General features: G+C 40.4%; 1 protein-coding gene and 1 long non-coding RNA gene across 2 annotated transcripts; one reads left to right on the forward strand and one right to left on the reverse strand.

Annotated features, from left to right (window-relative positions):
- Nucleotides 1-3,982: 3,982 nt before the first annotated feature.
- Nucleotides 3,983-36,426, reverse strand: LOC103891414 (uncharacterized). Its single transcript, XR_655657.1, has 3 exons — nt 36,400-36,426; nt 32,272-32,395; nt 3,983-6,681 (listed from the first exon to the last, which is right to left on the reverse strand). It is a non-coding gene; the product is annotated as an uncharacterized LOC103891414 (long non-coding RNA).
- An 11,823-nt stretch (nt 36,427-48,249) lies between these two features.
- Nucleotides 48,250-69,949, forward strand: FLG (filaggrin). Its single transcript, XM_024252077.3, has 3 exons — nt 48,250-48,294; nt 58,151-58,309; nt 58,883-69,949. The coding sequence occupies exons 2-3, from the start codon at nt 58,172-58,174 to the stop codon at nt 69,947-69,949; spliced, it is 11,205 nt and encodes a 3,734-aa protein (XP_024107845.1). The 5' UTR covers nt 48,250-48,294; nt 58,151-58,171.
- The last annotated feature ends 2,140 nt before the right edge of the window (nt 69,950-72,089 follow it).

Genomic DNA, 72,089 nt, shown 5'->3' on the forward strand with positions numbered 1-72,089 from the left:
GACTCCGTGGGCGCTGGACCCTCAGAGCCAGGTGTGGGATATAATCTCCTGGTGCGCCATTTTTTAAGCCCGTCAGAAAAGCGCAGTATTAGGGTGGGAGTGACCTGATTTTCCAGGTGCCATCTGTCACCCCTTTCTTTGACTAGGAAAGGGAACTCCCTGACCACTTGCACTTCCTGAGTGAGGCAATGCCTCACTCTGCTTCAGCTCACATACGGTGCACTGCACCCACTGTCCTGCGCCCACTGTCTGGCACTCCCTAGTGAGATGAACCCAGTACCTCAAATGGAAATGCAGAAATCACCCATCTTCTGCATCACTCACGCTGGGAGCTGTGGACTGGAGCTGTTCCTATTTGGCCATCTTGGCTGCCCTCGTTTTTCATACATTGTTCAATGTGGTTTGCTAAATTTTTTAAAGAATTTTGGTATCTATTTTCACACGGAATATTGGTCCATAGTTTTCTTAGAATCTCTTTGATTTTAGTATCAGGGTAATGTTGATCTCATAGAATGAGTTGGGAAGTATTCCCTCCTCTTCAGTTTTCTGGAAGAGTTTCTGTATAATTGGTATCATTTCTTCCTTAAATGTTCAGTAAAATTCACCAGTGAAGCCATCTGGGCCTAGAGTTTTCTTTGTGAGAAAGTTTTTAATTACACATTTAATTTATTTATTTAATTTATTTATACATTTAATTAATTTATTTATTTATTAGATATAAGCCTATTCAGCTTATATAACAGCTATTAGCTGTTTCTTTTTCATTAAGCTTTACTAGTTGGTGTCTTTCATGGAATTTGTTCATTTCATCTAAATTGTTGAAATTACTGGCCTAAAGTTATTCACAATATTCCCTCATTATCCTTTTAATCTGCAGACTGTGATTTTTCCTCTCTCATTCCTGATATTGGAAACTTGTATCATCTCTCTCTCTACCTAAATGTTTTTCAATTTTATGGATCTTCTCCAAGAACCACATTCTGCCTTAATTGGTTTTCTATTATTTTTCTGTTTCCTATTTCACTGATTTATTCTGTTATCTTTATTATCTCTTTTCTTCTTACTTTTGACAAAATTTGCTCATATTTATTTCTGGTTTTTATGACAGGAGCTTAGGTCATTGATTTAAGACTTTTCTTCTTTTCTAATATAGACATTTTAGTGCTATAAATTTTCCTCTAAGTATTGCTGTAGCTGCAACTCACAAATTTTGATAGGTTCATTTTTTCATTTCTGTTCAGTCAAAATACTTTCTAATTTCCTCTTTCATTTGTTCTTTGGCCCATAAGTCATTTTTAGGTGTGTTTTGGTTTCCAAATATTTGAGCTTCCACATTCCCTTCTATTGTTTCTAATATAATTTCATTGTGATCAGAGAACATATTTTGTAGGATTGAAAAATTTTAATTTATTGATACTTGTTTTATGGTTCAGAATTTTTCTATCTTGATAAATCTTCCATGTACACTTGAAAGGAAGTATATTCCACTGCTGTTGAGTGGAGTGTTCTATAAATATCAATTAAGTCAAATTAGTTGATAGTGTTCTTCATGCTTCTATATAATTACTGATTTTCTGTCTCTGTTTTATCAATTACTGAGAAATGGGTTTTAAAATCTCTGATGATAATTGACTATTTCTTCTTGCAGTTCTATCAGTTTTTCTTAGAATTGTAATGTCCTCTTGATAAGGTGACCTTGCCTGGGTTCCCTCTACTGTGCTGTGACCTGGAAACTTTCTCCAGGCTTTAAGTTGGGAAAATTGTATTGCTTCCTTCATTTATCTTTCCTGTAGTGCAGTGGGTGGAAACTTTTTTTTATTTATTTTAATTGACAAAAGTGGGAGGGTAAATCCAATCCACGTTACTCCATCTTGGCCAGAGAATCATGAAGGCAATAACTGAGTGTAGACTTAAAAGAGATAAGGGGGCAATATCTGGGATAGTGCACTCCACAGAGAGGAAACTCAGATGAGTATGTACCTGGCAAGCTTGTGGAACATCAAGGAAGCCAGTGTGGCTAGAGCAGAGAGAGTGAGGGGAATAGCAAGAGATGAGATCAGAGATCATTTTGTCCCTGTCTGGCCTGTGGCTTACTCTGAGAAAGATGGGAGCCACTATAGGGTGTTAAGCAGAGGAGTGACATGCTCAGAATCAGACTCCTGTTTTAAAATGTTCACTGTCTACTGAGTTGACAATGGACTGAACAAGCTTGTCCAACCTGCAGCCCATAGGCCACACGCAGCCCAGGATGGCTTTGAATGCAGCCCAACACAAATTCGTAAACTTTCTTAAAACCATACAAGATTTTTTTTTTTTTGCTATTTTTTTTTTTTTAGCTCATCAGCTATCTTTAGGGTTAGTGTATTTGATGTATGGCCCAAGACAATTCTTCTTCAAATGTGGCCCAGGGAAACCAAAAGATTAGACACCCTGCTGTGGGGTATTAAGAGTGGAAGCAGTTGTGTCAGTCAGGAGGCTAGTACTACCAGCAACAAATGATGGCAGTTTGACCAGGATAGTAGCAGTGGAGATGATAAAGTATGCAGGCTCTGATTATAATCTGAAGATAAATTTGGTAGGATTTACTAACAGTTTGCCTGTGAGGATGAGAGGAAAAAAAGAAGTTAAGAAAGATCTAGTGTCCTTTGCATTATACCATACTATTTATCTTTTGTGTTTGGCAAAAAGGTCTGGGGGGTTAGCTCTCCTATTATTGCTGCTACAGAATGAGCACTTGTATATTTAATGCTTTTTCTCCTACTCCTTTCCCAATGATCCAACACATATTAGGTCCTGTGAAAACTTATTGGGTATAAGAATTAAAGCATATGAGACTCCCTTTTCAAGTTGAAAAGTGGGTTTGGTGGAGATGTGGATCAAACAGCCAATCTCTGTGTTTCTTAGGATAGGGGCCACAGAATCTATATTTAAATTAACATCTAATCTACCATTCTCAAAATAGAGATCCAGCCTGCCTTATGACTCAGAACCCCATTTGACAAGCGGCTCAGCCTAGACTCCAGATTGCTGGGTTGTGGAACTAATAGGTGAGGGAACCAGTCCTACAGCAAGCAAGTTCTAAACTTGGCTGGTATGTACCCGCCTCAACTTGCCTCTGGCTTTACACAAAGACCTAATTTGGTTGGGCTTTGCTTTAGCTGAACTGCAGCTTCTAGTAGCCTTGAGAAGCTGGCTGGAGAAAGAAGCAACTGAAATTACTATGTCAGTTTTACATTTAGGCAGAGGAAGGCTTTAAAGCTGCAGAATATACACTCACAGAAGACCTTCAGTCAACAAATGTCTCCCTGCTACTTAGACCAAGCTGAACCATTTATTACTCCCTGTTGGAATTCTATAGGATAGGAAGGCAAGAGCCAGGAAGTAGAGAAGTCAGGAGATCTATAATCCATTAAAAACTACCAGGAATCTGGCTACTTATAAAAGAGAAGGAACAGAAAATTTATTCTATCTATAAAACTCCAAAAGATTCCATAGATTTAAGATCTGAAACAAGTAAGTCTTCCTAGTGAGGATCAAGTGACTAAGAACCACAGACAACCAAGAAGAGGCTTACAGGGGCTAGAGTGCAACCAGAGCAAATAAGATTATTGATTGCAGAACCGGATAAATATACTATAAATCCCCTGCTCCCAGAGAATCAGTCATAGACTAAGTGGACTAGAAAGAAAGAGAGAATCTATGTATCCCACAGGCAAATTCAGGGCCTATGCTTTGACCTGCTGCCCTAAAAGTAAGTGGGTGTGATCTGAGGATTCTATCTTCATCATAGGCAGAGTTTGCATCATTATCATTAGCATCATAAACAATATCAAGATTATTGGCATTGTAATCATCTTTAATCAATGTAGCCCACTAGCCAACTGAGCCAGAACCAAGATCCACTTCCAAGCAGACCAATCACAGGCCACGTTTTTACAGTATTAGATGCCCAGAGATGTTGATTAATCCCAACACAATGTGATTGGGATTAATATATGATTTTAATTCTCAAAACAAAACTTGTAACAGTGATTTTTATGATGATGATGTTATTCACTAAACAGAAAATATAGTCTTTCTAACAAATGCAAAAATATTACTTTTTAAAAATTTGTGTAAAAACAAAAATTTCTACCATTTATTGAATGGCTGTTCTGTTCCAGGCACTTAACTTAACTCTTTTAAGCTTTGTAACAACCCTGCAAATAAAATTTCCCCCATTCTCAGAGATGTGAAGTTACATAATTAGTAAATGGCTGAAGCAGTATTCCAACCGAGATCTGTCAGATTCCAATGTCTATACTCTTAGTCACTGGGCTAAACTGCTTTGCTATGAATGTTTTTGTTTTAGTTTTTAGGAAAAAGCCAAGAAACATACTCCTTTAAGAGTCCTGCCCTGTGTGTTCCCTGATTTCTTCTATGTGGACCAGATCTAGGAAACAGGTATGAGAAAGTCCCTCTTAGAAAAGTCTAGGCTAATAGTTCCTCCGCTTGCAGCAAAGATCCCAAGCCCTGCTCTCCATGAATGTACCTGCCTTTCAAACCATACCCATCTCAGAAAGGAGTGGGATGTCATCAATGACCACTTAAAAGGCTAAGTATTAGTTTCCCTAGGCCAAGGCCCTGGAGCCTCAGGTAGCATATTCTGCTCCAAGCATCTTTGGCTTGTATAAAACTCGGGGTATTGAGTGGGGCAAGTGGATTACAGAACACAGTCATTCCCTGAGTTCTTAGTCACCCTATAACAGCTATGTAAAATACTCTATTTGCCTTTTGTAATTATCTTGCTAAATGGTGATCTAGCATCACTTTTTCAAGACAAGAGTCTCCAAGGAAGAAAACTTACCCCTGAAGAAAAAAATGAGACATTTGCAGATGTGTTTTTCCACAGATTCCACTTTACTGTCTTTCCTCTCAGAGTTCAATGTTCAGGAGTTACTTAAACTGAGCAGTCCCAGGAAATCCAGGCAATGAAGAATAATTAGTGCCAGAGTCAAGAAATAAGCACATGGGAGGAGTGACTTTATTCACAATAGGTAAAATAAACATAATTTTTAAAAGGAGAACAAATGAAATTAACATAGATAATTGCAATAATCAATAATATTTTTGGTTTAATTCATAAATTAAAGTTCAAGCCTGATGCCATAACTCATAGGTCTTATATTTATTTTTCCCTTATCCTGTTAAAAGATGTGTGAGGCAGCCCGAGATATAATTTTTGCCAATTCTTTTCTCATCCATGAGGCATGAAATATCAGCCCTACTGAGTATTGTGGAGCAAATCTATTCCAGTTAAAACTTACAGTGATTTAAGGACAGAGAGATGTATATTCACAATATTTGTGCACAATACACCCTGGTCAATATCAAATGGCAAATCCTCAATATCTTTTCAAATAGGTGAGTGTCGCGATCATTTAAGCGTAGTGACAAATAATCCCAAACTCATAAATAATTCCAAACCAATATAATTTCACTAAGGACACTGCACTTAGCACTAGGCATTCCATGTTATAGATCTTCGACAATGTATAGTAATTATCTGTCACCAGGTATAGTAAATACTATACATTGTTGTGGGAGTACGGAAGAGAGAGAGAGAGAGTGTGTGTGTGTGTGTGTGTGTGTGTGTGTGTGTGTGAGATGTATACATAACCCTTCAACAGTTTTCCTCATGCTCAAATCCCACGCCAAGCTTCAATCTTGGTCTGGCTTCATTATACTGCTTCCCACATTCTCAGACTGCCTCACCACTGGAAGCACATTCCTACAAGAAGGGTCATCATATCATAGAACATCCTCAAAAAAAAAAAATGCCTGCTGAAGTAAATTACTGAGAGCCACTGGAAAAAAGGAAGTCTGGTTACTTTAAATTCATACTCAACAATGAACTCCCCCTTTTTTTGCCTTATCAATTACTCACTTGACTTACAAACTCTAAATGCATATTAATGTTTCAAAAAATCAAATGTATGACTTAAAAGCTGGTATTTTCATCTACCAATTGACATTCAAAAGAATGTAATGTTCCAAATGCTCTGAATGCCCCAAAATTTTAAGCATATACTTGCAGCCTTTTAGAGAAATTATTTTGATTACACAGATTCTAGATTGTTTGTTTTAAGGGAAAAAAAATCAGTTGCATTACTTAATAATCATAACGTGCAATTTGTCAAAATACAAATTCCAGCTCATCTAGTGAAACTAGAGTTCCAAAGCTATCCACATTCCTTCCCATTCAGTCAGGTTTAGCTAGCCAGTAAGTTTCCAAATCCATCATGGAGCAACCTTCTCTCCGTCATCACAGGCTGTTGATATCGTAGCTCCAAGGAACATCTGAGCTTCTGAGACCCAGCTTCTGAAATCCAGTAAAGTTCAACAAACATTAGTAGGTCCCAGATGACACATTTCAGCTGAACCTGGACAAGTCACTAAAGCCCCACAGTGCATTCTGAAAGCCTGGGTGTGTCAACAGTTATCCTCTTTGTGAGACCTCACTGCTCCAGTACATTGATCTTAAGATACCAACAATGATGTGGTCAAATAAAAATGAAATCCTGGGGTGAGGGCATTCTCAGCCAGTGTAGCTAGTGGATCCAGTTTCCTCAAGGACTCTACATAATGGAAATTTTAAGTTCTTTTGAAGGCTGAGTTCCAAAAGCTGGCCTTCAATTTCACCTAAGAAGAGAGACCACAAGGAGGGAATGGAGTTAAGAATCATCTCCATGAACCATCATGCCCAAAATTTATTGATAATTTTCTAAGTCAGATTAAACTTGACAGTATGAACAAAAGAAAGGAAAATATATTAAAGTCTTATTATGTGCTAAGCATTATCCTAATGTTACCGAATTCTAAGATGTCTGTAATTGTCCCTGTTTCACAGTGTGAAAACAGAGACAGACTTAGAAATGTTCCCAAGATATTACAGGTAGTGTATGTTGGAGCTATAATACAAATTAATCTATCTGTCTTACTGCAAAGTCAATGTTTCTTCTACCACATCATACTACAAGCCAAGAACATCTCCCTAAACTGCTCTTACAGAAAACAGACATTTAATACACATCAGTGTCCCTGAATCAATTCTCAGGTATCAGTTCTAAGTTGAGTTCATTGAAAACCCCCCAAATAGGAGTTCCAAATAGTTACAACATAGAGAAAATGTTTGGTTCTTATGATAGACAAAGACCCACTTGGGCCCTAAGGCAAGTTCTTAATTTGAACATGACAGGAAGTAAAACAGGCTATTTTAACTTGGAGAACCTCCACCACCTTAAATAGGATGAAAAAAAAATTAGCACGCATGGTGGCACGTATCTATAGTCCTACCTACTTGGGAGGCTGAGGCAGAAGGATCACTTGAGCCTGGGAAATCGAGGCTGTGTTGAGTCATGATCACACCACTGCACTCCAGCCTGGGTGACAAAGTGAGAGGCTGCCTCAAAATAAATAAATAAATTAATTAATTAATTAATTAAAAATTTTAAAAAATAAAATTAAAATTTAAAAAAAGGATGAGATATAGAAACAAAACTCATCTGGCATGCAGTGGAAAAGCCAAAATCTGGAATTTTCACAGGTCCAATTAAAGTTACTTTTAACATTCTAAGGTATAGCTTCCTCTTCAAGAATCCAGTGGCCAACAGTGCATAAGCTTCACCAAATGGGCCTAAAATCAAAGAGTCTGGTAGTGCCTAGAGCCTGAGCAATGTAGACATGGAATGAGCAGAAGGTGATGAGATGAGTAGAACAAGGCAGGAAGGAGGCCCAGACACAGAGAAATGGTGTAACTGACTGTGCCCTACCTCTGGACTTCAGGCCTCTGCTTTGTTGAACTAAATAATCTTTCAGAACCCAGGAGGGCAAAAGTTTCTGCAGGTATCAACTCAATTCTTAAACCTAGCACTTGGATTTCTTTCCAAAGAGTGCATACGCTTCTGTGAAATGGGGACAATAATTGTTCTCCAAAATTGCAGCTGAAACGACCTGCTATCTGTCCACTTGGACCCTGACACTAATAACAACTATGATTATTACAGAGGGAAAACTAAGACATTGAGAAGTGAGGAAGCTCACTTAAGGACACAGACATCATAAGAACAATAACTCAATTGCACATACTCTGTACACACACACACACACGCACACACACACACAATGAACTGTATACTTTAACCCATTTCCCAGTTAGGGAAAAAAAGTGCAGCTCACTGCCAGCACAGTATTCTGGGGGCAAACCGAAAACAGATTAAAAGTTGACATTTATGATATGTGAATTATATCCCAAAAAAGTGGTTTATTTTCAGAACCATGACGTACCTTCTAGGCAATGCTTTTGACAGAGACGTAGTATTTCTACCTTTAAAAGCCACAAGTAAGTGGCTTCTAACTCATTTTTATCAAACATTATCAAGTACTTTCTTTGTGTAAAATGCTGTGATAGACTGTATGAAATATTTATCAAAATAAGTTTGCGGTAATTATATAGTGTACTAAGAATGTATTATATGCCAGGCAGGTACTAAGCAATTTCATATGTTAAGTAATTGCCACCTGTTAGGTAAGTGTTATTGTCCCCATTCTATAATTTGGGAGACTGAGGCTGAGAAGATTAGATAATTGTACAAGAAACGCAGTAAGAGGCAAAACTGAGATTAGAACTTAGGTCTTTCTGATTATAATTTTTTCCATTATGCTAAGCAAGTAAGAAGAGGAAGAGAGACCTAAATGCAAAGAATACAAAAGACTGAATAATGGAGTTCTGAACTATGGAGGAGTTTCAGAGTTCTCAACTATAATGCTGGAGTGACAGTGAAAAATGCTTTAAAATTCTGTCTCAGTATGGAGTCTGGGGCCTGAAAGTCTTTCTGACACAGCAGTCATCTTAACAAAAATGCACTTCCAAAAGATGCATATGATTGAAAATTACCGTAGTATCAAACGGCGAACATAACTTTCTGTGTGGTTGTTTTGGTCTAGGATTCCTTGGCTATGTGAGCAATTTACATATTTCAAGGGCCTATTCATTAACATTTTGTGAACAGACACTCATTCTTAGTGTTTACCAAGCTCTAGGTGCTGCCCAGATGGTGGAATGAATAAGATGTGATGACTGGCCCAAAGGAATGCCCAGATAGGAGTTTATTGACTCCATATATGTAGAATATATATGGTTAAGTGCTAGGCTTTAGCATCGGATAACATGGGTATCTGTTCTAGTGCTGCTACTAACTAGCTGCGATTTGTAACAAATGTTTACATTACTCTATGCTTTTATTACCTTATCTATAAAATGGGGTTATTTTGAGGAATAAATAGATAAGCATGTAAACCTACCATGTATAGAAAATAGTAAGCACTTAGCACTTAATGGTAGCTGCTATCCTCCTCATCATCACCATTATCACCTGGCAGCAAAATACAGCCGAATTGGCTCTCCATGCTTAAGACTTACAGCTCTCTGATTATTTTTGTTACCCTCAAGTATATTTTATATACTTTCTGTACATAAGCGAACATTTCCCCAAGGGTCCAGGCCCTAAACATGCCAGACTACCAGTGAATAGTAGAGTGCTGGAAAAAAGCCCACTCTAAATTCAACCTGAACACATCTGAAAACATTATTTTTATATACAGCCAGTTACACTTTTCTAGCCTAGAAATGAGCCTTCACAAGGTCAGAGAATGTTTCCTCTCTTCCTAACAGCACTCTCTGTGTTACTTTTTTTATATTATTTGTGTTTGAGTGGGCCTTACACGCCTAAAATGGTGCATAATTTTTGCATGATAGTTATATATGATAAATACACAGAGGTAAGCTAGTATAATGGTAAAGAGCAATTGCAGTAAGGTAGATACAGGTTCAAATTCTGGTTTCTCTGCCTACTAACTATGATCTTGGAGAAGACCCTTATGCTTCCAGATCCTGTCTCTGTAAAATGGGATAATAAATACATATCTCATATGAAGGTTGTGAAGATTAAATGAGGTGATAAGATCTAGTATTTGGTAACATAATATGGTAACTACAGTTAACTATTTATTGTATATTTTTAAATAACTAAAATAGTAGAATTAGAATGTTCCTACTACAAAGAAATGCTTGAGGTGCTGGATACCCCAATTACTCTAATTTGATCATTACACATTGTATGCCCATATCAAAACATCACATGTACCCAACAATTATATACAACTATGTACCCATAATTAAAAGTGCAGATTTTTTAAAGATTGAGATGGTTTGTTTAAAGTGTTTAGCACATAGTAAATTCTCAATAAATGTCATTTTTTATTATTACAAAAAAGACATGAATTAGGTGAACCTAGTGGCTCAGGTTCGTTTTCAATTAAATAAACATTTATTGTGCACCTTCCAAGTATCTTACACTCTGCTACTTTCTGTGGGTACTAGATAAGAGAAATGTATAACGTGAGTCCTCTAAAACAAAGTCTGTGCTTTTCACATGTATATGACCCTGAAAAAATGGTATCTTGCAACCATGTCCTCATACTGGAAGGTGGGGCTGGTACTAGCCTTTCTGCAATCATCTGTAGATAACAATGTGAAGGAGGAAGGTAAATATGTAGGGGTGGAGTTAGGTTTGATGGAAAATGAATCACCTCATTCACTATAATCACTATAAGCTATATAAGGGTCATTATCCCAATCCATCATCACCCTGCAAGCTGCATCAGGCTTTATCCTACTTGTTCCTTTGGTGAACCAGGTGAGAGAAAATTCATCCAGCTACATTTATGAATATTTGGTGTTGTCCATAGTAGAAGTCTAGGGATATAAGCTAAGGCAGAGTTCATGTATATTTTGCCTTTCTTTTCTTTTTTGTTTCTTTCTTTCATTTTCTTTTCTTTTTGTTTGCTTATTTGTTTGGTTAGTTTAGTTTATTCTGGGGCCTTTTTGTAATAAGTTCATTTTTATGGAGAAGAATAATGCAAGTAAAAGTTCACCTTCCTCTAGGCCAATCCACAGTCTGTTCCCAGTCTTTTTCCATGCCCTCTCTTCTGGGCTGTCCAGCTCAAACTGGGAGGCAGCTGGGTCTCCTAGCTGCAGAGTCCCTTCCTTATTCAGTGTTGGTTCCCAGAGCTCCAAGATCTAATTAGCCACTAGTTAAACTGCTGCCTGCATTGCTGAGCTCTTCTTCTTGATTAATTAAAGAGAACGGTGTTTGGTCAAGAGTTTGATATTAAGAGAGTTCCTAAGCTCTACTGAGCTCTACTGTCTCATGCCTATGAAACACCAAGCTATTTTGAGCCCCTTTGCCCATTTTTAATTTGCTGAAGGCCTTAAGGGTCCAGTTTAGCTTCTGGTGCCCAGAGGATAAACAGATGTGCATGGTGGAAGGTCTGTCACTTTTGACTCAAGAAAAGCAGTGAAACTAGAAAGAGAGATTGAGGCAATGGTGTCTGGCTGGTTCTGGAAACTTTGGAAGCCTTAGAACAACACCCAGAATGCCAACACACTCAAAGTGTAGAGATACTATGTAGAGACTACACTTACCCATGACAGGAAATACAGAGACCTGAGGTCTATTCTCAGTTGAACCAGTAACATGCCAAGACTTGATCATAGAAAAGTAACTCAAAGTTAACAAAGTTAATTTTCATTGTGTTCAACAGTGTTGTATCATCCCTGGCCCATTCTTACGTTTTGAGATTTAAAAGAAACAAGAGGTTTAAAAAATCATGCTGGTTATTATTAAAACGAAAATTGCTGATAAATTAAAAGGGGAGAATATGAATAATAGGGTTCTTTGTTTTTCTGTGTCCAGGTTCACTTAAACTTGCAAAAAGATGACCGACCTCTTGAGAAGTGTCGTCACCGTAATTGATGTTTTCTACAAATACACCAAGCAAGATGGGGAGTGTGGCACACTGAGCAAGGATGAACTAAAGGAACTTCTGGAGAAAGAGTTTCATCCAATTCTGAAGGTGAGAGCCATGTGCCAGAACTGAAGGCTGCTGGAGTCCTGTACATGCTCTGTTGTATGACCCAGATCGGCTAAAAAGTGCACAGCCGCAGTGAACTCTAAGCAAACTCTATGAGCGGTATTTTGGGGATGCCAGAAAGTCTGTTAAAGCAGCATATATTTTAAAGAAAGTGAATGTTTCGTCCTCACTTTTCCACCTATGCACTCCTACCTTATAAACTCTCAGACTTTCTCATACACCCAGGCTTTTCCTTAGAAAAAGCAGAAAATAAATTTATGCTAGGACACGAATTAATAAATTATCTTATCAAATGGAAAAAAAAGTATAGAAAGGGAAATCATCTACATGGGGAGTTGACAAAATAGCCATGATTAAGAATCAAAAATAAAATACAGGGGCGTGGTTGCACGCCCCTGTAGTCCCAGCTGCTCGGGAGGCTGAGGCAGGAGAATGGCGTGAACCTGGGAGGCGGAGCTTGCAGTGAGCAGAGATCGCGCCACTGCACTCCAGCCTGGGCTACAGAGCGAGACTCTATCTCAAAAAAAAAAAAAGACTCAGTTATTAACCTCAAAATAATAGATGATAAATTCCAACATGGAATATATTAACATGTAATGGTTACAATTTATGTAAAACTTAGAAATACCAGTTACTGAACTTAGTTTATTCCACTCCTTCCTGTAGGCCTTACCTAGGCACTTAATCCTTTAGCTTAAATCCTTGAAGTGTCTTCTTCTGAGGATCCCAGTAGTCTTTATTTTCTATTAACCCTTAACATTTACTGGGTTCTATTAACCTAAAGTAATCCTTTATTGGACTAAAACTACATCATGTCAAACATCCATAATTTCACAGCACTATTTGAATGTGTTGGTTGAGTATGCAAGTTAGGCTGACCAGGTCTCCTCTGGTGTGTCACTCATATACAGAACCCAGATGATCCAGACACAGTGGATGTCATCATGCATATGCTGGATCGAGATCATGACAGAAGATTGGACTTTACTGAGTTTCTTTTGATGATATTCAAGCTGACTATGGCCTGCAACAAGGTCCTCAGCAAAGAATACTGCAAAGCTTCAGGGTCAAAGAAGCATAGGCGTGGTCACCGACACCAAGAAGAAGAAAGCGAAACAGAAGAGAATGAAGAGGATACACCAGGATATAAATCAGGTTACAGACATTCAAGTTGGAGTGAGGGAGAGGAGCATGGATATAGTTCTGGGCACTCAAGGGGAACTGTGAAACGTAGACATGGGTCCAACTCCAGGAGGCTAGGAAGACAAGGTAATTTATCCAGCTCTGGGAACAAAGAGGGATCTCAGAAAAGATACCACAGGTCCAGCTCTGGTCACTCATGGAGTAGTGGCAAAGAGAGACATGGTTTCAGCTCTGGAGAACTGAGAGAAAGAATAAACAAGTCACACATTAGCCCTTCTAGGGAATCTGGGGAAGAGTATGAATCTGGATCTGGATCAAAGAGTTGGGAAAGGAAAGGTCATGGTGGTCTGTCATGTGGATTGGAGACTAGTGGGCATGAATCAAACTCTACTCAGTCAAGAATTAGAGGACAAAAGCTTGGGTCTAGCTGCTCAGGTTCAGGAGATAGTGGGAGGCGAAGTCATGCATGTGGTTATAGCAATTCAAGTGGGTGTGGAAGGTCACAAAATGCTTCAAGTTCTTGTCAGTCACATAGATTTGGAGGGCAAGGAAATCAATTTAGCTATAATCAGTCAGGCTGTCAGTCAGGAATTAATGGAGGACAAGGCCATGGCTGTGTCTCAGGAGGTCAGCCCTCTGGATGTGGTCAACCTGAGTCTAACTCCTGCAGTGAGTCCTATAGTCAGACAGGATATGGAGCTAGAGAAAATGGTCAACCACAGAACTGTGGAGGACAATGGAGAACAGGCTCAAGTCAGTCCTCTTGTTGTGGACAATATGGGTCTGGAGGTAGCCAGTCTTGTAGTAATGGTCAACATGAATATGGTTCTTGTGGCCACTTTTCAAACTCTTCTAGTTCAAATGAATTTTCCAAATGTGGTCAATATGGGTCTGGTTCAGGTCAGTCTACTAGCTTTGAACAACGTGGAACAGGCTTGAGTCAGTCTTCTGGGTTCGAACAACATGTATCTGGCTCAGGTCAAACTTGTGGCCAGCATGAGTCTACATCAAGTCAATCCTTGGGCTATGACCAGCATGGGTCTAGCTCAGGTAAGACATCTGGCTTTGGACAACATGGGTCTGGCTCAGGTCAGTCCTCTGGCTTTGGACAATGTGAATTAGGCTCAGGTCAGTCCTCTGGCTTTGGACAGCATGGGTCTGTCTCAGGACAATCTTCTGGTTTTGGACAGCATGGGTCTGTCTCAGGACAATCCTCTGGTTTTGGACAACATGAGTCTAGATCACGTCAGTCTAGCTATGGCCAACACAGTTCTGGCTCAAGTCAGTCATCTGGCTATGGCCAACATGGGTCTAGACAGACATCTGGCTTTGGACAACATGGGCCAGGCTCAAGTCAATCCACTGGCTTTGGCCAATATGGATCAGGCTCAGGTCAGTCCTCTGGCTTTGGACAACATGCGTCTGGCTCAGGACAATCCTCTGGTTTTGGACAACATGAGTCTAGATCAGGTCATTCTAGCTATGGCCAACATGGTTTTGGCTCAAGTCAATCATCTGGCTGTGGTCAACATGGGTTGAGTTCAGGACAGACATCTGGATTTGGACAACATGAGTTAAGCTCAGGTCAGTCTTCCAGCTTTGGCCAACATGGATCAGGCTCAGGTCAGTCCTCTGGCTTTGGACAACATGGCTCTGGCTCAGGACAATCCTCTGGCTTTGGACAACATGAGTCTAGATCACGTCAGTCTAGCTATGGCCAACACAGTTCTGGTTCAAGTCAGTCATCTGGCTATGGCCAACATGCGTCTAGACAGACATCTGGCTTTGGACATGGGTCAGGCTCAAGTCAATCCACTGGCTTTGGCCGATATGGATCAGGCTCAGGTCAGTCCGCTGGCTTTGGACAACGTGTGTCTGGCTCAGGACAATCCTCTGGTTTTGGACAACATGAGTCTAGATCAGGTCATTCTGGCTATGGCCAACATGGTTTTGGCTCAAGTCAATCATCTGGCTGTGGTCAACATGGGTCAAGTTCAGGACAGACATCTGGATTTGGACAACACGAGTTAAGCTCAGGTCAGTCTTCCAGCTTTGGCCAACATGGATCAGGCTCAGGACAATTCTCTGGCTTTGGACAGCATGAGTCTAGATCAAGTCAGTCTAGTTATGGCCAACATGGTTCTGGCTCAATTCAGTCATCTGGCTATGGTCAACATAGGTCTAGTTCAGGACAGACAACTGGCTTTGGACAACACAGGTCAAGCTCAGGTCAATCCTCTGGCTTTGGCCAACATGGATCAAGCTCAGGTCAGTCCTCTGGCTTTGGACAACATGGGACTGGTTCAGGACAATCCTCTGGTTTTGGACAACATGAGTCTAGATCACATCAGTCTAGCTATGGCCAACATGGTTCTGGCTCAAGTCAATCATCTGGCTATGCTCAACATGGGTCAAATTCAGGACAGACATCTGGATTTGGACAACACAGGTCAGGCTCAGGTCAGTCCTCTGGCTTTGGCCAATATGGATTGGGCTCAGATCAGTCTTCTGGCTTTGGACAACATGGGTCAGGCACAGGAAAATCCTCTGGCTTTGCACAGCATGAGTACAGATCAGGTCAGACTAGCTATGGCCAACATGGTACTGGCTCCAGTCAATCATCTGGCTGTGGCCAACATGAGTCTGGCTCAGGTCCAACCACAGGTTTTGGACAGCATGTGTCTGGCTCAGACAATTTCTGTAGTTCTGGACAACATATATCTGACTCAGGTCAGTCCACTGGATTTGGCCAATATGGTTCAGGCTCAGGTAAATCAACTGGCTTGGGCGAGGGTGAATCTCAACAAGTAGAGTCAGGATCCACAGTTCATGGGAGACAGGAAACTACTCATGGTCAGATAATAAATACCACTAGACATAGCCAGTCTGGTCAAGGACAATCCACACAGACAGGGTCCAGGGTAACTAGAAGACGAAGATCTAGCCAAAGTGAGAACAGTGACAGTGAAGTGCACTCAAGGGTCTCACATAGACATTCAGAACACATTCACACACAAGCTGGATCTCACTACCCAAAGTCAGGATCCACAGTTCGCAGAAGACAAGGAACTACTCATGGACAAAGAGGAGATACCACTAGACATGGCCATTCTGGTCATGGACAGTCTACACAGACAGGTTCCAGAACATCTGGAAGAAAGATATTTAGCCACAGTGATGCCACTGACAGTGAAGTGTACTCAGGGGTCTCACATAGACCACACTCACAAGAACAAACTCACAGCCAAGCTGGATCTCAACATGGAGAGCCAGAATCCACAGTTCATGAGAGACATGAAACTACTTATGGACAGACAGGAGCGGCCACTGGACATGGCCACTCTGGTCATGGACAGTCCACACAGAGAGGGTCCAGGACAACTGGAAGAAGGGGATCTGGCCATAGTGAGTCCAGTGACAGTGAAGTGCACTCAGGGGGCTCACATAGACCACAATCACAAGAACAAATTCATGGCCAAGCCGGATCTCAACATGGAGAGTCAGGATCCACAGTTCACGGGAGACACAGAACTACTCATGGACAGACAGGAGATACCACTAGACATGCCCACTATCATCATGGAAAATCCACACAGAGAGGGTCCAGTACAACTGGAAGAAGGGGATCTGGCCACAGTGAGTCCAGTGACAGTGAAGTGCACTCAGGGGGCTCACACACACATTCAGGACACACTCACAGCCAAGGTGGATCTCAACATGGAGAGTCAGAATCCATAGTTCATGAGAGACACAGAATTACTCATGGACAGACAGGAGATACCACTAGACATTCCCACTCTGGTCATGAACAAACCACACAGACAGGGTCCAGGACAACTGGAAGACAGAGAACTAGCCACAGTGGGTCCACTGACACTGAAGTGCACTCAGAGGGCTCACACAGACCGCACTCACGAGAACACACTTATGGCCAAGCCAGATCTCAACATGGAGAGCCAGAATTCACAGTTCATGAGAGACACGGAACTACTCATGGACAGACAGGAGACACCACTAGACATTCCGACTCTGGTCATGGACAGTCAACACAGAGAGGGTCCAGGACAACTGGAAGACAGAGATCTAGCCACAGTGAGTCCAGTGACAGTGAAGTGCACTCAGGGGTCTCACACACACATACAGGACACACTTATGGTCAAGCTGGACCTCAACATGGACAGTCAGAATCCATAGTTCATGAGAGACATGGAACTACTCATGGACACACAGGAGATACCACTAGACATGCCCACTATCATCATGGACTAACCACACAGACAGGGTCCAGGACTACTGGAAGAAGGGGATCTGGCCACAGTGAGTACAGTGACAGTGAAGGGTACTCAGAAGTCTCACATACACATTCAGGACACACTCATGGCCAAGCTGGATCTCAACATGCAGAGTCAGAATCCACAGTTGATGAGAGACATGGAACTATACATGGACAGACAGGAGATACCACTAGACATGCCCACTCTAGTCATGGACAGTCCACACAGACAGGGTCCAGGACCACTGGAAGAAGGGCATCTGGCCACAGTGAGTACAGTGACAGTGAAGGGCACTCAGGGTTCTCACAAAGACCACACTCACAAGGACACACTCACGGCCAAGCTGGATCTCAACATGGAGAGTCAGAATCCATCGTTGACGAGAGACACAGGACTACTCATGGACAGACAGGAGATACCAGTGGACATTCTCAATCTGGTCATGGACAGGCCACGCAGTCAGGATCCAGTACAACTGGAAGAAGGAGATCTGGCCACAGTGAGTCCAGTGACAGTGAAGTGCACTCAGGCGGCTCACACACACATTCAGGACACACACACGGCCAAGCCGGATCTCAACATGGAGAGTCAAAATCCACAGTTCACGAGAGACACCAAACTACTCATGGACAGACAGGAGATACCACTGAACATGGCCACCCTAGTCATGGACAAACCACACAGACAGGGTCCAGGACAACTGGAAGAAGGGCATCTGGCCACAGTGAGTACAGTGACAGTGAAGGGCACTCAGGGGGCTCACACACACATTCAGGACACACTCACGGTCAAGCTGGATCTCACTATCCAGAGTCAGGATCCTCAGTTCATGAGAGACACGGAACTACTCATGGACAAACAGCAGATACCACTAGACATGGCCACTCTGGTCATGGACAGTCCACACAGAGAGGGTCTAGGACAACTGGAAGAAGGGGATCAGGCCACAGTGAGTCCAGTGACAGTGAAGTGTACTCAGGAGTCTCACACACACATTCAGGACACACTCACGGCCAAGCCGGATCTCAACATGGAGAGTCAGGATCCTCAGTCCACGGGAGACAGGGAACTATACATGGACAGACAGGAGATACCACTAGACATGCCCACTCTGGTCATGGACAGTCCACACATAGAGAGTCCAGGACAACTGGAAGAAGGGCATCTGGCCACAGTGAGTACAGTGACAGTGAAGTACACTCAGGGGTCTCACACACACATTCAGGACACACACACGGCCAATCCGGATCTCAACATGGAGAGTCAGAATCCACAGTTCACGAGAGACACCACACTACTCATGGAGAGATAGGAGATACCACTGAACATGGCCACTCTGGTCATGGACAAGTCACACAGACAGGGTCCAGGACAACAGGAAGACAGAGATCTAGGCACAGTGAGTCCAGTGACAGTGAAGTGCACTCAGGGGGCTCACACACACCACACTCACAAGAACACACTCATGGCCAAGCCGGATCTGAACATGGAGAGTCAGAGTCCACAGTTCACGAGAGACACCAAACTACTCATGGACAGAGAGCAGATACCACTGGACATGCCCACTCTGGTCATAGACAAGCCACACAGAGAGGGTCCAGGACAACTGGAAGAAGGGCATCTGGCCACAGTGAGTACAGTGACAGTAAAGTGCACTCAGGGGGCTCACACACACATTCAGGACACACTCATGGCCAAGCCGGATCCCAACATAGAGAGTCAGGATCCTCAGTTCATGAGAAACATGGAACTATACATGGACAGACAGGAGATACCACTAGACATGCCCACTCTGGTCATGGACAGTCCACACAGACAGGGTCCAGGACCACTGGAAGAAGAGCATCTGGCCACAGTGAGTACAGTGACAGTGAAGGGCACTCAGGGTTCTCACAAAGGCCACACTCACGAGGACACACTAACGGCCAAGCTGGATCTCAACATGGAGAGTCAGAATCCATCGTTGACGAGAGACACAGGACTACTCATGGACAGACAGGAGATACCAGTGGACATTCTCAATCTGGTCATGGACAGGCCACGCAGTCAGGATCCAGTACAACTGGAAGAAGGAGATCTGGCCACAGTGAGTCCAGTGACAGTGAAGTGCACTCAGGCGGCTCACACACACATTCAGGACACACACACGGCCAAGCCGGATCTCAACATGGAGAGTCAAAATCCACAGTTCACGAGAGACACCAAACTACTCATGGACAGACAGGAGATACCACTGAACATGGCCACCCTAGTCATGGACAAACCACACAGACAGGGTCCAGGACAACTGGAAGAAGGGCATCTGGCCACAGTGAGTACAGTGACAGTGAAGGGCACTCAGGGGACTCACACACACATTCAGGACACACTCACGGTCAAGCTGGATCTCACTATCCAGAGTCAGGATCCTCAGTTCATGAGAGACACGGAACTACTCATGGACAAACAGCAGATACCACTAGACATGGCCACTCTGGTCATGGACAGTCCACACAGAGAGGGTCTAGGACAACTGGAAGAAGGGGATCAGGCCACAGTGAATCCAGTGACAGTGAAGTGTACTCAGGAGTCTCACACACACATTCAGGACACACTCACGGCCAAGCCGGATCTCAACATGGAGAGTCAGGATCCTCAGTTCACGGGAGACAGGGAACTATACATGGACAGACAGGAGATACCACTAGACATGCCCACTCTGGTCATGGACAGTCCACACATAGAGAGTCCAGGACAACTGGAAGAAGGGCATCTGGCCACAGTGAGTACAGTGACAGTGAAGTACACTCAGGGGTCTCACACACACATTCAGGACACACACACGGCCAACCCGGATCTCAACATGGAGAGTCAGAATCCACAGTTCACGAGAGACACCACACTACTCATGGACAGACAGGGGATACCACTGGACATGCCCACTCTGGTCATGGACAAGCCACACAGACAGGGTCCAGGACAACTGGAAGAAGGGCATCTGGCCACAGTGAGTCCAATGACAGTGAAGGGCACTCAGGGGTCTCACACACACATTCAGGACACACTCATGGCCAAGCTGGATCTCAACATGGAGAGTCAGGATCCTCAGTTCGTGAAAGACACGGAACTACTCATGGACAGACAGGAGATACCACTAGACATGCCCACTCTCGTCATGGACAGTCCACACAGACAGGGTCCAGGACCACTGGAAGAAGAGCATCTGGCCACAGTGAGTACAGTGACAGTGAAGGGCACTCAGGGTTCTCACAAAGACCACACTCACAAGGACACACTCACGGCCAAGCTGGATCTCAACATGGAGAGTCAGAATCCATCGTTGACGAGAGACACAGGACTATTCATAGACAGACAGGAGATACCAGTGGACATTCTCAATCTGGTCATGGACAGTCCACGCAGTCAGGATCCAGTACAACTGGAAGAAGGAGATCTGGCCACAGTGAGTCCAGTGACAGTGAAGTGCACTCAGGGGGCTCACACACACATTCAGGACACACACACGGCCAAGCCGGATCTCAACATGGAGAGTCAGAATCCACAGTTCACGAGAGACACCAAACTACTCATGGACAGACAGGAGATACCACTGAACATGGCCACCCTAGTCATGGACAAACCACACAGACAGGGTCCAGGACAACTGGAAGAAGGGCATCTGGCCAAAGTGAGTACAGTGACAGTGAAGGGCACTCAGGGGTCTCACACACACATTCAGGACACACTCACGGTCAAGCTGGATCTCACTATCCAGAGTCAGGATCCTCAGTTCATGAGAGATACGGAACTACTCATGGACAAACAGCAGATACCACTAGACATGGCCACTCTGGTCATGGACAGTCCACACAGAGAGGGTCTAGGACAACTGGAAGAAGGGGATCAGGCCACAGTGAGTCCAGTGACAGTGAAGTGTACTCAGGAGTCTCACACACACATTCAGGACACACTCACGGCCAAGCCGGATCTCAACATGGAGAGTCAGGATCCTCAGTTCATGGGAGACAGGGAACTATACATGGACAGACAGGAGATACCACTAGACATGCCCACTCTGGTCATGGACAATCCACACATAGAGAGTCCAGGACAACTGGAAGAAGGGCATCTGGCCACAGTGAGTACAGTGACAGTGAAGTACACTCAGGGGTCTCACACACACATTCAGGACACACACACGGCCAACCCGGATCTCAACATGGAGAGTCAGAATCCACAGTTCACGAGAGACACCACACTACTCATGGACAGACAGGAGATACCACTGGACATGCCCACTCTGGTCATGGACAAGCCACACAGACAGGGTCCAGGACAACTGGAAGAAGGGCATCTGGCCACAGTGAGTCCAATGACAGTGAAGGGCACTCAGGGGTCTCACACACACATTCAGGACACACTCACGGCCAAGCCGGATCCCAACATGGAGAGTCAGGATCCTCAGTTCGTGAAAGACACGGAACTACTCATGGACAGACAGGAGATACCACTAGCCATGCTCACTCTGGTCATGGACAGTCCACAAAGAGAGGGTCAAGGACAGCTGGAAGAAGAGGATCTGGCCACAGTGAGTCCAGTGACAGTGAAGTGCACTCAGGGGTCTCACGCACACATTCGGGACACACTCATGGCCAAGCCAGATCTCAACATGGAGAGTCAGGATCTGCTATTCACAGGAGACAGGGAACTATACATGGACAGACAGGAGACACCACTAGACATGGCCAGTCTGGTCATGGACAGTCCACACAGAAAGGTTCCAGGACAACTGGAAGACAGAGATCTAGTCAGAGCGAGTCCAGTGATAGTGAAGTGCACTCAGAGGCCTCACCCACACATTCAGGACACACTCACAGCCAAGCCGGATCTCGACATGGAGAGTCAGGATCCTCAGGTCATGGGAGACAGGGAACTACTCATGGACAGACAGGAGATACCACTAGACATGCCCACTATGGTCATGGACAATCCACACAGAGAGGGTCCAGGACAACTGGAAGAAGGGGATCTGGCCATAGTGAGTCCAGTGACAGTGAAGTTCACTCATGGGGCTCACACACACATTCAGGACACATTCATGGCCAAGCTGGATCTCAACAAAGACAGCCAGGATCCACAGTTCATGGGAGACTGGAAACTACTCATGGACAGGGAGGAGATACCACTAGACATGACCATTCTGATTATGGACAATCCACACAGACAGGTTCCAGATCTAGTAGAACAAGTCATTTTCAGTCACATAGTAGTGAAAGGCAAAGGCATGGATCAAGTCAGGTTTGGAAACATGGCAGCTATGGACCTGCAGAATATGACTATGGGCACACTGGGTATGGGCCTTCTGGTGGCAGCAGAAAAAGCATCAGTAATTCTCACCTTTCATGGTCAATAGATAGCACTGCAAACAAGCAACTGTCGAGACATTGACAATTATTTTCTAGTTCTGAACTTATAGTATCCAAAGCAATTGAAAGAACAGGAGGACACGGTTTAAATCATGAACAGTCAATGATAAGTTATGAACATTCAGTTAATTCTCAGTATCAGTCTCGACCTATTATAATAAGAAGTCAGGAATCTAGTCATGGACATTCTGTAGTAACTCATAAACAGTCAAACAACACCTATGTTCAACCTGGATATAACACAGCCAGAAGGGAGGGATGTACACATAGCCAGTCAAATGACCACCTTGGATTTGGCCATGGACAATCCATATCAGTTCATGGCCATTCAAAATCTAGTTCAATCAGAAAACAGGAATCCCATACTGATAATAAAAAGCATTCAGAAGATTGGGAGAAAGACACTCATGAGCAATTAGGATCTAGGCATGGGAAGTTAGAGTTCAATACAATAGCTATACATGGATCTAGCCAGCAACATTTCGGAGATACAACTTTTCATGGGCAGGTAAGATCCAGCACAGGTTTTGCCAGATAGGTATTAAGTCATGGGCCATCAAAAGATGCCTAGGGTCAGTCTGGATTCAGTACCAATGAAAGACAAGTATACAGCCATGGCCAATCAAATGACAGTTATGAGTAGTCAAATGACAGCAAAAGTCAAAGATACATTTTTAGTCACTTTCTTGACAGCCAAGACCCTGCAGGAATTGAAGAGTATAGGTATAGATATTCATCAAGCAGTACAACCACAGGCAGTGGGGGAGACAAAGGCAAGAGTCAGAATGAAGTCTGTCAGGAGGTATCAGAATATACAGTGAGGATGTGGGCAAAAAACAGACAAGAGGCTCTGAGGCCAGTGGTTACCATACAAAGGAAAGAACAGGCTCTGGTTCCTTCTGCTTAGATAGCAACACCCCAATCTATGAATATGTCCAAGAACAAAGGAGTTATTACTTTGAATAAGAAGCCAACACAAACTAGCTCAAGATAAGAACTAACCCAGAGAAGAAATGAGACACATACATGAAATTAAGGTATTTAACATGGTCTCCTCTTTTGGTAGTAGGGGTATATGTCTGTTCTTTCATTTTAACTATAGTTCTGTACTATATTACTTTTGTTTGGTGCTAGGTGTTTTTGTAAGGCTCCACATTCATTGAACTCCTTGGTTAGAAAATAGTGAATGGGGCCGGGCGCGGTGGCTCACGCCTGTAATCCCAGCACTTTGGGAGGCCAAGATGGGTGGATCACGAGGTCAGGAGTTCGAGACCAGCCTGGCCAACATGGTGAAACCCCGTCTCTACTAAAAATACAAAAATTAGCTGGGTGCAGTGGCAGGCACCTGTAATCCTAGCTACTCAGGAGGCTGAGGCAGGAGAATTGCTTGAACCCGGGAGGCAGAGGTTGCAGTGAGCCGAGATCACACCACTGCACTCCATCCTGGGTGACTGAGCAAGACTCCACCTCGAAAAAAAATAGAAAGAAAATAGTGAATGGAAGAAAAAAATAAACATCATTTGGGGCTATATTCAGAACTATGTAATAAAGTGAGATTTGTGTGGTTGGGAATAAAATTAGGTTTTAAAAAAATTTCCAAGTTTCAAAATTTGGATTTTCCAGATTTTCTTTTAATTAATTATTAACAAACCTATCCAAGGAGCTAAATGACATGGTTTAGGAGCCAAAATGTCTCTAGAAACATTATAACACATCCCATCCTGAACAAAGAATGTTGTAGTAGTTTCTCACATGAATATTCAGAATATTTGCATCTTTTTGTGTCACTACTGGAACTCTGTACAATTATATTTAAATTTATTGTCATGGCCTTCTGGATACAGGATCCAGAAAATTGTACTTCATAAAAATTGGCAATAAACATTTCATCAAGTTATAGTTTCTCTTCTCTTTCATCTCCACAAACACATAGTTTCCTGCCATGGGATCAGATGCAGTTTTCTTCCACCTCCTCACAGCTAGATGGCAGTGAAGCACTCAGGTACTAATAATAAGGACTCCAAATAAGACAAAACTCAACCATATCTGATCTTTTCCTCAATCTAATTGCTGTCCAATGCTTCTGTAAAGCAGTTACAGAAAGGCTTTATACTGATGAGTTGACCTCAGATGTTCTGGTTAATCATGATCATCACAGCGATTATTATCAAACATAATCCCAAGTAGCTACTTTCTAAGACAACCCAAGCTCTGGAAATAAGAGTTACACACCATGGATTTTCTCTGTCAAAGATATTAATGGAAGAATCACTATCAATAGAAGCTAATTGGGTCCTGAGGTTTCCAGTAGAAGAAAAACAATTAAAAATATATTATTCCTGCCTATAAGGAGAAAATACATGAATTTATTATGAATAGTGAGAGAAGTAATGATGAGTAGAATTATGTACAAAATGCACTATCCTCAGTAGAAAGTTTATTACTATAAAACCCAAATAAAATGTCCAGAATGTCAGAACTAATAAGAACTTTAAAGATTACTTCCTTAATTTGCAAGTTAAAATAAAAAAGCCAAGCACACCGTATTTAATTAAAAGAGTGATAATTCTCTCCATTAAATTTGGTGCTATCCAAATTTATCCGCTTTTCACTCAAAAATCAAGCTACTTTTCCTCCACCTTCACTTTTGGAATTCAAACTAAACTGAAATTCATCAGTGAGTGTTCAAAATCACAAGTCCCTATTAGAAGCAGAAATTACATGAAAACAACAACAACAAAAAAAAAAAACAGGCTCATTCTTCCGATTAGACTCAGAATATATCTATCTAATCTAGTTTTTAAATTTTAATATTAAGAAGGACTTGTACTTTATGAACTTTAAATCATGCTGTGTAATCAACATAACACTAGTCTGTTAGTTTGCTAGTGAAAAAGCTACTGTTATACTATTAATGATACTCAGCAAAATTACTGTGTATATAGGAGTTAACTCTAAATAGTAACCAATTCATACCAATCTATCAATCACCATTTATTCACTGAATGTAAATACTAATTATCAAAGAACTATTAGAAATTTAAATTTGATATTTAATCTCTTTCTATTATAGATAAAGTAAGTCTATACCTATAATAAAAAGAGAAATCCATGGATTTTTATCCTACCTCTGCACAGCTAGATGGCAGTAAAATAAATCTACGGATTTACTTTATTTACAATAGAAGTGATTAACTTGCTAATTGGAAGTGCCGCTATGACCAAGGTATAGGTTTCTGATTCTCAAGCCAAAGCTCTCTCTATAGTGTCAGGGCGTCTGCACTCATTCCATACATCTGTAATTCCATATTCTACGGCTAGACGGCAGTGAAACACTCAGATACTAATGATGAGTCCAAAGAAGGTAAAACTCAACATCTGATCTTTCCCTCAATCTAATCACTGTCTAAAGCATTTACAAGAAAGAAAGTCTTTATTCTCTAAGTATACGTTTACAAATGTCTAAAGTTTCACTGGTATCCTGAATAAATGTTAATGTGCCTTTATTCTATGTTTGTGTAAATATGTATTGTGTATATATAAATATATAGGTTATGTACATAAATGACCCCCATAATCCCTTGACCACACCCATTTGAAATTTAAATATAATATATTCCACATTGCTAAAACTCTCAATAATATGTTTTAATCAAATAGGGGGCAACTGTTCCTTATAAATTACACCAGAAGTATTAAATAACTCAAAGAGAGTTACACATCTCCCTTCTAAGATAAAAGGAAAGATAAAAATGAGACATCAGGTATGGTCTACAAAGAAAAAGTTCAAAACCGGGGTGCCCCCATGTGAAACCTCTGTGAACAGTTGAATTTCTTAGATGCTAGAAAGAGAAGTGTCATAGGTACATACAGTTAGAGATTTCCCCTCTACTACCATCTGTGTGCTAGCAACCTATAGGTAAAGCATTTCTGTGCCAAGAAATACCCACTGATGTCAAACCATGGCTGAGACTGTCATGGAGAGTACGTGGCACTGAAGAGGAACTCTGGGTGGCCAAAATGGGAGGAAAGAAAGATAAAATCCCTCTTCTTGCAAACTTTCTAGATAAAGATGACCTTTGGATGAGGGAAATTGAAGGTCAGTTTGTACCAGACACACTGCGTGCACTGGCTGTTCTGTTAGAGTGTAATACATAGTCCCTGTGTTCCAAGAGTCCTTGATAACCAGAGAAGACTTTCTAATACTACATGCTGAGTGCAACCCTTGTGGAGCACTCTAACACAATCAACGGTGAGTATGTAAATTGTGGGGAAATGAGCAAGAAAAAGCAGAAAATTTTTAAAAAGTAAAGATTGAGGCAATTCAGGATTTGGTTGGAAATTAATCAAGCCAGCAAACAGAGAGAAGCTTCCTCTCTAACAATGATTTGACACAATTAAAAGGCCACTAACTCAGGCTTTGAAACTGGTTTTAAGCAACATCTTACTGAATCTTTGGAAGACATGGTAAGTGAAAGTGAGTGAAACTCTCCTTAAAAGTGCATGAAACTCTCCTTAAAAGTGCATAGAATTACCAGTAGAAGTTCACAAGTATATTTTTTGCATTATAAAGCCATCTAACACAAAGAAGTATGAAATTTGCAAGGAAAAACGTGTTCATTTTCTAAAGATTGTTTAGATATGTTGAGTTGTCTCATATTATTTTTTTCATTTCCCCACAATGTACATTAATAAAAATCTTACACCATCTTACTTTCTACAAATAAAGTGCAGTAATTAGGAAAAGGATGAAATGGAGGAACAGCCTCTGGTTCCAAATCACTTAGATGTGTTTCTGGCTTTACCACTTTCTCTAGAATTAAAGTTTTAAGAATTGGCAGGTTATCCATTTTTAATTAGAACATAGAAATGAAGGGTGGGAGAGGCAGTTTCCTATACTGAGGCTATTAGAGAAGAGGAAATATAGAGAGACCCTGAAATTCACAAATAGGGTGATCTGCTTTGGCTACAAGAACAAGATCTAAGGAGCTCAAGAACTTACATACAAGTACAGACAGATTATCCCTAGCTTAAAGTCATTACTTCAAGATTCCTCTGAGGCTGATTAAGAAACAACAACAACAAACAAAAAAATCTGTATCCATCTACTGGTTGCTGCTTTCTAAAACTTGGTACAAAATATTCAATATTTGTGTTATTTATTCCACTCTGGATTAAAAAAAGAAAATTAAAATTTACTGAATGCCTACTGACTATGTTTCAGACACTTGCTCTAAAACAACCTTGCAAGTAAAAAATTAACCATACCTTACAGACAAAATTGAGGGTCATGGAGGTTAAAAAAAAATCCTAACACTCAGAGAATACATATCAAATGTTACTTTCCCTCACTTTCTTTCCTCTAAAAATCACTTTATGCTTCCTCTTTTAGAATCAATAGACTAGATAGGTAGATCGATGATAGGTGATAGAGAGAGATAGATGACAGATAGACTAATAGATAGATAATAGATTTTAAATATATTTTTAAAATTTTTAAATGTTAAAATATTCTCCATACCTCACTCAGTAGCATCATTATCTTTTGTCAAGAGGGCTTTAATAGGACAGTAGTTCAACCCTGCTTCTTCCTTAAATTCTCAAGATGACATTTTGTCAGCTCTGATGTTGTTTGTTGCCTTGCTAGGCTAGCTGAATGTCTTAAAAACCAATCAACCAGTAAACAAATAAAATCATGTCTCATCCAAACTAATTTTTTTCAGGTAGCATTAAAAAATGTATTAGAGCCTGAAATTGTTTCCATTTGGTGCAATTTCCGAGGCTGGACAAGAGTTATGTTGTCTCCCAAAGTGTGCCACATAGGCTCTAGATTTGAATATTTGCAGATTAGGGGAATACCCAATAGGCTTCATTTTCCAGCAACATTACTAGTTCCTACTGCCAGTTCCTACTGCTCTTTTCTTTACAATACTTGCCCCATTCTTCCTAATACCTTTCCTGACTAGTTTTGTCAGGGCTGAAAGAATAGATGGTTGAGCTCCACCTATATGTGACAAAACATTCATATTTCTACAGCTCTCCTGCAACATATAATCCAAGAATGTGGGCTAGGCTGATTAGCAATCCCTCTATGATTATTTTAATGACAGAATCCAGATGATCCAGATAATGTGGGTGTTGTCAATGCAACATTAGGGTCACTTGTTCACTCATCTATTCATTGGAGGGAAGTTAATAACAACTTAAATGACAGATAATGTACTTGATACTGAAATTAGAAATAAAAGACATTGTCCCTGTTCCTTTCTGTATATGTTCATCAAGGAGACCAACATATGAGAAAACAACAGATATGAATACTGTGGCAAGTACTATAATAGACATGATCAAATAAGACATAATCAAGGAACTATTATTGATCATGTCAATTATAGCACTTGACACAGTATGATCAGTATGCGAAACTGCTTCTCCCACCCTTCATTTCTATGTTCTAATTAAGAACTGACAATTTGCCAATTCTTTTTAATTCTAGAAAAAGTTGGTAAAGCCAGAAACACATCTAAGTAATTTGGAACCAGAGGGTGATCCTCCATTTTCAGTAAAGTGATCAACTAACCCTGATTAAAGGTGAAGAAAGGATTCAGAGAAATCTTAAGGAAAGAGGAGAATTTGCAGTGGGTCTCCAGAGATGGTCAGGAGTTATTCAGGTTTATCTGAGGAGACTAACTACTCCAGGCATTTGTTAAGTGTACGTAAAGTCTTAAAGTAAGAAAGACCACAGTGAGCTCAGGGAACCTGAAAATAATCCAGCATAGCTAAGACATAGGTTGTATGTGGAAGCATAGCAAGAAATGATGTTGGAGTAATAGGCATGGGAAGATTGTAAAATGAAAATAAAGATAAGTTTCTTTGGAATCTTTTGTAGCAAGTTAAATATGAATAAAAATTAAGATACTATGGAAAATTAACTTTTTATTTAAAATTGCATAAATGGTATGATTCCATTGTGTTAAATAAATTTTATCTAACTCTCCATCCAGCTGCATACAAAGAAATCTGAAATAATGTTTTCCAGAAGTTAACATTGATTATTTCTATATGATGGAATTCGTGATGATTTGTTGCTGTCTTCTATTACAATTTTCTGTATTGCTTGACCATTTTATAATTAAGGAGCATTCATTCTTTCAAATTTAAAAAGTCACTAAAATAAAATATAAACGAACGCATATGTTTACACTCACGCAAAGTATAGACAGAGAGACTTTGGAGCAAAAGAACATGATCCAGATGGACAAAGAATAATTCCTGCTCCAGGGAACTGGGAAAGCAAGGTCATTCAGGCAAACAAAGAGAGGTCAGATCAAGAAGAAATGTGTCGTTAAAGTCATACAATAGAGCAAGACTTAAGCCTAGGTTATTCTGCTGGAAGGAGGCAAAGTGTTAACACGATCAGAGAGTACAGAAAAAGAAGATCTAACTGGGGTGGAGATCCAAGCATTTTTATGAAAAACTCCCAAATGGAATTATTTTGTGTGGCAGATCTCCAAGCTTTGGTCAGCATTTCTGGCATATAGATCAGTTTTCTATTATGAATTTGGCTCTTGTCAGCCTTCTAGCTAAAAAATATGATTGAAAAAAGTCCATTTCACTTAGAGAATAAAGCTAAGAGTTATTCGTGAAAACAAGAAATTGAGCATGATGACAATGTCCAGGATGAAGGTAAACCATAGTTTTCTCTGTATTTTTTATCCATTTAATGAACAATTATTTCTACAGAGAAGTAATTCTCAGTAGAATCAGCAGAAGTGATTCTTGAGGATTTCTGCCTCAAGTCCCCTTTTTGCTCTTAAAAATTACTGAGAAACATGAAGAGCTTTTGTTTATGGGGATTATGTCTATCAATATTTTTCATATTAGAAACTAAAACTGAGAAGTTTTTAAAATATTTATTCATTTAACAAGTCCATTACATATTAACATACCATATTTTTATTAAAATATAACTATTTTTAGAAAACAAATAGTTAATGAGAAGAGTGGCATTGTTTTTGACTTTTGAAAATCTCATTGATGTCTAGCTTAATAGAAGACAACCAGATTATAGTACCTAGTTCTGCCTTCCAGCTGTTGTGACATCACACATCTAGAAAACTCTACTGGATACTTGTAAGAGAATGAAAATTAAAAAGACAAATAATATCTTAGTATTATGATGAAAGTAGTTTTTACTTCACATGTACCCCAAGACTACATATTGAGAACCATGGCTATAGAAAATTCTAGTAAGAACTTTAAAAAGTGTAACTCTATTATTTTTTGCAAGGTCTTTAATGAGCATTCTAGGCCTTGGACCCTCTAGGTGAGAAAAAAGATAAAAAGTGAGGAATATGAGGCCAAATTTTGGAAGAAACTAACATTGATTGAATGCCTATCATTTTCCAGGTTTTGGACAAAGCTGAGTTTCTACTGGTTTTCTCAGAACTCAAAGAATTTTCCAGCCTTGGAATATGGATGAAATAGTCCAGCATTGACTATTTCAAAGTTTATCACCTTCCTCCAATGAGCTAAAAAAATCACAGGCCTAGCCTACTGGCTTAGGGATTTAAACTTGCTGTTACAACGCCAATAAATTCCACTACAGCTCTTTTTTAAAAAAATTATCTGTTGTTTGTTTACTCTGTGCCAGACAGTGGTAAAGGGCTTTACATGAATTATTCCATTTAATAATCATATTAACTTTGGTAATCAAATATATATTTTATAGTTGATGAAACTTGATAGCTATTTTTTGTTTTGTGTTTAGGAGTTTGATAAATGGAAAGAGAAACAGATAGGACAGGGCAAAAAAAGAGTCTCAAGCCTCAAGGATTACTTTTAACAGAATTTCACAGCTGAAAAGTCATTGAAGATCATCTAGGTCAATGGCTCTTAACCTTTTGTTGTTTTCTTGTTCCAGAACTATTTGAGCATCCCGCTCCCAAATGCCCTTCCCCTCAAAAAAATGCAGAGACCCACTTACAAACGTTTCCTTATAATTTCGGGGACTTTACAGACCTTTCAAAGTACACTCATAGATATTGCCAGGTTAGGAACCCCATGATATTCCCTTTATATTTCATTTGAAAAAAGTGAATTCCAATGTTACACAACCAATAGATGTCAACTGTTTAATCAGAACAACACTGCATACCATATCCCAGACCAGGGCTTTTCCTACCATCTCATGTTGCTTTTGGAAATAGAACCAAAGGAAAATGGGTTAGTGTAGGTTAGCGGAAGTTAAAGGAGGACTTCATATGAGAGCTCATCTTTTTAAGTGTTATTAATGTTTTTTCTTATTTTTTAATATACACACGTTACATAGACATGCACCAGATATGGTGGCTCAGAGGCCATGGCAGGAGGATTCCTTGAGGGCAGGAGTTTGAGACCAGTCTGGGCAATGAAGTGAGAACCTGTCTATACACACAAAAAAAATTAAAAAATTAGCTGGGTTTGGTGGACTGTACCTGTTGTCCCAGCTACTTGGCAGGCTGAGATGGGAGAATCACTTGAGCCCAGAAGTTGAAGGCTGCAGTGAGCTATGACTATGCCACTGCACTCCAGCTTGGGCAACAGAGTGAGACCCAGTCTCTAAATACAAACAGACATGCAAGCCTGCTAGTAAAATAAGCCAATATATTACTGTAAATAAATAAAATTGTCATCAAAACTATTCTCCTATTAATTATATGCATAAAAATTACTGAACACATCATTATTAGTTCATATCATGCATTCTTTCAACAAAAACATGCCGCAAATAAAAAACATTTTAAAAATTGATTTTAATTATGAAATGATACAGAAATATATTCTTCCTTTGAAAAATTAGAATATTTGTAGATATACGCTACAGCCTCCTCTGACCTTCATCCCAAATCCAATAACTTCTTTTCTCTGCCCAGGAATAATCACTGAGGAATAGGGCTTGATTCTTTCCAGACAACTTAAAGATATTTTTATAGACATGTATGTACACACAGAAAACACCTAACATTTAGTGTACATTTTTAAGTGGTATGTCTAAGTGAGAATGCAGATATCTCTTCAACACCAATTTTAATTCCTTTCGCTATACACTCAGAAGTGAAGTTGATGGCTCATATTGTAATTCCATTTTTTTTAAACACCCCCATACATTTTCCAAACTGACTCAGACAACTGGTCATCTTAACATGCTGTATTTCACAATTTATTCAGATTTTCTTTTATATCCTTTTGTAAGTTTTTTTTCCTATAAAAGTATTTCACTTTTTCATTAGGTTTATTTGGGGGTTTATTTTTCTTGTTAATACAAATGGAATTTTTCTATCATATTTTTGAATTGGTGATTTCTATTGTATAGGAAGCTATGAACTTATTCATTCTGATTGTGTATTTGACTATCTTGCTGCACTCTTATTATCTTTGAATGTTGGTCAATTAATTTTGGGGGATTCATTTTGTCTGAAACTGATGAACAAATTATCTTTCTTTCAACATTGATTCCACATTTCTAAATTATTTATTGCGGTAAGATACACATAATATAAAATTTATCATTTTAATCATTTTTTGTGTACCATTAAGTAGCGTTAGTACATACATGTTGTTGTGTAACAGTCAAAACCTTCCATCTCCAGAAATTTTACATCTTCCCAAGCTGAAACTCTGTATCCATTCAACAATAATCCTCCATTCTCCCTTTCCATCAGCAGCCATCATTCTCTTTTCTGTCTCAATGAATTTGACTACTCTAGGTACCTTATCTAAGTGCAATCATACAACATTTGTCCTTTTGTGTCTGGCTTCTTTTGCTTGGCATAATTTCTTCAAGACCAACCTGTGTTGTAGCGTGTATTGGAATGCCATTCCTTTTTAAGGTTGGATAATATTTCATTGTATGTAAATACCACATTTTGTTTATCCATTAACTAAATGGACATTTAGGCTGTTTCCACCTTTTGGCTATTGTCGATAACACTGCTATGAACATGGGTCAAAAAGTATCTGTCCAAATCCCTGCTTTCAATTGTTTTGGATAACTACCCAGAAGTGGAATTGCTACCTCATTTCTTATTGATTAGGACTATCTAAATATTAGTACTCATAGTAGGCATCCTTGTCTTCTTTCTGACTTCAATGACATTGTTCCAATGTTTCAGTATTTGAAGTAGAGTATAATGTTTGCTATAGATTTCTGTTAGATAGCCAATATCAGATTAAGAAAGTTCCCTTCTATTCCTAGTTTGCTGAAAACTTCCACTACAAATGAGTTTAAAATTTTATCAAATGTCTTGTTCAATCTACTGAAAGGATTATATATTCTTTTCACTTATTTTTAAATTATATTAATTGATTTACAAAAGTTAAACTGATCTTGGAATCTTTTGGTAAACTGTATTTGGGAAATAAATTTGGGACACTCCTAGAATTGATATGCTAATGTTTTATTAGGATATTTGCATTCTGTGTTCATAAGTGAAATTAATCTATAGTTTTATGTTCTTGGGCTTTCACTATCTAATTTTTGTACCAGGTTATACTAACCTGATAAAGTTGGTTGGGAAATTTTCATTCTTTTCTATGCGCTGGAATAGTTCATGCAAAATGTGGATTTCTTAAAGGTTTGTTAGATCTAGCTAAAACTAGTGGGTGGGCCTCCTGACTTTGGAGTTTGAAACAGTCAGTCTTTCATGGTTGAAAATAGAAAGTCAGATATAGATTCCTTGGCAATTGACATTTTCTTACTAACTTATCAATTTTGTGTTGATTTCATTACTGGTACTTAGTTGTTCATAATATTCAATTTTTTCAGCTTTTTGGAGGGATAATTGACAATAATATTCTATTTTTAAATCATTAGTTTATCTGTAGATATTTTTGTTACTTTTTACTGCTCTTTAACCCTTTGCAAAAGGTTGCAAAATATGTTATGCCTTTAATTACCAAAATGCTTTGCCTTTAATTCTATTTTAATCTGCTGTTAACTGTATTAGTGTTTGCCTGCCATATCTTTTACATCCTTCTCTTTTAATCTTTACTTTGTCATTTGTTTTAGGTATGTTTTTAATAAACAATATATAGTCAAATATGGGTTGTTTATTTATTTATTTGAGTTTAGCTGTTAATAGAAAAAATCAGCCAATCATTTTCTTTAAAAAAACATTTAAACAACCTATAGAAAAGGCAAAGTATGAGATAGGATGGCAGAAATACTATGTTAGTTAAATGAACATAATTAAAATAACATAATTTCAAAAATGTAAACAGCCTAAACTAATGAAATGACAGAGACATTTATAGTTGATAAAAACTACAAAAAAGATTCAACATATTGTCTACAAAATACATGCTTAATAATTATATACATATTATATATAATTACATATATAATCATTATATATAATGATTAATTCAGATTGATAACAGGATGCAAAAACTATTAAAAATCATATAAGCTATCTTTAAAATTTGTCACATTAATATACTAAAAAAATTAAAATAACATGTTCATCTCAATGCAGGAAATACATTTGACAAATCTCAATGCATATCAAAGATAATAACTCATACTAGAAATAAATGGAAATTTATTAATATATCAAAAAATACAGTATACCTCATAATTAATGAAGAAATCTTAGAGGCATTCCCTTCAGAAACAAAATCAGGAGCAATATCATTATTAGTGTTTACCATAGTGGGGTGCCCTGCCCAATGCTATAAGGAAAGAAAGAGGAATAAATACATTGGTACAAAAAAAAAAGAAAACAAATGACATTATTTGCAGGTAAGATAATATGACTCTCTAGCTAGAAAAAAGCACCTAATCAACAAAGTATTACAACTAATAAGATAATTCAGCAAGTTTATCAGAAACAATCAATTTACAAAAATTAAAAGCGCTTTTCTCTCCAACAATAACCAATCACAAAATGTATTTAAAAACAAGATATCATTCAGAACAGCAACAAAAAATGTAAAATAACTAGAAAATAATGACAACATATAATACTTCCATGGAGAAAATTTTTAAACCTAATAAATGACATAGAAGATTATCTGAATAAATGGAGTGATATTCCATATCTTGGGTGGGATGACTTAATATTATAAACATGTCACTTCATATTAATATATACATTCAACACAATCACAAATACTTCAAAATATTTGTGTTTAATTTCTTGAGAAGTTCAATAACCTCAAGTTTTTATGGAAGAATAAAGATCCACGAACAGGTAAGTCAACATTTCAAGAAAAAGGCAAAGAATGGGTACTTGCCCTTCCAAGTATTAACACATACTACACAGTCAAGTAATAATAACAATGTGATATTATTGCAATGACAAACAGATCAGTGAAACATGATAAGGAGCTTAGAAATTAAGTATGTTTATATGGGAACTTAATATATAGTAAAGTGGGTACTATATATCAATGGGAAAAGGGCAGATTAATAGAAGGAGTTGCAAACCTGGCTCATGCCGTAGATAAAAACAAAATTGGATCTTTACCTAAAGTCACATACAAAGGTAGACTGCAAATGAAATAAATATCTGAATGTGAAGCTTAAAACAACAAAGTAAAGAGAAGAAAATATGGGAAAATACCTTAGTAATCTCAGCACAGGAAAGAACATTGTAGGTAGAACTTTACATGCACACATAATACAAAAATAGTGATGACTTTTATTACATCATAATTAAAGATTTCTGTTCAGTGAAAGACACCATGAACAAAGTTTACAGAGAGATGACACATTGAAATTATTTGCAGTGTCTAAAAATAACAATGTACTAATATCTAGAACATACAATGAACTTCTTAAAGTAAAAAAGAAAATTAACAGAAAAATGGGCAAAGTATTTGAACAGGCAATGTACAGAACAGGGTAATCAAAATGGCTTACAAATACACATAAAGATGTTCAAACTCATGAATAAGGGAAATCAAAATCAAAATAACAGTGAAATGAACTGGAAAAAGTTAGGAAACTAGATATTGCTAGGTGTTGGCTGGGATGTGGGTTTAGGAAATCTCATGTATGCCTGGTAAGAAAGTAGGGCTGTTCTGGAGAGTTATCTGACAGTATCTAGTCAATATCAAGTATACACATAGCCTACCTCCCAGAAATTCTACTTCTGTGTTTATGACCCCCAAAAATATCTCCCAGAGATCCACAATGGACATATGTAAGAGGATGTTCATCACAGCATTATTTTTAGTGCTGAGGAATTAATTAGAAGCAATTTGAGTGTTCATCACCAGGGAAGTGCAGAGGTATACTGAGTAGATGCAAAACAACAGCACAATTAGAAACAATGGACTAGACATACATACTGCAACATGGATACTAAATGAAAAAAAGGTAAAAAAAAAAAAAAAGAATGAGATCTAACAAAAAATAGCACTTACATAAAAGTAAAACTCTATGAACATAAAAGTAACAATAGATACTTTACAAGCACCTGTACAAGTTAAGACATATACAGTAAACTCATTAGAATAATTATCTGGTGAGGGAGGAGGAGAGGACTGGGAATAAAGAATGGGGATGAAAGTTAACCAACTCTTCCACAGAAGAATCTGCATAGCTCAATAATTACAATGTGCCATGAAATAAGGAATATGATTAACTCACATCTCTATACCTAGGATTAAAAAAAAATTGATATCCTGAGTGCTGATGGTCTCAAGTCAGCAAAAAGTCTGGGGCCAAAGTCTATGAATGGTTAATTTTGCAAGCTCACATAACTGCCTGCTACAATAGAACATCCTTGGTGAAAGCATAGGAGAGAATAAAAGGGCTGAGACCTAAGAACAGATTCTGGATTTCTGACTTCAGAAGACAAAGGAAAAGAAAGACAAGGAAAATTGAACCATTTTCTAGAGGGGTGTTAACTTAAAAATTACACAATTTATAAATTTCGAAAGGAGAGCTATATTTCTCATAGAGGGTTACAGTCGCAAAGTTGACAGGCAAATTCTGACAAGCTGGGAAGCCTGGCCTCTGGCTGACGCCAGAAAGGCAGGTACTTCAAAAGAGGAGGGATTGGGGTAGGAACTTTATGCTGAATGGGTTGACTAAACATATTCAATGGGTTACAGAAGGAGCCATGAATATTCGTGGTCCTCCTAATGCACACATACTAAATACATGTACATATTACATCTGACCAATGTTCACCTTGGGGTGGAGACTTAACATTTAAATATATTAGGCTTTATATTTAAATAATTAGGCTTTATAAGGTCTTTTCAGGACACAAACGCACTCACGTATGCAGCCTTTGTAAACTGGCCAGAATCCGTCCATGGTCGGTGGTCTTCTTATCAGCAGAAAGTTATTGAAATAGCCTCTTGTCTAATCAAAGCTGTAGCTATAGTTTGTGGAACAGGGGGATGGAGTCAGTGTCTGGCAGTGAATGAGCTACAAATTGTTTTCATATTGCTCACCTGGAGGTCAGTGCTTGTTTAGCTGCTGAAGAAAAATAGAAACCTTATGGCATTTAGAACATAGTTTAATCTTTAAGTGCAGAAGTGTGTGACTTAACCCTTGACTGGCATGGTCTTAGCTCCTGTTTACAATTTGGTATCTTATTGCCACAAAGAGTCTGTTCTATCAGTCTTACGTTCTCTATTTTCACATCAGTGCTGGCCAGTTGTGTCTAAACACTGCAAAAGGGAGGGTATATAACAAGATATGTCTGACTTCCTGAGCCATCATGGCTGGGAACTCAGTTTTTAAGATTTATCTAGGGTACATTTGGCCAAGATTGGGGTGGGGAGGGTCTGTTCAGTCAGTTGAGGGCTTTAGGATTTATTTTTAGTTTACAGAAGGAACCATGCTCAGACTGCCAAATAGTTTCCAATGCTGAGCAGGGCTAGGGCCACAGACACACACTCCTGTTTCCATAGAAATTCCTCAGGCAGGCCTCATGTACTTAGCCAGGAGCCTGCTCTTGCCCCCAAAGGAATTTATCCTTTTAAAAGTATAACATTCCTTTTATCTGACCGTTCTACTGCACAGTGGGGTAACCACAGTTAACAATATCATATACTATATTTCAAAATAGCTATTAATAGAAGAGAGAATTTTGAATATTCTCACCATAAAGAAATGACAAATGTTTGAAGTGATTGATATGCTAATTACCCTGATTTGATCATTATATAATGTAAACATGTATAGAAACATGACTTAAATATAAACCTGCACAATTATTAGATGTCAATTAAAAACAAAATAAAACTTAGAAAAGTATAATGTGATAATACTGGTTCAGGGATCTGATCTTTAATCCGAAGGAAAAGAGGAGACATGAAAGAACTGAGGGGAGGGCTGTTATTCCTCTTCCTCCCCTTTCTCTATTACCATCCTTGCATTAACATGCCCCTGTTTATCTTGCTATGTTTTTTATATTTATTATGAATGCAGAACACAGCAAAAAGTAAATAGCAGTTATATCAGTTCTAATTCTGCTTGAAGTAATAGAACAACTCAAAGCTTATTAAATGAAAGGGAGAATGTATTGGTTCACGTAACTGAAAAGTCTTGAAATGGGGCTAGCAGGCTGTACTCACTCCAAGGCTCAAAGTATATCATCAAGATTGGGTGAGTCTCTCAATCTCTCAGCTCTGCTTTTCCCTCTGTTGACTCCAATTTTGACATGTAGTCATGAGATGGCTGCAGCAGCTTGGCCTACATTCTTCCCTGTTCAAATCTCAAGGTGCAGGGGCCAAGGGGTTGGGGGGAGAGGTGGAGGAAGAATGCTATGTCTTTACTGGTAGTTCCCACAATAGTCCTGAGATTCACTCTGCCTTAGACATCCCAGGTCACATGCTCACCCATCCCTGTCTACTAACATCCAAGCAACATTCTTCACCCTCATAAGTCAAAGATAAACTCCTCCCCTCACCCTGATCACAAGGAGTAAGAATGGGCAATGGTTGGATTCCTAAATGAAAATCAGGGACTGTTGCCAGAAAAAAAAAAAAAAAAAGTGGAATGTATACAATGGAGGAAAACAATAAATGTACTAGAGCAATTTTTGCTACTTTTTTTGTAGTATTTGTATTCAACATTCAATATTCTCCTAAAGCTACTCTTTTCCTAAAACAGATGAAAACCTTCTCCCCAATCTTCTAGAGATGATCACACTGAACCCTAAAGGACATTTAAAAACCTCCATAATCTCATGGAGAGGGACTCAATTAAAAAAATTCTTGGAAAAGAAAAAGGAAAAGTTGTGTATGTTTCTTGCTCTTCTCTCTTGATGGAAACAAATACACATGCAAAAATTCAATCGCAATAAGAGTGTCTCATATTGAGTTTACCAATTCTGTAAGACTTCATAGTTATATAAAACTAATAATTACCATTTATTGAATACCTTGCTATCATGCTAGGCAAAGTGCCAGACCATTGACATATAATTCATTTAATATACTGAAGAACTATGAAAATGAGGTATTATTATCTTCACTCCATAGATGAGGAAACAGACCCAGAAAGGTTAAGAAATTTGCTCAAAGTCATAGAGCTGGCAACTGGAGGAGCCAGTAGTCAAAGGCAAATCTGTGAGGTGTGTGAGATTGTGCTCTCAACACTATACCATGGATTTTGTGATCTTGGCTCTAATTAGGGGGCCAATATGGTGGACATGGTGTTATTTGAATTTAACCATTTTTCATATCTCATATGAAAAGTTCCTAGAATTAAAAATTTCATGAAGAAAACAAAAAATAGCTGAGGATTCCTAGATGCATACTGTGAAAAGAAATGCAAATATTAATAGTAATCATGTTCTATGAATTAGTTTAAGCATATACATGAAATGCTGTTAGAGTACACGTTGCAAGAGTAACTAACTGATGGCCTGATTAGAAAAATGATAGAATCAGGTAAAGAAAGAGGTAGATTCTGGGAAATATGGATTAAAATGATGAAACAAAAAATAAGAACAAAAACTACCTTACCTTCTCAAGTATTGCCATAGAAGAGCAGAAGTCATCCTGAGCAAAGCTAAAGGCAAAAAACCTAGGCTCCAGGCTGATACATTGGCTTGATAATCCACACTGTGAGATGTCACCAAAGTTGTCTGATCCAGCTGTGGGGACTTGGCTCCAAGTTGTCTGGATATCCTAAAATAATATAAATCCCTTGAAACAAATGCTCTAAGAAATGGAGGAAGCCATACTTTACGGAATGCTGATAAAATGAGTGGAAATTGTGGTGGTGTGAGTCCACCTCTACCTCAACAAGGTCACCACTGATGTGAGAATCCATGAGGTTAACAAAAATGAGCATCATTAGTCTCATAAATTAACACTTGAAGGACTTTGGAGCCTTGGGTCTCAGCGATTCTTCTGGAAATATGGTAGTTTAGGGTCTTGAATAATTTTTTTAACTTTTGTTATGAGCAGAAATTGTAAATAACATGTAAATACAACTCCAGAGTGGTTCTGATGTTCACCTTCTGAACTCATCTAGTTCTCAAACTACTAGATTATGCAACCCTTCTGCTCCTACAGCTAAACCACATATACTATTCTGAGCCCTCCCCAAACTACACCTGGGTAAGAGGAGTGTGGTGTAGTCTGGTGCTGTGCTATACCACTAGTCATGGAGATTATCAATCAAACATCTGCCTAATCTACAGGGTGTAGGTGGTGAATTATGAAGAATGAGTAACCAAGAGACTTACAATGACAGAATAAAGTCTAAGTTGATAAAAATTAGTGCTGAGTACATAGAGGGGTCTTCAGGTATTGGAAGCTTGGTGAGGGTCCCCATCATCCAGAATAAGTACTGATCTTCAGCAGGAAGAATTTAAGAATAGAAGTTACCTAAAGCTCACGAATTAGCATCAGTTCAATTATGCTGCTAATCTGATTTTGATCTTTCTCAGTTATGATAAAAGTCTCTGCCTGGTCATGATAGAAACCTTCTTTGTTCTTTAGTCTTCCCTACTTCCAAGATTAAAGTCCTGGCCTAAAATATGAGCCTTAAGGTCCTGCTACCTAGTGACATGATATTGTTGATACCAACTCCCCATTACCCACTGCCCACTGAAATCTTTTATTCCTGCCTTCTCCATCATTGAGTTCTGTCCACCTGTCATACTCTACTTCATTGGGTTGCCCTCCCTAACCTGCCCAATACCAACTGCTTGCTAGGCCGCTAACCTATTCCATCTTGTTCTTCACCTTCTCTCATATTCCACCTCCAATGCATCACCAAGATCTGCTTCTAAAATGTATCCTTTCTTCAATCCCACTGCCAATGCCTTAGTATGAGATTTTACTACCTCTTCCTTCTTTTATACAAATTGCCTGTATCCAGCTCAATCTACCATCCATACTTCTAGTAGTTACATTTACTGAGTGAAAATCTGCTCCTGTCACTTTTCCACTTAAAAACCCTTCAGTTGCCACCCAATATAAATAATATATACATCACTTAGAGGCTTCCAAGGCTTCCAAGCCCTTTCCATATGACCTTTCAGGCCTGCCTCTCCCTGATCTCTCCCATACAATCCAATAAATGCTTTTATTGTTCTTTAATGTTCAGCTCAAATATTACCTCCCCTTGACCTCTCTAAAAGAAAACAGCTTGCTTCCTCAAGTAAAGCTATTTACTAATACCTAAGGTATTCCTAAAGGTATTTACAAATACCTTTATTATAACACATATCATACTGTTTATATGTATGCTTTCTTCATTAGATTATAAACTCTTGGAGGACAAGGAGCATGCCTTCTTCATTTACAGTTCTGTGACAAGCATGGTGACTGGCAAGTAGTCACTGGCAAGAAATGTTTCTTGAATGAATAAATGATCCCTAAATACTGTGACCTATCTCTTAGTCTGAATTTCCTTCAGTTACCTGCAGAAATTTTCCTTCTGGAATATATTCTTGACATCTATCTGTCTACCTGTCTGTCTGTCTGTCTATCTATTCTATCTATCTATAATATCCCTACAAAGGGAACAGGTGAGAAATGAGAGTAGAAGCTTATTTCAAGTTCCTGTCCCTCTTGATCTACATTCTCCTGTAATTATTAGCCTATGTTACCATGTCTGAACAGAAAATATTGGTGACGCCCTTGATCATGAATAGCTATCATGTCTCTGTTCTGGCTTGCTCCTGCATTTTTTTTTTCTAGTTTCATGATGCTACATCACTCTGTCACCAGTCCTCACTGTTCGTTTCTATGGAACATGAAATGGTGAATGGTGCATCCTTTACTGCTGATACTAGTCATTGCTGAAATAGCCACCATAAAGAGCTCACAATCTCTCTGTTTATAAACATTTAAGAGTCAAGTCATGAAGGCTTTCTCCCTTAACTACATGGGATGATCAGTTGTTTTATCTGTTATTTTTTCTGTTATTACTTTTGCCCTTAATTGTTAGAGAAAACTTTCATATAACACAGTTACTACATAAATGCCCCTCCCTTCACACCTTAGAATGCCTCTGGCCATCTCTGTAGTTGTACTTGAGAGGTTTAATAAAGCACCATAAGTTTGGGAAAATTAGCTTTATTGATATAAGCACTTCCTGGAGAATATTTCTTCACTATACAAAAAACTCATATTTGATCATTGTTTTCTCTATGTCTGTCTGTCTCTCTCACATATATTCTGAGTGTGTGTGTGTGTGTGTGTGTGTGTGTTCAGTGACTTCTGCATCTGTAGTAGCTGGAATAACATGTGTGTTACATGTACCCCCACCACACACACACACACACACACACACACACACCTCTGCCGCGGGCTTCGTTCAATTCTATTCCCAATTTCCAACCTTGTCAGCCATCTTGATTTCCTCTTCTCCAAACCTCAAAGAAACTGTTAATGAGTACCTGAGAATGAAAATGTTGGGCATATAGAAAAATTGAAAGACAGTCCATATTGGCATAAAATGGCTTGCTTTTATCTGGAAAAGCCTTATTATCACTTACACTCATTCCTTCTACATCCTTTACCTCCTTCTCTTTGTCTTTCTGTCTCTCTCTCATTCTGTCTCTATCACACACACACACAACACACACACACAGAGAGAGGAGGAGAGAGAGAGAGAGAGACAGAGAAAGAGAGACTGGCTATAAAGAAAGCAGCATCTGAGGGCATCAATGGTAATTGGAACATTTTGTTTGCTTGGGATCAAGATTCCTTTCCATCACCATTGTCCTGGCAAATATAAACTGCAAGTGGAAGTGTTTTAGCCAGATACTGCTCCACCACTGTATGGCTAACTAAGCAGGAATATCAGCTTCAACTATGCCAAGGAATTCAAGAGAATATTCAACCTGGAAAAATTCTAACCCCAAACAGCACCTCCCAAAAGATGACTACAGCTCCTGTAGGAAATCATTTAACCACAAATTCCAACTCCCCTTCACTCCTACAGCCTCAGTCACACATCTCAAAGGGCTGATCCTTGAATCGTGACAATCTGACCCACATCAGCAGCCCAGAGGCCAGATGGCAACACAATGCCTTTCCAGCCTACTGGGTAGGAAAAGGGAGGGACAACCAATTGAATGATTATAATTGAAATCCTGTAATTTATTATTTGTCAATAACTCCTGCCTTGGGGGAGTTCTCTTCACTCCTTAGCAAATGCTGGCAGCCGCGATATGTGACCACAGACACCTAAAACACCACTGAAAACATTTCATTATGTGGCAACAATGATATGGAGAATAAGATCTCTCTGGAGATACAGAAGACATGCCACATCACAGAGTTCACTATTCAACAGCCAAGAATTTTAAAGACTTAGGGGGGAAAATTACTGTGAGATTCTGAGGGTAAAAAGCTAGCATGCAAGTGGGATCAGCCAGACTGGCAGGAAGTGGGGCATGAAAACCCAATAACTATCCTCCTGTTTGCAGCATATTGTTATCCCTGCAGTTATTAAACTGCACAGATCAAATAACTATCTGAACTGAGCTGAGCTGAGTCAAGCAAAGAAATTTACTTCAATCATAGAATAGTAGCTGTCAGGTTGAAAAGGGCATCTATCAGACATCTACCCAATGTTCCTCTACCTAACTCCCGTCCAAATTATCCCTGTCTCATGTTCATCTCCCTGTAATTGATGCAACCTGATGCAACATAAAGAGGATTTGGAGTGAAAAGCCCTGAGTTGGAGGCCTGGGCCTTGACTTTTTAATTTACTAGCCATACAACATTGGTCCTTCTAGTCTTCAGCTACAATGTGAGCAGATTAAACTAGTTGATGCCAAGATTCCATCCAGTTCAAAATTCTCTAGGCAATAATAGGGAACTCACTATCTCCAAAAATAATTATTTGCATGTTTGGACAATTCTATTAAAAAGTCATTACTTATATAAAGCCAAAACATGGTTTCTTATAGTTTCTACATATTTATCTGAGTTCTACCTGCCTTGAGATTATATAGTCCAAGTATAATCCCTCTTCTATGTAACAGCCACTCATATAGCCAAAGACAGATATTGCATCTCCCATCCATCCATCCATCCATCCACCCATCCATCCCACTGAGTTCTGTTTGCCACTCAACTAGACAATCATCCTATCTACTTTACTCAGAACACATACCAATTTGTCCATATCCTTATTGAAAAATAGTCATCAGAACTGAACAAAGAGCTACAGAAATAGTCTGATAAATGCTGAGCAAAGTACATCACCACCTATTTTGTTCCAGCTAATGTGTTTCTTTTAATGCAGCCTAATATCACATTACTTTTTTGGCTATGGCATCACTCTGCCACTGCCACAATACTGCTTCTTTTACTCATGTCTTCTACCCTATCCTTGTAAAGTGTAATTTGGAACTGGAGTCAGAATTTTACTTTTTCAATAATATTCATTTATCAGATTTGAGCCGTTGGTGCAACATGATAAAATCTTCTTGAATCCTCAGTCTATCCTAAAAATATTTGCCATCTATCCGAATTTTCACCCAAGTTATTGATAAAATACAATTAGCATAACATGGTCAGGAAAAAAGTCCTAGAGCAGACCACTAAACACTACCCTCCATATTGACATAATTCTGCAAGATTTGGGGTCTTTTGGCCCCAAAGAAGGTCATATCCAAGATTGCCTCATTCTTGACAGTCTCTCAACTCTACCTTCTTCACTCACTCATAGTCCATGGTCTAGTCTTTCTGCTGATCCTGCAATGATTTCCACAGTTAAGTTCACCCAGACATAGGTACTTTGAGAGAAATCACTGTCTAAAACATTAAAAATATAAATAAGGCTAACAAAAAAAGGATAAAAGTTCACACCCAGAACAATATGCCATGGTGGAAATAATGTGGGAGTTGGAGTCTGAATAACCTCAGATTAAATCTTAGTTCTGTAACTTACTTGCTTGGTGACCTTGGGTGCCTTATCAGTATCAGTTCCCTCATCTCTAAAATACAGGAATAATAATGACCTCAAAGGGTTGTCCTGATGATTAAAATTAATACATGCAAAATCTTAGCACATTCCTAGCACATAATGGGCATACAATATAGATTACTATCATTATTACATCACGGTAGAGACAAAAATGCAATAACTACTGGCATAAAAAAATCAAACCCAAGAAGAAAAAAGGAGAAAATGAATATCTGTGTTCTATGGATGTTAACCAATACTCCACAAAAGAAAGAATCAATGGTCTAATAAGGTTAAGAATGAGGACATTAAACACAGTTTTAAAAACTCAGGCATATTTTTATCTCTTTGACTCTGAACAAGATTGGCACACCCTTGCATCTCTTATTTGATCATGTCCCAGGCATTGCTGTAGGGCCCAAGGACACAAAGGATGACTCAGGCCCAGTCAATGCTAGGGTGAGAAGAAACACAGGATTCAAGGCACCAGGGGGCAGGGGGCACACATATAAATAAGTAATTAATATAAAATATCACTAGTGCTATTGAGAGGTAAATACAGAGTATGTGAGAGAACACTGATAAATCTGGAGATGTCAGGTAAGGCTTTATGCAGGAGGTGGTAATTTTGAAGAATCTTAAAAGATAAAGAGAAGTTAAGGTTGAGAGTCTCTCAAGTTAAGGTAGTGGAGGATAGCACGCAAAGATTTTGAACAGTAGTGGACCAAAACGGGCTCATCCAAGAAATATTGCTCATTCTAGAGTGACTTTTCTATGAGATACAGGTAATAAGAGGGACAATTGAAAAGATACAGATTCATGCCTATTGTAAAGGGGCTTGTATGTCAGGTAAAGAAGTCTGGAATTCTGCAGGCAAGAAGAAACCAGCACAGCGAATGACATAAGATGGTAAGCCAGCTTAATAGTAGAAAGAGAGGCTAGTTACAACACTTTTTTTCTTTACCAATACCCAATTGAAAGATGGTCAGGTCCAGAACTAAAATTATAGCACTGGAGGTAGAGAATAGGCCTACATAACAAAATCTAAGCCTGAGTAGAATTGATATGATGTGACATGAGCATGAGGGGTTAAGGAAAAGGAGAAATGAAAATGACTTTGTCTAGCTTGAGACACCCAGTGTGTGGGGGCATCATTACCAATATATGGGCTTCTGGAGGATAGTACATTTTGGTAGGAGGCACAATGTAAGTTCAGTTTTCAACACTATGGATTGAGATAACCACGGGACATCCATGTGGAGATGCAATCTGCTCAACGTAACAGTGTGTATATCATAAGACAGACCAGGGATAGGAGTCCCCTGTATATTTGTGGCAATAAAAGAAAATTCATGGTTTAAGAAGGAAGAGTATGTGGAACATGTCTCTGATGCCACGATGTAATAACCTTGAAAACAAAGTAAAATTACACTAATCAGTCTTGCCTAATAAACTCATGCTCCTAGTGATCACCACTTCTAACTCAATTGTTCACATTCTTGCTCTGCTTTGAAAAATTAAAATTAAATTTGCCTATCCTCTACTGACCATAATTTCTAGAAGATAGCATTCATCTCATGACAAGTTCTTTCAGTACCCAAAGATGGAATTCATAGATTAAAAAAGAACATATATGTAGATGCTTGTGATGTTTTCCTATCATAAATTGAATTTCAAGTTCTTATAAATGTATTAATATGTCCTACTCTTCTAGAGACAAGGATCAGGAAGTGTATTTATCAATAGATATTTATCAAGCACCTGTCAAGCCAAAGCGGGGTTACAGAAAAGTAGGTATGGGCCCTGCACACAAAGAACCTGTATTAGCCAAAGGGACCATTCCATAAAATTTCCAATATGTAAACCTAAATTTGGAACTTGCTAAAACAAGTACAGATGAGTACGTGAGGAAGCTGGGAAGTAAACACATGTTGCTGGAGAAATAGAGGTGGAGATATGGGTGGATCTAGGTTTGGTTAGGAATGAATCAGACCATCCCACAGAGGGTGGCTCCTCCTTGCATGGGGCCTGCTATAAAAGGGCCATTATCTCAGCCTTCAGTACCCAGCAGGCTCCTTCAGGCTACATTCTATTTGCTCTTTTGGTGAACAAGGTAAGAAGGAATATATTTAATTTTGCCTACTTACTATTAACCAAGGTGGAAATCTGAATGTATGTGTACTGTAAGGCAAAAGGTTCTGGAAGTTTAGGGTTTTTCTCTTTCTTTTTAGTGGCACTGTCACTAAAAGGTTTATTTCTATATAGAAGGAAAATGAGAGCATAAATTTGCTTCCCATGGAGCTACTCAATACTCTGTATTGTTAGACCGTCCATTTATTCATTTACTTAACAAATATGTATTAACTACCTTCTATTTGGTCTTGGCTCTGACTATGCAGCAGTGAACTACATAAACTTCCTAGCAGCTTACCTTTAGTAGGGGGAAACATTTAGTAAACAACAATAAACGAATAAGATAATTTCAAATAGTGATAAGAACAATGAAGAAAATAAAAGAGTGATGTAGTAGAGCCGGGTTGTCCCATCTTTTGGCTTCCCTGGGTCACAATGGAAAAAGAATTGTCTTGGGCCACACATAAAACACACTGACACTAATAATAGCTGATGAGCTTAAAAAAAAACTCATAATGTTTTAAGAAAGTTTACAAATTTGTGTTGGACCACATTCAAAGATGTCCTGGGCCACAGATTGGACAAGCTTGTAGTAAAGTGATGGGAGGGAGGAGGAGAGTGCTTTAAGTTAGATGGCCAGGGGAAGACCTCTCTAGGGAATCGTCTTTGAGTTGAGATCTTAAACACAAAAGAAACTAGCCAAGGCAAAGGGCAAGATTCTAAGCAAGGGTAAACTTGTCCCAAAGAGGAAAAAGAAGCTAGTGTAGCACACATAATTAAAAAGAGGACCAGTGGTATATGGTGATGTCAGAGAGCTAGACAGGCGTAGGCCATGTAAAGAGGAGCATAGTAGAATTAAAACAGTACATGTTAGATTTTAACATGTACTTAAAGGGGCATTAAGCAGGAGGAGTAACATAATCTATGTTTTTAAAAGACCACTCTGGGCTGCTATGTGGAAAACAGGAATATAGGAAGGCAAGAGCAGGAACAGGGAGAGACTGCATTCTTTTATGTGAAAGATGATGGAAATAATAGAAATAACGAGAAATAACTGTTTGCTTATACCGAAATCTAGAAGTTATCCATGATTCCTGTTTTCTCATCACACTGATTCATCACCACGTCCAGTCAACTCTGCCTACAAACCTGCCAAATCTATCCATTTATCCCCTTCTCTGCCATTATCATCCTAGTCCAGGCTACCTTTATCTCCCAACACTGACTATTATGTTATCTGAAAATACAACAATTTATTTATCCATTTGTCTATGGATAGATATTTGGGTCTCTTCCATTTTGGGGTGTATTATAAATAATAGGGCTATGCACTTTTTTTGTATATTACTTTTGGTTACACATATGTACATATTTCAGTTGGGAATATTCCTAAGAGTAAATCGCTAGGACTTAGATACTGTCAAACAATTTTCCAAAGTGCTTCTGTCAGTTTATGCTGCCTCCAGCAGTACATAAAAAAAAATCTCAATTCTCCACATTCTCACCAATATTTGGTATTGTCAAGGATTTTTTTCTTTCTTATCTTTTTAGTCACTTTGGTGGGTGTATTGTGGTCTCACACATTATTTAATTTGCATTTCCCTGGTGCATAACAAGGTTGAGAAGTTTTGATTTTTTTTTTATTATTATTATACTTTAAGTTTTAGGGTACATGTGCACAATTAAGAAAATGTGGCACATATACACCATGGAATACTATGCAGCCATAAAAAATGATGAGTTTTGATATCTTTGTTGGCCATTTGGATATCCTTTTCTGTAAAGTTCCTAAGGTAGAGATTCATTTTTCTATGGAGTTAATTGTATTTTTTTTACTGATTTATAGGAGCTATTTTTATATTCAGGACAGATTCCTTTATTGGTTAAATGTGTTTTGTATATCCTCCCACTGTGTGGCTTGTCCTTCTCTCTTCTAATGCTATCTTTAAGGAATAAACATTCCTACTTTTAATGCAGTACAATTTATCAGTCTTTTTCTTAGTGATTAGTACTTTTTGAATTTTATTTAAGTATTTCCCCACACCGAAGTCCTGAAGATATTCTCCAATGTTATCTTCTTTTATCTCTTACATGTAAAATCAACCTGGAAACTATTTTTTTTTCCATTTGAAAATTCAATTAACCCAGGACCATTTATTTCAGACCATTCTTTCTCTACTGACCTACACTACCATCTTTGCCATTAACCAAATGTCCAGAGTGATATAAGACTGACTTTATACTATTATCTTTTATCATTCCATTTGTTTAGCCTTGCACCATGCCATATTGTCTTCCTTTATAATACACCTTGCTATCTGGTATGTCTTCCAACTTAGTCTTCTTCAAGATGGTCTTACCTAATCTTGGCCCTCTACATTTTCATATAAATTTTAGAAATCACCTTATTAATCTTTATTTTTTAAAAAAACTTCAGATATTCAGAATGGGATTTCATTGCATCTATAAATGAATTTGAGGAGATTTGATATCTTAATGCTATTGAGACTTTCAATTCATAAACAAGCTATGTATTCTTCCATTTATTTAAATCTTTAGTTTATCTCAATATTTATAATTTTCTGAGTATAGCTCTTTCATGTTTTCTTAGATTTATTCCTAAAAATTTCCTGATTTTTAATGCTTTATGAATAGCCTCCTTTCTTATTTCATTTTCTCAGCATTCATAATCTCAACATTTATAATATTCTGAGTACAGTCCTTTCATATCTTTAATTAGATTTATTCCTAAAATTTTTCTGATTTTTTATGCTTTTGTAAATAGCATCCTTTCTTATTTCATTTTTTAAGTGTTTATTGCTGTTATATAGAAATACTATTGATTTTTGTATACTTATAACCAGAAGCATGTTTAGTTTATTTATTCTAATAGTTTAGCTATACATTCTTTTGGATTTTCCACATACAAAAGTTATATCATTCCGTGAGTAATAACAGTTTTATTACTTCTTTTTCAATTACTCTGCTTTTAATTCCTTTTCCTAACGTATTGCTCTAGCTAGGACTTTTAGTACAATGTTAAATAGGATGATACTATACATAGTATATATCAATAGGATGATACAGGCATACTAGTTTCATTCCCAAACTTGGAGATGAAAGCTTTCATTTCACCATTAAATGTAATTTTTGCTATGACATTTTTCAAAGACATAATCAATCTTTTATTTATTAATCAGAATTAATGTTGGATTTTATCAATTTTTCATCTATTGAGAGGTTCATATAATTTTCCCCATTATTCTATTTCAGTACTTAATTGGTTGGTTTTCAAATGTTAATCCAAACATGAATTTTGGAATAAAATGTAGTTAGGAATAACATATATTCTTTTTATATACCACTGAATTCAGTCTACTATTATTTTCTTTCAGAGTTTTGCATCTATATGAAAGGAATTGTCCTGAAAATTTTGATTCTTATATCGTTGTCAGGTTATGGTACTGAGGCCAGTTTGGATTAATAAAATGGGTGTTTCCTCTTTTTCATTTCTCTGAAATAATCTATGTGATGTTATAGTTATTTCTTTCTTTCACATTGAATAGAATTCAGTAAAGCCATCTGACCTGCAGTTTCTCCCCCACTGGAAATAAATGCATTTAAGATTCAATTTCTTTAATAAACATAGGACTATTTAGGTTTTCTATTTATTGTTGGTTCAGTTTTGGTAACAAGTGTTTTTCTAGAAACACTTCTTCTATGTCATCTAAATTTTCAAATTAACTGGTATAATGTTTTTTATAATATGCTCTTGTGATCTTTCTAATGTCTAAAACCTCGATAGCAATGTCCCCTTTTACTTTCCTGATATTGGTACTTACTCTTCTTTTCTTGATTAATCTTGCTGGGGTTATCAGTTTTCTTAGATTTTTCAAAGGCTGAATCTTGGCACTGTTGATTCTCTAAATTTTCTTTCTATTTTATTAATTTTAGTTATCTTTATTATTTCCTTCATTATACTTTCTTAGGACTTAATTTGTTCTTTTTAAAACTTCTTGAGATATATGCTTAGGTAATTAATTTTTCAGTCTTTCATATATATATACACACACAACTGTATGCTGCTTATAAGATTCACACATAAAAAATGATAACAGTGATTGAAAATGAAAGGATGGGAAAAAGAGACATCATTCATATATATATGTGTGTGTTTATATATGTATATATGTGAGTGTATATATGTATATATGTGTGTGTGTGTGTGTGTGTATATATATATATAGGCTATAAATATCTATTAGGCATGGAATTAATGTATTCCCTAAGTTATGCTCTTTCATATTTTTCTCATTTTCATTTAGTTCAAAATATTTTCTAATTTTGCACTGTAATTTATTCAATGATCCATTGATTATTTAGAAGTTATAGCTTAATTTTCAAACACTTAAAGATTTTTCTAGTTATATTCCTATTATTTAATCCTTGCTTCATTCCACTGTGTTAGAGAACAAACTCTATGATTTCAACCCTTTAAAATTTATTGAAACTTGCTTTATGGCCCAGTATATGGTCACTTTCAAAAGAATGGGTATTCTGCAGTTGTTAGGTGTAGCATTCAATGTATGTTGATGTTTTGTTAATAATTTTGTAGAAATATTCTATATTCTTACATATTTTTTATTTGTTCTATCAGTTGCTGAGAGAGGTGTATTTAAATACCCCACTATGATTGTAGATTGCCTGTTTCTCCTTATACTTCTGTCAATTTTTATTAATGTATTTTGAGGCTTCCTGGAGAATTGATCTTTTATTATTATAAAATTTCCTTCTAGCAATATTTTTTGCCTTAAATCTACTTGACAGATATGATTATAATAATAACATCTTTTTTTAGTGTTTGAATGGTATCTCTTTCTTCCAACCTTTCATTTATGATCACTTTAATCACATTTTATGTGTGTCTCTTATAAGCAGCATACAGTTGTTTTTTTTAAATCCAGTCTGACAGCCTTGTCCCTTAATTAGCATATTTACTCTATTTATATTCAGAGTTATTATGGAACTATTTGGTTTACATCTCTACCATATTACTACTTGGTTTCTACTATCTCACCTGTTCTATATTTCTTTTTCTATTCTTGACTTTTTTGGATTAAGTTAATATTTGCCAGTTAATTATCTTTATACAAAAGCTTATTAATTATACACTCTTTTATTATTATCTGCATCCTTGCCCTAAAAATTATAGCATGCATCCTTGATTTGTTAGAGTATATTATTAAGAAAAAAATATTTTAACCCCTACCCAAATAATACAAGTATCCTACAATACTTAACTCCATTTTCTCACTGCCTTATCTGGGATTGTTATGTATTTTAATTCTATTTATCTTAAATCCTGAAAGATTACTATTATTATTTTATGCAATCAATATCTAGCTATACTTTTCCCACACATATGCTTTTTCCATTGTTCTTATTCTTTCTTGCTCCTCTGTGCTTCCAACTAGAATTATCCTTTAATATTTCCTTTACAGTAGGTCTCTGGTGATTAGCTCTGTTTTTCTTTGCTTGAAAATATCTTTACATGTTTTCTTTTTGGTGGATATTTTCACTGTTAACATATAACTTATTTTGCTTCAGAAAGATGAATATAACGTTTCATTGTCTTTTAGCTTCCATTGTTTCTTTTGAAAAGACAAGTATCAATCTTATTGTTGCTCCGTTGAAGGTAATACAAGTGTTTCTCTGTCTGCTCTTAAGATTTCCTCATTGCCTCAAATGTTCAGCAGTTTTATTATTACATGTCTTGCTTTGGTTTTCTTTTATATCTCCTGCTTGGAGTTTATAATATCCTTTTGAACCTGTACCTTGGTATCTTTCATCAGTTTTAGAAAATTTTGTCTTTTAATTCCCAAAATACTGTATTTCCCGCTAAATCTGAATGTAAGCCCCAATAAATTGTCACAATCTTGATAGCTCTGTGATACCTTCAAACACACACACACACACACACACACACACATTTTCTAGTTGTATTCAGAGTTAGTCTGAAACTAACTAATAAACAATTGCACAAAGCAATCTTCAAAAATCAAACCATATTAGATCACTCTCAACAAAAAATCTCATCTAGTCTCATCACACCTAAAATAAAATGCACAAATGTCACCTTATTTAGAAGATCATCATTATCTGATCCGTCAGTATCTCTGACTTTATGTTGTATTACTCTTGCTTTGTCTGCAATTTTCTAACTGAGTTGGTCTTTTTCTGTATCTCTAACATGCCAAGCTGATTTTCATCTTGGAATCTTTGCACTGTTCCCTTTGCTAAAATTCTCTAATTAATTAACAAGGCTACTTCCTTCTTATTTTTCCATTTTAAGCGCAAATGTCCCCTCTACCACAAAACCTCCTTTCCTTAAAGTACCCCCAAATATTCTGTATAATAGCATTCTTATTTTAGTTATGTACATATCACTTATCAATATCTAATTGTCGAATTAATTTACTGTTTGTTTATGGTCTTCACAAAAGTAGGCAGGCACCTCATCTATCTTGTTCACTACTATATCTCCAAAGCATGAAACAGTGCCTAACCCTTTAGTAGCTGTTCAATACTTGTTAAATAAGTGAAGGAATGAATGAATGAATATAAGCTCTGAGAAAAGGTTATGCCTAGAGGTATCAATTTTGAAGTCATCAGATAGATGGTATCTGGAGTCATGGGATTCAATGAGATTGCCTCAGAAAGGTGTGTAGATTTTTTTTAAAAAAGAAGATCTAAGACACAGCCACAGATATTTCCAACCTCTTGAGATTGAGCAGAAGAGAGGTTAGTAAAGAATACTGAGAGACAACAGCATTCAATGGGTAAGAGGAATATCAGAGGAATATGGTGTCATGAGATCCAAGAAACAAAAAGACTCCATTAAGAAAGGAAGGGTTAATTCTATTTCACATACCAAGAGATTAAGTAAGATGATGATGATGAGGTGATGATGGAGAAATGACACTGTATTCAACAACTTGGAGATCACAGATGATTTGACACAAAAAGTTTCAGTAGAGTTTGGTGATAGGAAATTGAGAGAAGCAGGTTAAAAAGAAAGTGGGTGGTAAACATTTTAAGAGAGAAAGCAGAGAAAACTTATCCAAGACTCCTGTGAAATGAAGCAGTTAATTAGGCTAGTAAGATGTTAGGAGAAATGTTGGGGGAGGGTGGAATAATGGTTCAAGCGAAGGGTTTTAAGATGGAAGATACTCCAGTATATTTCTGTGGTGATAAAAATAAACTACTAGAGAAGGAAACAGAGTGAAGTAGGGAAAAGTGACTAATTTTAGGGATATTTTGAAAGTAGGATCAATAAAACATGTTGATGGAATATATATTGGATGTAAGAAAAGGGGAATCAGAACTAATTTTCAGATTTATGACTTGAGCCATCAGGAAGACAGGAGTAACTGATGAGGATAACAGGTGTGGGACATTTGTTAGGGTAAAGCAGTTGAAAATCAAGACTTCTCTTTTGAACATAATAGATTTAAGATATCTACAAGACTCAAGTAGAAATATCGGATAGGCATTTAGACATACACTTCTCAAGTTTAAGGGACAGTCGGTGACTGGGGGTATAAACTTGTGAGTTGTCAACTTATTTAAAAAGTTATATAGAACTAGATGAGATGACCTGAGGGAGTATAACAGAGAAAAGAAGCTAAGGAGTGAATCATAGGGCATAGCAACATTAGGAGCTGAACAAGGAGGCTAAGAAAAAAGTGGCCACTGAGGTTGGAGGAGAAACTTGAGAGTGCCAGGTCTCTGAAGAAGGATGCAGCCAGTTGCATCAAATGCTGCCGATATGTCAAGTAATATGTAAAATAAAAATGGATACATGGATTTGGAAATATGAAGGATATTTTTTACTTGGTGAGAGTTTTAATACATTTTTTAGAAAAAAAATACTTTGAGTAAAGGAAAACAAGAATTAGGAAGTAAAGACAGAATGTATAGGCATATCTTTTGAGGAATTTTGCTATAAAAGGGAACAGATAAATCAGATGGTACCTAAAGGCAGATGTGAGATTGGGGGTGGGGTGGAGATGGGAAGGTAAGTGTTAGATAGATATTTCAGCATGAATATATATTGAAGGGAATGATCCAGTAGACAAAGAAGAATTAATGATGCATATGAGAAAGTAGGCAACTGCAAAAGCAAAGTGTTTGGGTAGACAAGAGAGAGTGGGGCTTAGTGCCAAAGTAAAGGACAGGAGGAGCACAGACTGTTTATTACCCTAAATAAAGTGAAGGCAAGGTATATGGATAGAAATGTAGTAGGTTGGGAGATCAGATATTAGGAGAATGAGGAAACTCTTTTCCAATGGCTTCCAAGTTCTCAGGAATCAAAATCAAGGACATCAGAGATAAACGAAAGAAACAGTTGTTGAAGCTTTGGCCAGTGGGTATAAGAAAAAGTAGGACAAGTGGATGTATCCAAGGAGCATTTGGGGAGATTAAACATAATGTCCAACCAAGGTAAAAAGGGAAATGAGTACATAAAGCAGTAAATAGAGAGGTTAAAGAATTATTGACATCAGGGTACAAGACGAGGTCAAAGAGTAAGATCCTTGAGACAGAGATTTTGCATATGTTACAAGTAACGATAAGTTCAGAGAATACAATATCATCATAAATAAGACTGGCTGAAAATAATTATAAACTTTAAAAGGGTTTTGTAAGAAGCACACAGCTATAATTTTTTAAATTCAATCTTTACAATCTATATTTTAATTGGCAAGATCTGGTCTATCTTACATGTATTGTAATTAGTAATAATAAAATTATTTGTAATTCTATTAATTTATTTTATGCTTTCTGTTTACCCTTCTTTTTCTGTGCTTCTTATTTTCTTCTTTCCTGGCTTCTGTTAAATTATTAAAGTTTCTTAATTCCCCTATTTCATCTCTAATGGTTTAGAAATTATAAATTCTATTCTTTTAGTAAATACCCATAAACTTACCCAAATACATATATCACTTAACCACAGCAAAATTCATTAATATCTAATTCTTACCAAACAACCCAAGGTCCAAAAATGTTTTAGTTCTGACTGCTACAGTAATCTCCTTCACATTGTTTTCTACAGTATTTTAGTTTCACCTGGTTTTGTAAGTCCTAATAAAGTTATAATTCTTTATATAATACATGCTTAGATTTATTGATATGCTTACTAATTTCTTCACCAATGAGATAAAGTGAACATTCCTTAAATGGCAAAATGAAACCCAGTCAGAAAAACCTTTCTCTTTAAATATTGAAGAGCTATTAAATCCATCCTGTACAATGAAATATCCTAAACTTCATGAAATGTTTAAAAAAGAAATAAAAAATTGAATGAACTTTCATTGAGTATCTTGTCATATGGCTAACTGGCTTTCAGAGAATTATGTCTTAGCAAATTAATCATTTAATAATTTAGCTTTTGGGGAAGTAATTTTCAATAAATTTGTATGAGTAAATTTTACTGCTTAAAACCAGTCAGCCTATCTAAATTCTTGTTATTGGCAATGGCAAGATCAGCAAGAGGAATGATCTTGCCTAGAGCACACTGAGGTCTGTGAGACTATTAAGTCCAGCTGTAAGTGGGCACAAGGCCAAAAAAATGGGCAATTTTATTTAAGTAAGGAAAACTCTATTCATTTGTTTTATGTAGATGGTAGAGAAAAGTTTCTCATGTCCATCTTCCATTCTTAAAGATGGATTACTTAGAGGAAAATATAGGTTTAAAATGCGGAAAATGATTGTAATAATTAATATAACCTAGAAAAAAAAGACGTACAAAAAAGGGCATTTTCATTTCTTCTTTCTAGGTTCACATTTATTGCCAAAAGATGTCTACTCTCCTGGAAAACATCTTTGCCATAATTAATCTTTTCAAGCAATATTCAAAAAAAGATAAAAACACTGACACATTGAGCAAAAAAGAGCTGAAGGAACTTCTGGAAAAGGAATTTCGGCAAATCCTGAAGGTAAGAGTATCTGACAAGATCAAAGATAGAGCATTTGTGTTTCTCATCAATAATCTAAGCAAGGGTTATTTTGAGCTGTTTGTGAACTATTTCTCTTAAAACAGGAAAAGAGTTAATCTTGTCTCAAAAGAGATAGATTTTATTTTCTTCCCCATACCTGCATGTATATGATAAACATAAAGAAACCCTCAGAGAAAAAAATATAAATATTTAAAAATTAATGTAAATTAGTTCTTAGTATTTTGGTATTATAATATTCTCCCAAACATCAACATTACTAAGGGGATTTTTATTAAAGAAAACTAAGTAATGAATTATATATACTTCTGACTTTTAAAATAAGAAAAAGCGTCACTTACCCCATCAAATCTTGACATCTTACTAGTCTTTACATCTTTGTTCACATATAACACCTGAATAAGGATGAGATGAAGAAGTCTTAAAAAAACAAAAAGATTCTGTCCCACTTTTTAATACTCAAAAGATCAAATTCATTAAATTAACTTTGAATTAATTGGCTGATAATGTGATTCTGTCTGATGCAGTCTCCCTCTGTGACTTCCCTCTGTACAGAATCCAGATGACCCAGATACGGTTGACATCTTCATGGATCACTTGGATATAGACCACAACAAGAAAATTGACTTCACTGAGTTTCTTCTGATGGTATTCAAGTTGGCTCAAGCATACTATGAATCTACCAGAAAAGATAATTTACCGATATCAGGACACAAGCACAGAGAGCACAGTCATCATCATAAACATGAAGATGATAAAGAGGAAGAAAACAAAGAAAACAGAAAAAGACGCCCAAGTCTGGAAAGAAGAAACAATAGAAAAGGGAATAAGGGAAGATCCAAGAGCCCAAGAGAAACAGGGGGGAAAAGGCATGAATCTAGTTCTGAAAAAAAAGAAAGAAAAGGATACTCACCTACTCATAGAGAAGAAGAATATGGAAAAAACCATCACAAGTCAAGTAAAAAAGAGAAAAACAAGACTGAAAATACTAGACTAGAAGACAATAGGAAGAAACTAAGTGAAAGACCTGAAGAGAAAGAAGACAAAGAAGGAGGAGGATATGATTATGAAAATATAGGAAGAATGACTGAAAAATGGACAGAATCAGGCCATATTGACACATATTACACATTCCAGGATGAAGCCTATGACACCACTGATAATCTATTAGAAGAAAACAAAATATATGAAAGATCAAGTTCATCTGATGACGAATCGTCATTGCAAGTCAACAGGTCAATACATGAAAACCTAAGCCAGGTACCACTGCAGGAGTCCAGGACAAGGAAGCGTAGGGGATCCAGTGTTAGCCAGGACAGTGGCAGTGAGGGACACTCAGAAGACTCTCAGAGGTGGTCTGGGTCTGCTTCCAGAAACCATCATGGATCTGCTCAGGAGCAGTCAACAGATGGCTCCAGACACCCCGGGTACCATCAAGAAGACAGAGCCAGTCACGGGCACTCTGCAGACAGCTCCAAACAATCAGGAACTCATCACGCAGAGACTTTCTCCCGTGGACAGGCTACGTCATCACATGAACAGGCAAAATCAAGTCCAGGAGAAAGACACGGATCCCACCACCAGCAGTCAGCAGACAACTCCAGACACTCAGGCATTGGGCACGGACAAGGTTCATCTGCATTCAGAGACAGTGGACACCGGGGGTCCAGCAGTAATCAGGCCAGTGACAGTGAAGGACATTCAGAAGACTCAGACACACAATCAGTGTCAGGCCATGGACATGCTGGGCCTAGACAGCAGAGCCACCAAGAGTCTGCACATGGCCGGTCAGGGGAAAGGTCTGGACATTCAGGGTCTTTCCCCTACCAGGTGAGCACTCATGAACAGTCTGAGTACGCCCATGGACAGACTGGGCCCAGGACTGGTGGAAGACAAGGATCCCACCACGAGCAAGCACGAGACAGGTCCAGGCACGCAGCATCCCAAGAGGGTCAGGACAACATTCATGGACACCCGGGGTCAAGCAGAGGAGGAAGGCAGGGATCTCACCACGAGCAACTGGTAGACAGCTCTGGACATTCAGGGTCCCATCACAACCACAACACATCCCAGGGAAGGTCTGATGCATCCCACGGGCAGTCAAGATCCAGAAGTGCAAGCAGACAAACACGTAATGAGGAACAATCAGGAGACGACTCCAGACACTCAGGGTCGCATCACCATGAACCTTCTTCCACTCGGGCCGACAGCTCTAGACACTCACAGTCGGGCCAGGGAAAATCAGCGGGGTCCAGGACAAGAAGGCACCAGGGACCCAGTGTTAGCCAGGACAGTGACAGTGAGGAACATTCAGAAGACTCTGAGAGGCAGCCTGGATCTGCTTCCAGAAACCATTATGGATCTGCTCAGAAGCAGTCAAGAGATGGCTCCAGACACACTGAGTCCCAGGAAGAAGACAGAGCCGGTCACAGGCACTCTGCAGACAGCTCCAGACAATCAGGCACTCATTACGCAGAGACTTCCTCTCGTGGAAAGGCTGTGTCATCCCAGGAACAGGCAAGATCAAGTCCCGGAGAAAGACATGGATCCCACCACCACCAGTCAGCAGACACCTCAAGACACTCAGGGACTGGGCAAAGACAAGCTTCATCTGCAGTCAGCGACCATGGACACCCAGGGTCCAGTGGTAGTCAGGCCAATCACAGTCAGGGACACTCAGAAGACTCAGACACACAGTCAGTATCACCCCACGGACAGGCTGGGGCCCATCGGCAGAGCCACCAAGAGTCCGCACATGGCCGGTCAGGGGAAAGGTCTGGACGTTCAGGGTCTTTCCCCCACCAGGTGGACACTCATGAACAGTCTGAGTCTGCCCATGGACGGACCGGGCCCAGCACTGGAGGAAGACAAGGATCCCGCCTCAAGCAGGCACGAGACAGATCCAGGCACGCAGCATCCCAAGAGAGTCAAGACACCATTCGTGGACACACAGGGTCAAGCAGAGGAGGAAGGCAGGGGTACCACCATCAGCAATCGGTAGACAGCTCTGAACACTCAGGGTCCTATCACAGCCACAAAACATCCCAGGGAAGGTCTGATGCATCCCGTGGGCAGTCAGGATCCAGAAGTACAAGCAGACAAACACGTAATGAGGAACAACCAGGACACGGCTCCTGGCACTCAGGTTCACGTCACCACGAGGCATCCACTCAGGCTCACAGCTCCAGATACTCACAGTCGGGCCAGGGAGAATCAGTGGGGTCCAGGACAAGCAGGCGCCAGGGATCCAGTGTTAGCCAGGACACTGACAGTGAGGGACATCCAGAAAACTCTGAGAGGCGGTCTGGGTCTGCTTCCAGAAACCATTATGGATCTTCTCGGGAGCAGTCAAGAGATGGCTCAAGACACCCCGGGTCCCATCAAGAAGACAGAGCCGGTCACGGGCACTCTGCAGACAGCTCCAGAAAATCAGGCACTCATCACGCAGAGACTTCCTCCCGTGGACAGGCTGTGTCATCCCAGGAACAGGCAAGATCAAGTCCCGGAGAAAGACACAGATCCCGCCACCAGCAGTCAGCAGACAGCCACAGACACTCAGGCACTGGGCGCAGACAAGCTTCATCTGCAGTCAGAGACAGTGGACACCGAGGGCCCATTGGTAGTCAGGCCAGTCACAGTGAGGGACATTCAGAAGACTCAGACACACAGTCAGTGTCAGCACACGGACAGCCTAGGCCCCATCAGCAGAGCCACCAAGAGTCCGCACGTGGCCAGTCAGGGGAATGGTCTGGACGTTCAGGGTCTTTCCCCTACCAGGTGAGCACTCATAAACAGTCTGAGTCCACCCATGGACGGACCAGGCCGAGCACGGGAGGAAGACAAGGATCCCGCCATGAGCAGGCACGAGACAGCTCCAGGCACGCAGCATCGCAACAGGGTCAGGACACCATTCATGGACACCCAGGGTCAAGCAGAGGAGGAAGGCAGGGGTCCCACCACGAACAATTGGTAGACAGCTCTGAACACTCAGGGTCCCATCACAGACACAACACATCCCAGGGAAGGTCTGAGGCATCCCGTCGGCAGTCAGGATCCAGAAGTGCAAGTAGAAAAACACGTAATGAGGAACAATCAGGAGACAGCTCCCGGCACTCAGGATCGCATCACCACCAGGCATCCACTCAGGCCGACAGCTTCAGACACTCACAGTCAGGCCAGGGAGAATCAGTGGGGTCCAGGACAAGCAGGCGCCAGGGATACAGTGTTAGCCAGGACAGTGACAGTGAGGGACACTCAGAAGACTCTGAGACGCGGCCTGGGTCTGCTTCCAGAAACCATTATGGATCTGCTCAGGAGCAGTCAAGGGATGGCTCCAGACACCCCGGGTCCCATCAAGAAGACAGAGCCGGTCACGGGCACTCTGCAGACAACTCCAGGCAATCAGGCACTCATCACGCAGAGACTTCCTCCCGTGGACAGGCTGTGTCATCCCAGGAACAGGCAAGATCAAGTCCTGGAGAAAGACACAGATCGCGCCACCAGCAGTCAGCAGACAGCTCCAGACACTCAGGCACTGGGCGCAGACAAGCTTCATCTGCAGTCAGAGACAGTGGACACCCAGGGTCCAGTGGTAGTCAGGCCAGAGACAGTGAGGGACATTCAGAAGACTCAGACACACAGTCAGTGTCAGCCCATGGACAGGCTGGGCCCCATCAGCAGAGCCACAAAGAGTCCGCACATGGCCGGTCAGGGGAAAGCTCTGGACGTTCAGGGTCTTTCCCCTACCAGGTGAGCACTCATGAACAGTCTGAGTCCGCCCATGGACGGACCCATCCCAGCACTGGAGGAAGACAAGGATCCCACCACGAGCAGGCACAAGACAGCTCCAGGCATGCAGCATCGCAAGAGGGTCAGGACACCATTCGTGGACACCCGGGGTCAAGCAGAGGAGGAAGGCAGGGGTCCCACCACGAGCAATCAGTACACAGCTCTGAATACTCAGGGTCCCATCACAGCCACAACACATCCCAAGGAAGGTCTGATGCATCCCATGGGCAGACAGGATCCAGAAGTGCAAGCAGACAAACACGTAATGAGGAACAATCAGGACATGGCTCCCGGCACTCAGGGTCGCGTCACCACGAGGCCTACACTCGGGCCGACAGCTCCAGACACTCACAGTTGGGCCAGGGAGAATCAGTGGGGTCCAGGACAAGTAGGCGCCAGGGATCCAGTGTTAGCCAGGACAGTGACAGTGAGGGACACTCAGAAGACTCTGAGACGTGGCCTGGGTCTGCTTCCAGAAACCATTATGGATCTGGTCGGGAGCAGGCAAGAGATGGCTCCAGACACCCCGGGTCCCATCAAGAAGACAGAGCCAGTCACGGGCACTCTGCAGACAGCTCCAGGCAATCAGGCACTCATTACGCAGAAACTTCCTCTCGTGGACAGGCTGTGTCATCCCAGGAACAGGCAAGATCAAGTCCCGGAGAAAGACACGGATCCCGCCACCAGCAGTCAGCAGACAGCTCCAGACACTCGGGCACTGGGCACGGACAAGCTTCATCTGCAGTCAGAGACAGTGGACACCGAGGGCCCATTGGTAGTCAGGCCAGTCACAGTGAGGGACATTCAGAAGACTCAGACACACAGTCAGTGTCAGCCCATGGACAGGCTGGGCCCCATCAGCAGAGCCACAAAGAGTCCGCACATGGCCGGTCAGGGGAAAGCTCTGGACGTTCAGGGTCTTTCCCCTACCATGTGAGCACTCATGAACAGTCTGAGTCCGTCCATGGACGGACCCATCCCAGCACTGGAGGAAGACAAGGATCCCACCACGAGCAGGCACAAGACAGCTCCAGGCATGCAGCATCGCAAGAGGGTCAGGACACCATTCGTGGATACCCGGGGTCAAGCAGAGGAGGAAGGCAGGGGTCCCACCATAAGCAATCAGTACACAGCTCTGAATACTCAGGGTCCCATCACAGCCACAACACATCCCAAGGAAGGTCTGATGCATCCCATGGGCAGTCAGGATCCAGAAGTGCAAGCAGACAAACACGTAATGAGGAACAATCAAGACATGGCTCCCGGCACTCAGGGTCGCGTCACCACGAGGCCTACACTTGGGCCGACAGCTCCAGACACTCACAGTTGGGCCAGGGAGAATCAGTGGGGTCCAGGACAAGTAGGCGCCAGGGATCCAGTGTTAGCCAGGACAGTGACAGTGAGGGACACTCAGAAGACTCTGAGACGCGGCCTGGGTCTGCTTCCAGAAACCATTATGGATCTTCTCGGGAGCAGGCAAGAGATGGCTCAAGACACCCCGGGTCCCATCAAGAAGACAGAGCCGGTCACGGGCACTCTGCAGACAGCTCCAGGCAATCAGGCACTCATTACACACAGACTTCCTCTCGTGGACAGGCTGTGTCATCCCAGGAACAGGCAAGATCAAGTCCCGGAGAAAGACATGGATCCCGCCACCAGCAGTCAGCAGACAGCTCCAGACACTCAGGTACTGGGCACGGACAAGCTTCATCTGCAGTCAGAGACAGTGGACACCGAGGGCCCATTGGTAGTCAGGCCAGTCACAGTGAGGGACATTCAGAAGACTCAGACACACAGTCAGTGTCAGCCCATGGACAGGCTGGGCCCCATCAGCAGAGGCACCAAGAGTCCGCACGTGGCTGGTCAGGGGAAAGGTCTGGACGTTCAGGGTCTTTCCTCTACCAGGTGAGCACTCATGAACAGTCTGAGTCCGTCCATGCACGGACTGGGCCCAGCACTGTAGGAAGACAAGGATCCCGCCATGAGCAGACACGAGACAGCTCCAGGCACGCAGCATCGCAACAGGGTCAGGACACCATTCGTGGACACCCGGGGTCAAGCAGAGGAGGAAAGCAGGGGTCCCACCACGAGCAATTGGTAGACAGCTCTGAACACTCAGGGTCCCATCACAGCCACAACACATCCCAGGGAAGGTCTGAGGCATCCCGTCGGCAGTCAGGATCCAGAAGTACAAGCAGACAAACACGTAACGAGGAACAATCAGGAGATAGCTCCCAGCACACAGGATCTCATCACCATGAGGCATCCACTCGGGCCGACAGCTCCAGACACTCACAGTCGGGCCAGGGAGGATCAGTGGGGTCCAGGACAAGCAGGCACCAGGGATCCAGTGTTAGCCAGGACAGTGAGGGACACTCAGAAAACTCTGAGAGGTGGTCTGGGTCTGCTTCTAGAAACCACTATGGATCTGCTCGGGAGCAGTCAAGAGATGGCTCCAGACACCCTGGGTCCCATCAAGAAGAAAGAGCCGGTCATGGGCACTCTGCAGACAGCTCCAGACAATCAGGCACTCATCACGCAGAGACTTCCTCCCGTGGACAGGCTGTGTCATCCCAGGAACAGGCAAGATCAAGTCCTGGAGAAAGACACAGATCCCACCACCAGCAGTCAGCAGACAGCTCCAGACACTCAGGCACTGGGCGCAGACAAGCTTCATCTGCAGTCAGAGACAGTGGACACCCAGGGTCCAGTGGTAGTCAGGCCAGAGACAGTGAGGGACATTCAGAAGACTCAGACACACAGTCAGTGTCAGCCCATGGACAGGATGGGCCCCATCAGCAGAGCCACCAAGAGTCCGCACATGGCTGGTCAGGGGAAAGGTCTGGACGTTCAGGGTCTTTCCCCTACCAGGTGAGCACTCATGAACAGTCTGAGTCCGTCCATGGACGGACCCATCCCAGCACTGGAGGAAGACAAGGATCCCACCACGAGCAGGCACAAGACAGCTCCAGGCATGCAGCATCGCAAGAGGGTCAGGACACCATTCGTGGAAACCCGGGTTCAAGCAGAGGAGGAAGGCAGGGGTCCCACCACGAGCAATCAGTACACAGCTCTGAATACTCACGGTCCCATCACAGCCACAACACATCCCAAGGAAGGTCTGATGCATCCCGTGGGCAGTCAGGATCCAGAAGTGCAAGCAGACAAACACATAATGAGGAACAATCAGGAGATGGCGCCAGGCACTCAGTGTCACGTCACCACGAGGCATACACTCGGGCCGACAGCTCCAGACACTCACAGTTGGGCCAGGGAGAATCAGTGGGGTCCAGGACAAGCAGGCACCAGGGACCCAGTGTTAGCCAGGACAGTGACAGTGAGGGACACTCAGAAGACTCTGAGAAGCGGCCTGGGTCTGCTTCCAGAAACCATTATGGATCTGGTCGGGAGCAGGCAAGAGATGGCTCCAGACACCCCGGGTCCCATCAAGAAGAAAGAGCCGGTCACGGGTACTCTGCAGACAGCTCCAGACAATCAGGCACTCATCACGCAGAGACTTCCTCCCATGGACAGGCTGTGTCATCCCAGGAACAGGCAAGATCAAGCCCCGGAGAAAGACACAGATCCCACCACCAGCAGTCAGCAGACAGCTCCAGACACTCAGGCACTGGGCGCAGACAAGCTTCATCTGCAGTCAGAGACAGTGGACACCCAGGGTCCAGTGGTAGTCAGGCCAGTGACAGTGAGGGACATTCAGAAGACTCAGACACACAGTCAGTGTCAGCCCATGGACAGGCTGGGCCCCATCAGCAGAGCCACCAAGAGTCCGCACGTGGCCGGTCAGGGGAAAGGTCTGGACGTACAGGGTCTTTCCCCTACCAGGTGAGCACTCATGAACAGTCTGAGTCCGCCCATGGACAGACCGGGCCCAGCACGGGAGGAAGACAAGGATCCCGCCATGAGCAGCCACGAGACAGCTCCAGGCACGCAGCATCACAAGAGGATCAGGACACCATTCGTGGACACCCAGGCTCAAGCAGAGGAGGAAGGCAAGGGTCCCTCCACGAGCAATCGGTAGACAGCTCTGAATACTCACGGTCCCATCACAGCCACAACACATCCCAGGGAAGGTCTGATGCATCCCATGGGCAGTCAGGATCCAGAAGTGCAAGCAGAAAAACACATAATGAGGAACAATCAGGAGATGGCGCCAGGCACTCAGGGTCAGGTCACTACGAGGCATACACTCAGGCCGACAGCTCCAGACACTCACAGGCAGGTCAGGGAGAATCAGTGGGTTCCAGGACAAGCAGGCACCAGGGACCCAGTGTTAGCCAGGACAGTGACAGTGAGGGACACTCAGAAGACTCTGAGACGCGGCCTGGGTCTGCTTCCAGAAACCATTATGGATCTGCTCAGGAGCAGTCAAGAGATGGCTCCAGACACCCCGGGTCCCAACAAGAAGACAGAGCCAGTCATGGGCACTCTGCAGACAGCTCCAGGCAATCAGGCACTCATCACGCAGAGACTTCCTCTCGTGGACAGGCTGTATCATCCCAGGAACAGGCAAGATCAAGTCCTGGAGAAAGACATGGATCCCGCCACCACCAGTCAGCAGACAGCTCCAGACACTCAGGCACTGGGCAGGGACAAGCTTCATCTGCAATCAGAGACAGTGGACACCGAGGGCCCATTGGTAGTCAGGCCAGTCACAGTGAGGGACATTCAGAAGACTCAGACACACAGTCAGTGTCACCCCACGGACAGCCTAGGCCCCATCAGCAGAGCCACCAAGAGTCTGCACGTGGTCAGTCAGGGGAAAAGTCTGGACGTTCAGGGTCTTTCCTCTACCAGGTGAGCACTCACGAACAGTCTGAGTCCACCCATGGACGGACCAGGCCCAGCACGGGAGGAAGACAAGGATCCCGCCATGAGAAGGCACGAGACAGCTCCAGGCATGCAGCATCGCAAGAGGGTCAGGACACCATTCGTGGACACCCAGGGTCAAGCAGAGGAGGAAGGCAGGAGTCCCACCACGAGCAATCAGTAGACAGCTCTGAACACTCAGGGTCCCATCACAGCCACAACACATCCCAGGGAAGGTCTGATGCATCCCGTGGGCAGTCAGGATCCAGAAGTGCAAGTAGACAAACACGTAACGAGGAACAATCAGGACATGGCTCCCGGCACTCAGGGTCGCGTCACCACGAGGTATACACTCAGGCCAAAAGCTCCAGACACTCACAGTCGGGCCAGGGAGAATCAGTGGGGTCCAAAACAAGCAGGTGGCAGGGATCCAGTGTTAGCCAGGACAGTGACAGTGAGGGACACTCGGAAGACTCTGAGAGGTGGTCTGAGTCTGCTTCCAGAAACCATTATGGATCTTCTCGGGAGCAGTCAAGAGATGGCTCCAGACACCCTGGGTCCCATCAAGAAGAAAGAGCCGGTCACGGGCACTCTGTTGACAGCTCCAGACAATCAGGCACTCATCACGCAGAGACTTCCTCCCATGGACAGGCTGTGTCATCCCAGGAACAGGCAAGATCAAGCCCCGGAGAAAGACACAGATCCCACCACCAGCAGTCAGCAGACAGCTCCAGACACTCAGGCACTGGGCGCAGACAAGCTTCATCTGCAGTCAGAGACAGTGGACACCCAGGGTCCAGTGGTAATCAGGCCAGTGACAGTGAGGGACATTCAGAAGACTCAGACACACAGTCAGTGTCAGCCCATGAACAGGCTGGGCCCCATCAGCAGAGCCACCAAGAGTCCGCACGTGGCCGGTCAGGGGAAAGGTCTGGACGTTCAGGGTCTTTCCCCTACCAGGTGAGCACTCATGAACAGTCTGAGTCCGCCCATGGACGGACTGGGCCCAGCACTGGAGGAAGACAAGGATCCCGCCACGAGCAGGCACGAGACAGCTCCAGGCATGCAGCATCGCAAGAGGGTCAGGACACCATTCGTGGACACCCAGGGTCAAGCAGAGGAGGAAGGCAGGGGTCCCACCATGAGCAATCAGTACACAGCTCTGAACACTCAGGGTCCCATCTGAGCCACAACACATCCCAGGGAAGGTCTGATGCATCCCGTGGGCAGTCAGGATCCAGAAGTGCAAGCAGACAAACACGTGATGAGGAACAGATAGGAGACGGCTCCAGGCACTCAGGGTCACGTCACCATGAGGCTTCCACTCAGGCCAAAAGCTCTAGACACTCACAGTCCGGCCAGGGAGAATCAGTGGGGTCCAGGACAAGCAGGCGCCAGGGATCCAGTGTTAGCCAGGACAGTGACAGTGAGGGACACTCAGAGGACTCTGAGAGGCGGTCTGAGTCTGCTTCCAGAAACCATCATGGATCTTCTCAGGAGCAGTCAAGAGATGGCTCCAGACACCCCGGATCCTATTACCACGATACAGCCAGTCATGTACAGTCTTCATCTGTACAGTCAGACTCTAGTACCACTAAGGAACATGGTCACTTTAGTAGTCTTTCACAAGATTCTGCATATCGTTCAGGAATACAGTCACGTGGCAGTCCTCCCAGTTCTAGTTCTTATCATTATCAATCTGAGCACGCTGAAAGGCAAAAAGGTCAATCAGGTTTAGTTTGGAGACATGGCAGCTATGGTAGTGCAGATTATGATTATGGTGAATCTGGGTTTAGACACTCTCAGCATGGAAGTGTTAGTTACAATTCCAATCCTGTTGTTTTCAAGGAAAGATCTGATATCTGTAAAGCAAGTGCATTTGGTAAAGATCATCTAAGGTATTATGCAACGTATATTAATAAGGACCCAGGTTTATATGGCCATTCTAGTGATATATCAAAACAACTGGGATTTAGTCAGTCACAGAGATACTATTACTATGAGTAAGAAATTAATGGCAAAGGAATTAATCCAAGAATAGAAGAATGAAGCAAGTTCACTTTCAATCAAGAAACTTCATAATACTTTCAGGGAAGTTATCTTTTCCTGTCAATCTGTTTAAAATATGCTATAGTATTTCATTAGTTTGGTGGTAGTTTATTTTTATTGTGGAATGATCTTTAAACTCTATATTTCAGAAATATTAAATGGAAGAAATCAATATCATGGAGAGCTAACTTTAGAAAACTAGCCGGAGTATTTTAGGAGATTCTGGGTCAAGTGATGTTTTATGTTTTTGAAAGTTTAAGTTTTAGATACTCTCCAAATTTCTAAATTAATCTTTTCCGGAAATATCGAAGGAACCAAAAATATAAAACAGTTCTGTACACCAAAGTGGCTATATCAACATCAGGGCTAGCACATCTTTCTCTATTATCCTTCTATTGGAATTCTATTATTCTGTATTCAAAAAAAATCATCTTGGATGTAATTAATATTTTAGTAAGCTGCATCTAAATTAAAAATAAACTATTCATCATATAATACTGTTTGTCTCTTGTATGCTTATTTGTCATAAACCCAAATTACATACTTCCCCATGGCCAGAATTAGATGTCTTCTATATCACTGGAAAGCTATATGACCATAGAGCAGATACATTACATTCAAAATAAGAAGTAATTAATAATGAAAGAGAAAATTTAATCAAGGCCTATATTTTTCTCCAACATAATCATTGTCCCACAATCACATTCAGGAAAAAAAAAAACACGCTTTGCTCAATCATGAATATCACTATTATTAATATGGAATTATCAACTTAGGTGGTGATTAAGCCATGTCAAAGGAAGATCAGGAAACAGGAATTACTGACCATAGATCCTTCTTCCAAAGACACTAGGAGATGCTTTGCAATGGAGACTAGTTGGAGCAGAGAAGTTGTGCTGATATATCCTGGCAAAGGGAAAAGAATTAAAAAGAAGTGTCCTCCTGGCCTGGAAGGAAAATATTTGTATCTTTATAATTTAAGCAAGTAGATGAAAAGGCTGAAAAAAGAATAGTAAAAATATGAATGAAGTTCTACCATTAGAAGGAATATGCTTCTGTAAGAATCCTACCCAAATTTTCATTCCCATAATATCTGACTAGAAGTGATATGTAGGCCAGTGATCACATTTTGCAGATGAGTCTATTACACAAATAATCTACACCAAAGTAGCACTTAGATCTCAAGCCTCCAAATCTGCGTTTAGTGGTTTTATAAAAGCACTTCCAAAAAGCTGCCTTTATTGAACTTACACTTGAGTAAACCAAGATAAAGTGAAACTAATTGTCAAAGTTACAATAATACCCAATAGGTACAGGGACTGAATGAAAAGCAACAAACAAGCTCATTTTTGTAATTAGCCTCAAACAATAGTCTATATTTGTTCTCCACAAGCCACTTGAAAATGGCATTTCCTTCCCACCAGTATCATGCTTCCCTGCTTTAAGTGTTGTCCCCAAATGCCCCTACAAAGCTGCAAACTCCATAAGATATCATACCTTCAGACCTCATTGAACTTCCACAGACATATATAGAGAGGATGCCTTTGTCCATTTCTCTGATACACTTTGCTACCTTGCCCCTAGTCTCACAACCAGCTTATGTGGCTACCTCCTGTAGCTCCTGTCTAAAGGAGCCAGGCATAACTAACAGGCTAAGAAAACAATATATAATGAGGAAACAGTGCCGAGCTAGTCTAACTATGGGAGAGGTACTGATAGAAGGACAGACAGACCTTAAAATAGTTTTAGCCAGACGTTTAGAGAGCTAAATTCTCAAGTTTTCTGAAGAACCCATAAACAACTGAAACTGTTTTCTTTCATATCCCTGCCCACTCAAGGATAAAATTACCAGATACTCCTTTTTGTTGAGAGAAAATCAGTTTACCCAAAAAAATGCCAACAAGATTCACTTGGAACATCAATTTTTCTCTGTCTTCTCTCCTTCCTTTATAAAATTTGTTTTTTACCTTTTTCCTTAACTTGGTCGACCAATTCTCTCACATATAAGTCATCAATTTTCCTGAAAGATAACTACAGTTTTCTAAGTTTTTCTTTGGGACAATTTTTTTTAAAATTTTTGTAGGTACATAGTAGGTAT

Source organism: Pongo abelii, chromosome 1 (genome assembly GCF_028885655.2).
Source record: "Pongo abelii isolate AG06213 chromosome 1, NHGRI_mPonAbe1-v2.0_pri, whole genome shotgun sequence".
NCBI lineage: Eukaryota > Metazoa > Chordata > Mammalia > Primates > Hominidae > Pongo > Pongo abelii.

Excerpts from the sequence above, each read along its gene's own strand:
- FLG (XM_024252077.3), top strand. The coding sequence starts at position 58,172 with ATGTCTACTCTCCTGGAAAACATCTTTGCCATAATTAATCTTTTCAAG. Across the intron at positions 58,310-58,882 it reads AATTTCGGCAAATCCTGAAG|AATCCAGATGACCCAGATAC; the intron begins GTAAGAGTATCT and ends CCCTCTGTACAG.